We start from the raw sequence: 72,089 nt of genomic DNA on the forward strand, positions 1-72,089 counted from the left end.
CTCCCGTACTGCAAAACCTTGCGCGTGGCCTCCGAAATGCATGGCGTGAGAAACACGTGATGTCACGCTTCTTTCTAGGCTGCCATCTAGTGGCACTGCCGAGAAGTCCGCTCGTTGCCTCCGAGACAAAAAGCCACTGAGAATTGTTCCTGCGCTTGCCGCACGCTCAGCGGCACATACTCTGTGACCAAAGTTGGCGAGTGATTCATTGAAGAGCGGCACGTACCCAGTATGGTGCAGCTCGCATTGACATACAAGGGATTCCTTGAAAAGCGGCACATGCCGGGTGCATTTGGCGCATCGCCTGCTAATGCGTCGGCTTGCTGTCCTTGAAGAACCATATGACATGGCTTCGATGGCGCTCAGCATCGGAGAAACTTGAGACCCGTCATTTTACAGCGGCGCATTCCTGGTAGCACATACCCAAGTTGGCGCCAGAGAAGTTCATTGATGAGCGGCACACACCTACTGGCCTCAATGATCCAAGTTGACCACAAAGATTTGAGAACGTATGCATAGACCGAGCGGCACCCGGCGGCGTCAAATAGTGTCTTCGAACAGCGGTACTCACCCAGTTCCGCGTCTACTGAGACCCGTGTCGGCGTGATAGTGTTTCATTGAAGAGCGGCATGTGTATACACATTGCAATCTACTGAGTGATCCAAGTTCCTTCGATGGTTAGTTTCGAACCCTGTTACGCTTCAGTCCACAGCAGCCGGATACGCTAGCCATTTAGACCACTGACGGCCCGTGACCCAGGTATACGCGGGAATACGGCTATATACAAATACACAAAAATACACAGATAGATAACCGCCGGAAAGTTCGTCAAGTACTCTAACAATACTAACGCGCTAAAAAAGTTTACAAATAAACAAAGATACAAGCGCAACACAAAAAAATATCACTAGCCCATCCCCTGTCAAGAAAATCGGGGTAAGCGAAGCTGATGTTTCACCTGGGCTTCGGAAGCCATCACGCTAGGATCGGCACGTCGACGACAAGTCATTTCCCGAGCGAGTTCACGCTGCCGTTGCTCAAACGCAGCCTGCTCCTCGGTGGAACGCACCACCACGCGGTCTTCCCAACCGGCCACCGAAGCAGATCTGGGGCGAGGGAAGCTCGGCGGAGCGCGCGCCAACCCCCTTTCCTTCCCTTTCCCTCCTCGCAACATACCAAATAACCCTGATTGGTCAGATTCCATTCTTTCTTCTTGTCCCTGGCTCATACCCGCATATCCAATGCTGGTATGCACCACGCGTGCATGCTTTTATTATCGTTAATTGTGACGTAACTGACCAGCATGTGATGTTATGGATGTCATGGCCTAGCAGTAATGTTAGTCATACATTCGTGCCCTTCTGTGCCAATTTTGGTGAACGAGACGCGAGTTTTACACAGGTGAACAAATGAGTTGTGGCGCTAGGAAAGAAGAAGGAAAATAAAGGGGAGACAGGATAGGGCGCCAAACTTTCAACTAGTTTTATTCCCAGCACATCACCCAAATATATACATTTCCAAAAATGCGCACGAAGACAAGGGCGCAGCACGTGTCACAGGCTACCTCACTGCGCTATCTAAAAACAAACATTCACTTTTGTAGAGGGAAACAGAAGGCACGCTGACACAACCATCACCCTCCCTCCTTATGTGATACGCCTCGAGCAGTTCACGGGCTAACACTTCTCTGCTTCTTCCTATCACGCGCGTGTCATCAAACCGTGGTGCACAGCCATCCGAGGCACAATGGAACGGCAGGTGTGAACCCACACCATTTTTAATTGATAAAACATGCTCCCTTAGGCAGTCATTAACACAGCGGACTGTTTGGCCTATGTATGACTTGCCACAGCTCAACGGAATTTCGTAAACGACGCCCACCATGCAACGCAGTACCGGCTTACTGGCGTGCTTCTTTCCGCATGAAAGCTTGGCCTTTTGAGATGAAATGCGGGCGCAAAGCTTAGACAACCTGTTAGGGGCCGAGAAAACGACTGGAATGTCATGCCTGTTAGCAACTTTTTTCAAATTGTGGGCGACTTTGTGCATGTAAGGCAAGACCAGTGGTCTCTTCTTCTGCACGGCCTCAGGCTGTCTGCTACACCCTTTCACTTTCTGGAGCAAAGATTCAGCCACACTGGTTATGACCACAGAAGGAAACCCGGCTGCAACCAATCTCGAAACCTGTAGCTGAAAACTGTCGTCCATTGTGTGCTCGCAAGACTTCTTTAAGGCAGACCTAAGACACAGTGTCGCGATAGCTCTTTTCACAGTCTTTGAGTGAGCGGAATCATAAGGCAGAAGGTCCTTACAGGCGCGGGGGCTGTACCTCCAACACGTGTGAGTAGTATTTAGTAGCAGGTTAATGTCTAAAAACTGCAACCTATTGTCAAGTGGAAGCTCATGCGTAAACCTTAGGCCTTTTCCATGCTGTCTGAAAACAGATAATACGTGATTCACATCGTCACAAACAGTCAACAGATTAGATGTCTTTAGAAGTACAAGAAAGTCATCCACGTATCTAAATACCCTAGGACATAAGTCTGAGTCATGTTTGCTAGCAAGTACTTGGTCAATACATGAGAGAAAAATGTTACATAGGACAGGAGCTACACACGACCCAATGCAAGTACCCGCGCGCTGCACATATAGCATGTCGGTAAAAGAAACAAAGGTGCTACTTAGGTAAAATTCAAGGAGCGTCAAAAAATTATCAATCGATAAACCACAAGAATTCATGAAGTCAGTGCTTCCATTATGCTCAATACAATGTCTGAAGCAGGGAAGAAGTTCATTGTGAGGGACAGAGTAAAATAAGTTCTCAACATCGATGCTAAAAGCGTAACTAATCCCACTTTCGTTACTCAAGAATTCGGTCACCACACCTGAATGTTTTGTGGCAAACGGGTCATCATAGTTGAGCATATTTAGGTGCTTGAGCAAGAAGTGACTAACCTGTAGCTGCCAAGTGCCCTTCTCAGTCACAATAGACCGGAACGGCCTCTCAGGTTTATGTGTCTTTACTGTGAAGAACACTTCAAGGGTATTGCCTTTGCAATCGTTTATGCGCTTTGCAAGTTTGCCTAAATTCAGTTCCCTGCATAGAGACACGGCACGGCTTTTTACCTTGGCAGGCTTTACTGTTGAAGGGACAAAATTCTTCTCAATGGCACTGGTGGCCTTTTCCAAGAAATGGCACTGAGGTAACACAACAAAGCCTCCTTCCTTATCCGACTGCAGAAGTAGCAGCTCGTTGGTCTTGAAGACGGACACAGTTCTTTCCATCTCATTTGTCTGCCGGGATTTGTATTTGTTCCTCAGGATTGAGTCCGCACCTTCCAGAAGGCAACGCTCACGGTCCTGTTCTTCAGCTCTCATAGAGACGCGGCGGTTTAGAGCCAGAAGTTCATGAGCAGGAACCACAGGGTTAAGGCAAAACTTTGGTCCTTTCTTGAGAACAGAGCCCACATCCTCCGGAATGGCAGCTTTCCCAAGAACATGCACATTTTCGTACGTCTGACGCGGCTTTGGCGGGCATTTGGGAAGCCGAACCACAATGCAATGCCACCAGTACTCAGTCAATTCCGCTGCACGTTGTTGGAAGCGCCTTAACTGACAAGCAGCCGTCCTCCCCGTGAACTGCGAGTAGCAGAAAGCGTGTAGCAGATCCTGGAACAGACGAACCTGTCTCCAGAGTTCAGACTTCATGATCTTGCAGATACGTTTTACATGCATGGCCAAACGAAGGCTGGACTAGGCCAAACAGCAGCAGGACTTCCTGTGGCACGAAGCCTTTCCTCAAGCAAAAACCGATGAACCTTGCACGGCAAATCGAGGAAGCAATTGAAGCTAACAAAGGGTGGTGCTTGGTTGAAAGTAAGAGGAGACAGGAAAGGGCCCACTGTAGAAGAAATATGCTTTAGTAAGTTAGTGCGTTGGGCGAGTTGGTGCACAGCTGAACAAATGAGTTGTGGCGCAAGGAAAGAAGAAGGAAAATCAAGGGGAGACAGGATAGGGCGCCAAACTTTCAACTAGTTTTATTCCCAGCACATCACCCAAATATATACATTTCCAAAAATGCGCACAAAGACAAGGGCGCAGCACGTGTCACAAGCTACCTCACTGCGCTATCTAAAAACAAACATTCACTTTTGTAGAGGGAAACAGAAGGCACGCTGACACAACCATCACCCTTCCTCCTTATGTGATACGCCTCGAGCAGTTACACGGGCTAACACTTCTCTGCTTCTTCCTATCACGCGCGTGTCATCAAACCGTGGTGCACAGCCATGCGAGGCACAATGGAACGGCAGGTGTGAACCCACACCATTTTTAATTGATAAAACATGCTCCCTTAGGCGGTCATTAACACAGCGGCCTGTTTGGCCTATGTATGACTTGCCACAGCTCAACGGAATTTCGTAAACGACGCCCACCATGCAAGGCAGTACCGGCTTACTGGCGTGCTTCTTTCCGCATGAAAGCTTGGCCTTTTGAGATGAAATGCGGGCGCAAAGCTTAGACAACCTGTTAGGGGCCGAGAAAACGACTGGAATGTCATGCCTGTTAGCAACTTTTTTTCAAATTGTGGGCGACTTTGTGCATGTAAGGCAAGACCAGTGGTCTCTTCTTCTGCACGGCCTCGAGGCATATCACATAAGGAGGAAGGGTGATGGTTGTGTCAGCGTGCCTTCTGTTTCCCCCTACAAAAGTGAATGTTTGTATTTAGATAGCGCAGTGAGGTAGCCTGTGACACGTGCTGCGCCCTTGTCTTTGTGCGCATTTTTGGAAATGTATATATTTGGGTGATGTGCTGGGAATAAAACTAGTTGAAAGTTTGGCGCCCTATCCTGTCTCCCCTTGATTTTCCTTCTTCTTTCCTTGCGCCACAACTCATTTGTTCAGCTGTGCACCAACTCGCCCAACGCACTACCTTACTAAAGCATATTTACACAGGTCTTTGATGGGGTTTTAGCGTGACACCACCACCACCGCAGACACTTGTGAGGCAATAGAAGCTTCTATTGGAAAATTAAGCAAAATGGTACGAGACATATGCCCGGAATTCAAGCTACAATACGTTGACAATTAGTAATAAGCATATAATGTATATTGTCAACCGCAAGATAAACCAGAAACAGCAAAATTTCGCTAAAGAATATCTTTATCGCTGCAGGTTGCTACAAACTATCGCTACAGAATGTGCAGAAAGACTATGCGATGGTTAGCATGAACGAACAAATAAACGTGATAAAAAATTCTACGGAGAGTCTGAGAGTAGTTGGAACGCGTAGGCTTATCTGCGGAGTGAAGTTCAATCAGTCAAGCGCCGAGCTGCTGGTTCCTCACTGCGGTGTTTCCTGCCGAAGATGGTCGGGCACAATCGGGACCATCACGCTCAGTGATAGCCCAATTCCCAATTCGGCTTTCCATGCGATGTAGCGTTGTGGCTCATATTGCGCGCGATAGTATTTCTGGGTCTACGCTACATCTCGCAAGCCGTGTTGATGTCAACAGCACTGTCGTCAGTACTCGCCTACGGGGATACATGTATTGCTTAGCTCTGCCATTTTACTTTCACTTGGCGGCTCAGTCTGCTGTGAACATCGCATTGTATTTGCAAAGATTTTCCTAAGTAATAATCGTTTATAACAGGCAGGCCGCTTTACGTAATGCCAGGTCCGTTATCACTATAGTTGCGGACGCCTGCTCTTACGAAGTTCTCTTTCGTCGAACGTGCTTGTTGAATGTAGACCTTATTTTTCGAGCCCAGACAGATAACGGGCGAATTGAATTTCTGCCATATCAAACAAAGTTGTATCGCCTGCTTAAAGGGATATTTAGTTTCATAGTAATAAAAATATGGTTTTTTAGGCAACAGCTATCCCTCTCGACAATGAGGATCGTATGGCAGTTTCCCGTTTTTGTGAGCATGTTTGTCTGGACGAAACTGGAACTGGACGAAGCTGGACAGTTTCGTCCATTTTATTCGTTGTATAAATATAATTTGCATAGCTTCCAATAAAAACTTCAGTTTGGAGTAAGTGTTACCGTCGTCCGTTTTCTACCATTGTTGTCCTGTTTTGGCTTTTTCGCCATAATGACAACACGCCAAGATGACCGTTCTTCAGCACATGAGTTTCGTGATAAGTATTCAAGGCATTAGCGATGCCTCGGAGAGCCAATATATTAGCAGCTTGTAGGCACAATCGGTAGAAGTTAAAGGGTCGCGCCAGCAAGACACTTGAACCACGCGCTTTTGTTTTCCACCAGACCTAGCACACTTTGAAGATTTCGAGTGCTTGCTGTCCGCTTGTGGCTACTTTGCGCCAGAAGTTGGTACGACCACTTTTTTCACCACGCTGATGGGGACAAGCGGCCGACTCATGCGACTCTTGTTACGACACGACGTTAGCGACGCCGCTGACGCGTCGCACTGAATGCCCGACTAGTGACGCGTTCCTCCACGGTCACGCATATAACGAGCGACCACAAAAAAATTAACATTTCAACGAGCACGACAGATCACATGTGCCGTCTAAGAATACAAAAGCCCCCATATCGTTCCTCACTTACTAAGGTCAATGGTGTATTGCTCAAGGTACTTTCAACTACACGTTGACATTGTGGAAAAGCATTGAGGGTCGCCATTTAAAAGACATTAGTGAAAGGGGGAGACAAAGACTCAACCTCGTGTGGGCCGAGTAAGGTCGTTTCGCTCACGGATGCCGCCAACGAAACCGACATTTGTCGTTCCCGACATTTCTATAGTAAACATGGTGGCTATGACGTGTTTCCAGCTCTGCAATCACTGCCGGCGTATGGAGTCCGCAAGAGCGTAGCCTTCGAGACCTGGTTTTATTTTTTATTTTTTTTTTACTTAGTGGCAACGGTTGCTGCAGCCCATGTGGATTCACGCCCAACCCATAGCACTATTATACTTTTGTGTCGTGATAGATTTCGATCGTCGCACGTGTCAAAACACTTCTGTGGTTTTAGGTGCCAAACCATGATCTGATTATGAGGCATGCTGTAGTGGAGACTCGGGATTAATTTTGACCATCTGGGGTTCTTTAACGCGCCCCCAGTGCACGGGACACGCACAGTGCACGGGACACCCCCGTCGAAATGCAGCCGCAGCGGCCGGGATTCGATCCCGCGACCTTGTGCTCAGCAGACAACCCCATACCCGCAAAGTCACCGCGGCGGGTGGTCGCATTGTCTCTGGAACATTGGTGTGCAGGAATAGACTGAAATATCATGGCTGCAGTTGTAAAAAGCAAAATGAGAGCGGAGTTGTGCGACATCGCTTAATCCCACTCAAATTCCAGCGAAGCTGTTTCTTTCGAGCACTTGTCATAAGTGCTGGCGGTAATTAAACGGCATACTTAAAAACCTTGTCCGGATGCGACTGTTCCGTTTGAAAACTTGTCCCCATGTAACGCTTTAAGGCACTTGTTACATAAATCTTACAAAGGAAGTGATTCATCCACACACTTTACTTTGCCAGAACATAGTGTGCCCCCCCCTCCCCCTTCATATTATTTCTTAATAGATCGATCCCACCGACCGATCTGCGCATGCGTCGGTTTTCCGGAAGTATCACTGCCACCATCTTGGTTGTAGTCAACTGGGTCAACCACACCACCACAGTTCGCGCTCGTTGAGCACTGCGCACCAGCGTTCCAGACAACTCTGCGACTCCACCATCGAGAAGCATTCGTGAGCTCGTTAAGAAATTACATCGGCTGTTCATTGCAGCATGCGCGGCGAACGTTGAAAAGTGCCTGCTGCTCTTTCATTTCGATTGTTACCCGCTGATTACGCGTTGAGTGTCGTATTTGTTCGAGCTTTGTCTGTAGTACATGCTGATGTACGCGGCCGTTTTGCGCTGCTACTTTTGCACACGTGCATCTCGGTGACTGCAACGTTATGTTTGCTTAACGACGTACATATTAGGATGTGTATACCTTTGGAGACAGGTTTGAAATTGCGGTGCCGGAACTTTCATGCCCTAATGAGGCTTACCTACATGGGTTTCGCGCACGACTTGCAGACTTCGGTAACAGCGATATCTAGAAGTTATTAGGTAAGCTAGGCAGCGTTTTTAACATAAAAGCGCCAATAGTCAATCACCGCGAAGTCATCGATAGCCAATCAATAGCTAATCGACCAATAATCAATAAATTCCGGAAAATTCTGGGGAAGACCACGGTAATTGCGTAGGCTCTTCTACCTGGGTATTTTGCCGCATCTGTATATCTCGTGTTGGGGTTCCTTGAGTATTTCTTGCTTAGCGGTCGAACTCTTGCTTGTCTTCTGTCTTTGTTGTGTGTGGCATGCATGTTTCGAGGTATTGGAGCGACTGAGATAGAGTCGCGGAGAAGTGGCGGCAATCGGGCTTTCACGTCTGAGTCTGCTATAAAGTTTTCGCTGTATGCGAGTTTGCGAAGTACTGCTCTTCCTGTTTGAGTCAGCCTAAGGCGTTCCAGCTGGCTGGCCCTGTGCGCTTCATTCATTTCTTCCCAGGTGTTATGGAGGCCAAGTTTGAGTAGTGTTGAGGTCGTACTGGGAAGTCCTAGTGCGCTCTTGATTTCCGTTCTGATGACGATGTTGAGTTTTTCAATTTCAGCTTTCTTCAGGAGTACATACGGGGTGCCATATGTTATAGAGCACTGCACGCGCTCAGGCTTACCCGAAAGCCCTGGCCCGGCCCAGCCCGTGGGCCGGGCCGGGCCGGGTAGAGGAGTTTTTTCACGGGCTCGGGCTCGGGCACGGTGTGTGCTTTTTGACCCGGGCCCGCGCCAGGCTCGGGTTTTTTGACGCGGGCCCGGGCCGGGCTCGGGCTTTCTGTGAGTTATTCTCGGGCTTCTCAACTCTGAAAAACATGTATTTTTCGGTCTCGGGCCGAGTTCGGGCCGGTTTCGAGTCGGGCTCGGGCCGGGCTCGGGCCGGGCTCGGGCTTAAGGTAAAGGGGTGGCGGGCCGGGCCGGGTGGGCGGGTAACGTAGAATATTTCCGGGCCCGGGCCGGGCCCGGGTCTCGCCATAAATGTTTTGATCGGGCTCAGGCGGGCCGCCCAATGTAAAAATCGGTGCGTGCAGTGCTCTAATATGTTATTCGGCTTATAAGGAGTGCTTGGATAATTTGGACGGTTTCTTGCTCTTTAAGTCCTCTTCTTTGAGTGGTTATACGCCTAATGAGATGAGTTACTTGTGTTAGGGTCTTCTGAAGCTTCCGAAGTGTAGCTGCGCCTGAACCATCTTTATGTAGTGTGAGGCCAAGGACGCGGAGGGAGTCAACTTGAGGTATATCGATTCTGTTGAGTGTGGCGTTGGGATCTGGGTCGACGTAGGCTGGTGGTCTTCCCCGGGTCCTTGCCTTGAGTATAAGTAGCTCTTATTTTTCGGGGGCGCACTGGAGACCGCATCTTGATAGGTACTGTTCTATTAGATCGATTGCCTCTTGGAGGGTAGTTTGCTGTCGGCTGGTTGTCGACGCTTTTGTCCATAACAGTTATATCGTCGGCGTATATTGCATGGCTTAAACCTTCGATGTCATCAAGTTGTTGCGGGAGCTTAATCATAGCGAGGTTGAATAGCAAAGGTGAAATTATCGAAGGCTCCTTTTACATTATCGAAGGCTCCTTTTACATCTATTGCTAAAATAGAAAACTTTTTGTGGCGTTCTAGGTAGTCCAAGAGGTCTTCCTTGAGCAGTAAGAGTATATCTTGTGCTGAGGGGAGCTGTCGGAAGCCAAACATTGTGTCAGGCATGAGTCCTGAGTCTTCGAAGTATGTGGTGAGGCGATCGTGAACCATGTGTTCGAGAAGCTTTCCAGCGCAGGAAGTCAGGGATATGGGCCGTAGGTTGCTGATTTGTAGGACTTGTTGGGTTTTGGAATCATAATGACTTCTGCGTGCTTCCATTCTGCCGGGAGCTGACCTTCTTCCCAGCAGTTATTCATGTAGTCGCGGAGTCCATTTAGGGCCTTTTCCGGGAGGTTTCGCAGGATCGTGTTGGTCACCTTGTCATTTCCTGGCGACGTGTTACGGGTCAAATTGGCAAGAGCGGCGTGGAGTTCAGGAAGCATAAGGGGGCTGTCGATGGTCGGGTTTGGTTCGCCTTTGTACGGTCGGGGATCTGAGACCTTGGGGGCATTATCTCCGACAAATTTACGCTTGAGTTCTTCCAAAATTAGTTTCTCAGTTCCTGGATGAGAGCGAATGATTTTCTTGAGGTCATGTCTTTGTTGTGTCTTGGTTTTGGTGGTAGCTAGAAGGGCTCGCAGTATATGCCAGGTCTTCTTTGTGCTGAGCGTGCCTTGAAGTTGGTCGCACAGCTTATGCCAGTTCTGACTGCTGAGTTTATCTCCGTATTCTTGTGCTTGCTTTGTTACGTGGGTGATTCGTTTCTGCAGTTTGCGGTTATGTTTCATCTTTTTCCACCACCTCAGTAGGCCTCTTCTGGCATCTCAAAGATGTAGGAGATGAGAGTCTACGGCCGGTGTGTCCATTGTGAGTTGGATGACTTTAGTGTGCTTCTGCGCCGTCTTGACCACTTCGGTGAGCCACTCTTCAATATTTTTTATGTTCTCTTCGATGTCATGCTCTCTAAAGGCCTTCCTGTCCGTCAGCATTGCCTTTCCGGTTCCGCTCGGCTTCTTATGGTGCAGGATTTCTAGCTGAAGGATGTGGTGATCGCTGTCGAGATTTTCTTCCAGTCGGGTCCATTCGGCCTTGGAGATACCCATTGTAAAGGTGAGGTCGGGATTTGTATCCCTGGATACACTGTTGCCTACTCGAGTCTTTATTTTAGGATCATTCCAGAAGGTGAGGTGATTCTGTTGTGCCGAATCGTGCACTCATGCTCCTTTCTTGGTCGTGTGCTGGTAACCCCATGCTGTGTGTGTGTGTGGGGGGGGGGGGGGCATTAAAATCCCCCATAATTACAAGTTTATGGCCTTTAGATAGCCTTCTGGCTTCCGTGATGAACTTTACAAAGTCGGATAACGGATCCCTGGGTGGACTATATAAGCATAGGACATGTAGACTTTGGTGTGTCTTCTTGTCAGGTAGCACTTCCACTAGGGTGTGTTCCACGGTTGTTCCCTGGATTGTGTGATCTTGCGTGGTGAGATTTTTCTTCGTCAGGTTGGCTGTTCTCTGAGATCCGGTGTGTGTATCATATCCCTGTATGCGTACATTGGTCTGATAAGTTTCTTGGATAGCGATGATATCTGGTTGTTCCTGTTTGGTCAGTTCCTGGATGTTTGTTCTTTTGGTTCGTATAGAGCGACAGTTCCATTGCCACAGCTTCGTTGGAAGTTGTGGGAATCTCTTCTTGGGATTACTCGCTATCTTGAACAATATCGTTGTTATCGCCCCAGGCCATGGATACCGGTCTGGCAGCATTATGGAGGTCTTTACGTGCTTTCTTGCGAGCCGTGTCGGTGTTGTTGAGCAACTTTTCTACTGTGGCTTTCGTTACGTGGTTCTGCTTGGCATAGGACATGAAGTTGCTGAGGTCTTGGAGGGTAGCATGGATAGGGGCAAGCTGAGTGGTGATGTGTTGCTAGAGCTGTTGCGTTATTTCCTTTGCAAAATTGGTCATGGCCTCCTGTATCTGCTTCCGGACCTCCATTGTTACAATTTCCTTGATTCGTTCTTCCGTAAGGGGCGGTGGGATGTTGGCCATTCCTTGAGGTTTCGAGGTTTCGAGGCTTCATTGGCGGTGTCTTGTTCTTTGCACCTTTATATGAGCTTGTCAATGAGGGCTTGTTGATTTTGCAGTTGTGCTCGCAGATCTCGTTCGGTTTCCGTAGCTAATCGATCAATAATCAATAAATTCCGGAAAATGCGGGGGATGACTTGGTAGTACGTGCTTAGCCTAGCCCAAATACGTGGCCAATATCTTGCGATAGCCAATCGATAGCCAATCAATAGCTAATCGATAATCAACAAATAATCTATAAATGCCGGAAATCTAAGTACGCGGGTCTTTTCGCATTTTGCCCCCATCGAAATGCGGCCGCTATTCGTCCCCGTGTTCTCGCGCTGTGTACCAGTACCACCTAAAAATCCGTTGGATCCACGTCTCTCGAAGCTTTCGCTCTTTAGAAACACATAGAATCCGAAGCCTTTGTCCCTTGTGTAGTTGTTGTAGCACCCAGGAACGCAGCAGGTCAATCCTCCCATCGCACGATGGCTCTACACGAACCATAAAAATTCACAAAAATCGTTCGGAAACAGGACGCACAGGCACTCCGGGCGGCTGGAGCGGCCGGATGACTACAAGTACCGGCATGCACCGCGGCAGCGGTGGCGTCGTGAAACTGGCCCGTAGGATCGGTCTTTTAGATCTCGACTGCGTTCACTGTTCCCCCAAGGTGTGGGGATAAATTCTGTGTTGTTGTAATGCACCATTAATAAGCTCTTGATAGCTTGCATACGTATTTATTGCTAAGGCCGTAATTGCCCAGATGTCACAAAATATATAAATAACGTTTTTATAGCGTTTATCCGAGACGATAAAAATGCTTTAATGAAGACCCAGACGAGACGCTTTGGTTGTTAAAACGGTAATATTAAAACAGCTAATGTCCGGCTTAATTATTCTTCCGAGACAACCTAGATAGATCTTTAAAAACTTTGAGCACGCTTAAGCTTCGCCTTTAAGAGTGGAACGCGATAGTCTTGCGCTTGATGATTCCAACTTGAGCCTGCAAATTACCTCATGTAATCACCTCACTTAAGTTTCTGCCGTCCTCGACTGTGCTTCCCTTCCGTTGGCATCCATTCTGTAACGCTAATGGTCCACCGGTTATCTGCCTTACGTATTGCATAGCCTGCCCAGTTCCATTTCTTTTAAAGACGATAGTCTTTCTTGGGGAACTTAAACGGTTAAAATTTGGTCTGTCTGTCTGTCTGTCTGTCTGTTTGTCTGTCTGTCACCCGATTCAGCCACCCGGCCAAAGTTGGACCACTTGCTTACCGCCCACACTACTTAAACTGGTACGGCTGTTCATACTTGTGAACGTTATCGATCACAAAGTAAATATTACGCATATCTGAGGCGCAACATCACTAGGTAAGTATTAGGAGGTGTGTTCCTTTAATAGAAAATACATAGATACGTAACTCTAAAGACCCTAGTTTCTTAAGCTGCGCTGAAAATGCCATGCTATCCGCGCCGATGAACGACGTTCCCCGACTGCGCGCTGACGAGCGCCCTCTGCCATGGAGGAAGGAAACCCTCTGCACAAGCTCATGTTTCCCGATGTATTGCCAGATGGCGTCCATGTCTCACGCAGCGCCTCCTCAATTTTATCAATGCCAGCCAGATGCGGCCGATTCAACATAAAGGAAGCGCTGTCTGAGGCAGGGCAAAACATAAATGGCCGCTTGATGAAATAATGCGGTAAAATGAAATCTGTTCAAACAAACCTCCATTGCATTTATCATGCCAGGACGGAAATGGTACGAGAACAGCATCACGGGTGGCCGCGGATCAGACCAGCACTCATGTAGTACGGCCGGCAGAAGACTATCGTCTTTCGACGACATTTGCAGCGAAGCACGCAGATACGCGGCAATTTTTTACAGCGCAGCTGTCTGTGGCTAGAATCCCGGGATTTCTTCTTGGCGTAACGTCAACAGAAAACAATGTTGGCTCGATCCCGGTGGCAGTGCAGGGCAGAGCCATGGCTGATACCCTCGTACGGCAGAGGCTGCAAGCAATGACTCGTCGCAATCAAAACGGGGTTTGTGACTGAGTTTGCTCGTAATTAACAAAATTATGTGTTCTCGCATACTCAAATTACAATCCTACGCTATCATGTCGGTGAGGTGCGGCCTCACGCGAACGTCCCACGAAGTCACCACGACTTTCACACTAAGAATTCTTTGGAACACAGTTTAGAAAGGGTTCTGTTGGTGAGCAGCTTGGGAGCACATCACTTAACAATCTGGAGTCCCGCTGGCAACGGATGGCACAGTGTACCCCCTGGAATACGTTCAAGTTCAAATGCTTGCAATATGCAGGCAATGAACGAGAAGAGAGGGAACCGAGGGGCCCGATTGTATTAATCATATCACAGGACGCAAACGAACATAGATACCAAGGACTACATAGGGTAACTTACTTGCACTTACTTATTGAATTAAAGAAATGATAAATTAATGGAAATGAAAGTGGATGAAAAAACAACTTGCCGCAGGTGGGAACGATCTCAAGTCTTCGCATTACGCGTGCGATGCTCTTACCAGCTGAGCTACAACGGCACCGTTTTGCCATCCACTTCCTCGGGTAGTTATGTGCTGCCTACTTGCCTTTCTCCCTCAATGAATAGAATACTCTCTCTTAAAGAAGACAAGGGAAGAATGTATGCTCACATGTTCCGTACTCTTTCCACCAAGTGTAGCTGCGTTGATGCGAGTGCACTGTAGGAGGAAGGCCAGCTGGCACATTGTAAAAAAGCAAAAAGAAGCCCTTCTTCCTGTCCTCATCATCTTCCGTCATAATTTGTTGTCTCCTTCCCTTTTCCCCTGTGCCGAGTAGCAGGCCAGCAGAGCACAGTAGCTCAATCCGGCGTCTCTGAATTTCTAATACTTATCTCTCTTGCCCACTGCTAACCATTTAGTGTTTTGTGCAATGGCCTTCACTGACATACTAGACAATTTCAACGAAACAAAGAACGTCACAATTTATTCAGCGCTGCCTTTTGTACATTCTAGAAGAAAGGGAAAAGGAGAAGGGCACAGACGGTGCGCAGTGATGACACTGTGCGGCACGTGTACATCGACAGCTGCTGCTTTATCAAACACGATACATCTTCCTTTCTTTATAATAAAGCAAGCAACGAAATGCATCACTTAAAGTACAACTACATCTCGGTAAGCTGGTTACTGCACTTGCACAAAGTTGCCCTCGTAACCTAGTCTCTGCGGTGGTCTTCGGTTTCGGGTAGACCGTCTGGGCCGTTTCGGGGAGACCTTCTGGGCCGTTTCGGGTAGACCATCTCCGATGCTGCACAAGACATGGTTGATTGTAGGTGGTTGGGGTCTTCATCGATGCAGCTCTCTTCGTCTGAAGAGTCTTCAGTGTTGTCAAGTGCCTCCGATGTTTTCATAAGGTGTTGATGGTTTCGCCGCAGAACGTTCCCCTTCTCTGAAACGACCGAGTGTGATCTTGCTAGCGTCTTGTTCAGAACTTTAGCTTTTGTTTCCCACGTGTTCCCCCAAACTCACACCACTTGCCCTGTGGTCAAATGCAGAAGACACCGACGCTTTGGTTGTGCCTGCCAGTGTTTCAGTACTGCTGTTCGTGGCCCCTCATTGAAATCCGGTAGGGGCGTCCTGAGTTGCCGGCCTTCAAGTAACTCAGCTGGTCTCCAGGGACCATAGACTTTCTCACTATAACACCTAGAGGGTAAACTAGCGCCACCGTCTATGCGAGTTTCTTGAAGGGCGCCGTGCCCTCATGGGAATGGTGGGATATGTGTCTGCGAGGCTTGTGTTGGCTGGTGTTGAACGAGGCTTCGTCTAAAACGTGGATATGGCTACACAAATAATGCGTTCTTAAAGTAAAATCTACATAAAAGGCTTTCATTCACCCATATTACATCTCTCAATAAAGTTTACTCACCTACAATGCCGAATGAAGCGAAGAAAAGCAAGAACAGACGACAAGTTGTTCCAAAGCGAGCGATAATCTTGTCGTCTGCCCTCCAATTTTAGCGGCCAGCTGATACTTTTTACGTTTCATATAATTGTGCGTCCAATAGTAAGTCCTCAAAATTAAACAAAACATGTTTTTATGTACTAATAAAGCTAAAGCAGTTTTTTACGTGCCGTTCCAGCAGGAAATTATTCTTTGTGACAGACGGAACGGTGCTAGCCAGGCGCGTCTTCAAGGCGTTCTGGCTCTCCAAGAACGATGCCAATTCGAAGTCACAATATACCGGCATTCACATGGATACCACAGCGCAGCAGCGCCAGTTTTCGCTCTAGGTAATATAATGAGAAACTCTATGCTGGGGACCTTCCGTCTTCCAGCGGGCTGGACCTGTAGCTGAGGAGACCCCATACGAAAGTCATTTTTTCCTTCGATCGTTTTTGAGGAATTCTTCTAAATATTTGCACGCCTTTCTCGGCCAGGCCACAAGATTGCGGAAACCTTGGACGTGACGTTGTGTGCTTGAAGTTGTAGTCTTTTGCAAAAATAGAGGACTCTCGGCTTGCGAATTGTGGGCCGTTATCGGTACATACTTCTAGCGGTATGCCATACCTAGCAAAGATTGCACGCATCCTTTCGATCGTTGTAACGGCAGATGTGTCATGCAGCAGTTAAACCTCCAGAAAGTTGGAATGCGCGTCGTACGCGCACAAGTACGATTTTCCGACATACCGGAAAATATCTACGCCGACGCGAACCCATGGCTGATCGGGTGTCGGTCGTATTACGAAGGGCTCGTGCTGCTGTTTCCAAGATTACTTATCTCAGACTGCGCATCTTGCGATTACACTGTCAATACCTGAATATAAACCTGGCCAGAACACTAGACGACGCGCTCGTGCAGTACATTTAATTATTCCCATGTGGTCGTCATGGATCCTGCTCAACCTTTCGCGTCGCATACTGGACGGTATCACCACTTTGTTGGTCTGAAGCAGCACCCCATTTATGATAGATAGCTCAGCTGCGAAGGGCCTTAGCTCTCCTTTTCTGGTTCGTTTCTTGCCAGATACTCCGTAACGTTCTTCAAGTAGCAGCCGTTCCTTGTTTCTTTTGGTAAGCTTTCTTGCATCGCTTTGATTACTAATAATGAAAGAGCATTTACTGCATGTACTTCGACGTCCTCGTATACTCCATCCTTCTCCGGCTGGCCGACAGAAGCCCGTGATAGCATATCTGCGAGGACCAGCTGTTTTCCTGTAACGAACTGCAGTTGAAAATTGTATTTCAATAAACTTAAAAAGAAACGCTGCAATCTAGGTGGCATTTCACCAAAGCTTTCTTTGAGATTGCTAATAGTGGACGGTGTGGGCAGCACACGCCGCCACCTTTTCCCGCGGGCGCTCGCCGTCGCTTGCGCACGTCGCGCACTCGGCGTGAGCGGGCGGACGTCTCGTGTGCGCGCAGCGCGCGCAGCGGGAACCGGGCGGACATGGGAGAGTTGCAATTTGCCCTCTCCCGGTTCTCGCTCGCCTCTCGCGACGCGCGTGCCCGCGCGAGAAGAGGGAAAGTATCCGACAGGCGAGGAGGACATTCCCCTCGCGAAAAGCTAAAAGGGTATAAAAGAGCGCGACCGAGAGACCCCCGGGTCTCTCTGACCGCGCTACGCCTACCTGCCCATAGGGATTTACCCGCTGCAACCCGTGAGTGACCTCGTTTGCGTGACTTCCACACGCGACGAGGTAAGCCCATTTTATTACTTATTATACAGAGCGGACTTCCCTGTGCAAGTGCGTTTTATTGCCCACAGCAATAAACGTTGTTGAGTTGATTCACTTGTTGCCTTATTCGCCCGAACCCTACGGAGCTGCAATTAAACGCGCTACGGGTTGGGGAATACCCCCACATCTGGCTGCCCAACGTGGGGCTCTTGGGGCATCGGACGATAAAGTTTTGCTCGGTTCGAGACAACCTTTGTTTCAACCGAAGCGTAGTCCTAGCGTGGATTTTGATCGCTAGTGTGAGTGGCATGCTTTCTTGAGTGAGGACGATGGTCGCTGTAGCGTGTTTGAACTTTTCAACATGCTAAGCCTTGTCGCGAGTGTTTTGTTGAAGTACACTCGTCGGTACGAGAGCCACGTGGTCTGCATCCTGGGAGAGCGAGGCCTAGCGCCTGCGGAGCATTGGCAAGCCTGAAGCGAGTGAGTACGGAAGCCTCGTGGGTTGTCCGAATTTCTTATGTAAATAGCTTCTTCTATATCTTTGACTTCGGAAGTCGCGGCTCAGGGAGCCGGGTGGCCGCAGGCCACGGGTGCCGCTACGGGCTGACTGGTATTGCGGCCTGGCACCGGGCGCTCCGACACCGTCGGAGACGGTGGGCGCCGTCAACTCGGGTGCTGTGTGCACCGAGCGGGGTAGGACCACCTCACAGAGCTAACGTCTCCTCGAGGCTGCCTGTTGTGCCCGTTTTGGGGGATGTTTTTTTTGGATGCCGGTTGTTGTCAAAGTAGCGACGCATTAGGCCTAAGGCTTTGCAAAGCTGGCTGTCGCACGTTGAGGGACGCAACCTGGTGGACCTTGATGTGAGGTGTCGCACATTGCTTCCCTCATTACTTCGCCTCGCACGAATTGAAATTCTCGTTCGACTCAAGAAAGTAAGCTTTGTTCACGTGAACTTAGCATCTCAAATGCCGCCCGAAATTTTGCTAGCCGAATTGAACATCGTATCACGTGGGCGATGCGTGAGTGAGTGAGTGAAATAACTTTATTGAGGTCCAGAGAAGACGCAGGGGACAGCCCCGCGCCACCCGGCTAGTCCCACGTGGGCGATGCGTATGCCAAATTCCTTTCCCTTGCACTACTTTAGTGTTTGTCGAGTGCGTTGAGTGCACGCAGCGTGAGTGGAGTCACCCCTGGTTTGCTTTCACCTGCACATCGTCTGCGCTGCTGCCCCGGACTACAATCGAGCTACCCCAGGCGATGCAGATGCCTGTGGCCAGTTCGGCGCAGCGATTTCGGCGGCCGCTTATGTCCGGCTCGCTACCCTCGGCGGCTGGGAAAAGAGCCGGCAGTCACCAACGGCTACAGGGCGCGTCGGCGCGAGCGACGCTTGTTCGCGCCGACTTCTGCGTCGCCGTTTCCGGAGTCCTGCGCTGGAGTATTTCCATCGAATCTGCAGACGTGGTGCTGTGACCAACGGACGCCAGCGGTGAACACCAGAGACAATGTCGGCTTGCATGTTGTGGATAACGTGTGGACATTTCCTCGGCGCGGCCACTGTCGCATGTACTACTTCTGTTCACGACGCGCGCGTCGATAGACCGTGGGACATGTTTCGCCGGAGTATGTGTAGTGATTTAAGGTTGGGGGGATGTGGGGATGTGCGACTCTCACGCGTCCCCTGATGTTGTTTTCCCCGCACAGCTCTCGTGTCCTGTAGTCCAGCTTCTCCGCGTGGCTAAGCGCTGCTGGCGGTCGTAGTGGTTGCGGCGCATTGCGAGTGATGGCGCGGGTGTCGCGATGCTAACGCCACCGAACGGCGGGGTGCCTTGGGAGAAAAAGGTCGAAAGTGCTTCCTCTTGGGTTTGGGATCGGCGACGAATACGCACGAACGCTTCGCGCGTGCGCCGGCCCGCTTTGCGGGACCTTCTCGCGGAGCTAAGAGCAGGACACCGGTATGGACGAACACGGACACGTGAACCGTACCGTACCCGTGAACGACCAGGCGATGGTGTCACAGCATGGGGCGAACATATTCGCTCGCTATCGGGTCGCGGTGAGTCGGACTTCCTTGATTTGTCGCGCGCCCATGTGAATGTTCTATTGGTAGTAATTCGGCTACCGTGCATTAGTGTATGAGAGGTACAATAAATGCCCTTTTGATTGTTTGTACTACTGTGTTGTCGTTCCTTTGTCCCAAGAGAATGTGTGAGACTCCACAACGGTGAACAGTTTCAAGGATAACATGACATACGTACGCAAAGTGATGAAACTTCTCACATCCAACTACAACATCCATTGCTTCCTTATCAATCTGAGGATACCTTTTTTTGAACGTCTGTCAATACGCGCGAGGCATATGCGACCGGTTTCCAAGAGTCACCGTGCCTCTGTAACAGAGTCGAGCCTATGTCATTCTGTGAAGCATCTGACGTCTCTTTGAGAATCGAAGATTCCCAACACCGGTTGTTCACCAAGACAATTGCAGATCTGCTCCCATTCAATTGCGCTCCTTTCAAAAACAGAAGCTAGCGTAACAATCCCGTCTTTTCAGCGAGCGCGGGCACGAATTTTGCGAAGTTCGCCTAACATTCGTTGCACCCCGATCTTGTTAGTGGACGGTGGCAAACTAAGAACCGAGGTGATTGATGCGGGACTCGGATCGTATCCCCGCCTGGGAGGTGATATCGCCAAGGAACGAAATTTCAGTGACGCCTACTTCGCACTTTTTGTGATTTAAAGTTAGTCCAGCTTTACGGGCCGCTTCTAAGACGCTCCTTAGCCTTCCGTCGTGTTCCTGTCTGGTTCAAATCCATATCAGCATGTCGTCCACGTACACTTGCGTACCTGGAACACCGTCGAAAATCTCGTTCAACGTCTTCTGAAAGACCGCAGGGGCGATTCGGAACTGTAGTCGAAGGAAACGATAACGACCGAAAGGTGTGGCAAATGTACATATTCTCGACGTATCCTCGTAGAGCGGAATCTGGTGAAAACAGGAGTTTGCGTGTAAACGTGAAAAACTTTTTGCGCCTGCAAGGTCTGCTTCGATATCTTCACGCCGCGGCATCTCGTAATGCTCGCGCTTCAGGCACTCAATAATTCTTCGGGGGTCCATGCAGACCCTTAGTTTGCGATTTTTTGTGATTGTAACCAAAGGACTTACCCAGTCCGTGGGCTCCTCTACTTTGGTGATGATGCCTGTGTTCAGCATTCTTTCGAACTCCTCTTTAAGGGGCTGTTGCCGCACGAGAGGCACGCGTCTCGGCGTTTGCAAGCTTGGAATTGCACCCTCACGTAATACCGTCCGGTATTCAGGCTTGACACAAGCAGTCCCCTTGAGCACGTCTCGGTAAGCTTGTACCAGTTTTTCGCAGCTGTTGGGACTGTTGCCACATTCAGAGATTGTGTGGACAGTCCCAGCCGGTCTAGCCCCAGGATGGCTTAACGCCCCCTTTTCACGATGAAAAAGTTGATGTCCCCGACTTCAGTAGCGCACCCGGGATTTCTGCCGGGGGGGGGGGGGAGGGAGGGGAGTTCAATTTTTTTTTTTTGGGGGGGGGGGGGGGTTGAGCAACACTTTGCATTATATGCAATGTCCTTGCTTTAGCCAGAGGAATCCAACAACAAATAAAATGCCTACTGATTATAATGATAATACATAACAAATACATAAATACTTAGCAAATACATAAAATTTGTGGAACCTTCCTCATCTAGGAGATATCACCATCTTAATATTGTACCTTATCGGTCACGAACAGATGCGTTTAAATATAGCTTTTTTCCTTTAACCATTGATTATTGGAACTCTCTGCCTGGTGCCATTCGCTCCCTTCCTCTGGACGATTTCTTGCTCAAGCTTGACTGTTATTGATTTATCTTTTCTGTTGTTTGTTCTTGCTTCGTGCTGCTTATATTTGCAATTTGTGTACGCTCTACAACTGTATAATTCCCCACTCCTGCCATAGCCCTAACAGGGCTGCAGTACGTAAAAATAAATAAATAAATAATGACACCTATTATGATGACGATGTTTATTTCTTCAGCGTTTTACTTAAAGTAATTTAAAACTGAATGAATAAACACAAGACAGTGATAGAGTGTTTTTGTTAATCAGGAAAATTGGACTTCGATCCACCTCCTGAATTTTAATGACGATGTGAACATATATCAGCATATCAGCACTGTACACACAACACTGAAGGTACAGAAAAGAACACTGAAGGTACACGTTGGACTGGTGGGGCTGGACGCCTGGTGTGTGTGTGGGGGGGGGGTCAACTTGGCCTCTGGGGGGGGGGGGGTTAGAACTCTCGAAACCGCCCCGTCGGTTCGCCACTGCCCGACGTGGTCACCTATTGTGGTCTTTAGCGTCGCGATTCTCAGGTGTTAAATCACTGCTCCATCGTAGGAGCGAAGCACCGAGTTTCTGGCCTCGAGCTGCGCTTTTGGTCGTAGTCTTTGGTATCGTACCATAAGGCAGTAGGTTTTCTTGGGCACCGGTATCCACCTTGCCATAAACTGGCATGTTACCGACTTCGGCAGGCGCCATCCAGTCACGCTGGTGCTTGCCGTTTGACATGTTGAGTATCTGAAAATCATCGCCTTCATGGTGACCGACGTCCTGACGTTCGCGTGTAGGCGAGCTCGCTTTTAACGGGTCAACCTGTCTTTCTCGTGTCCAGACCTCTTTTTCTGCAGCGGCTAGTCCGCTGCCTTGCACACTTGTCGGCTTTGGCCAAGGTATATTCTTTGTCTCGAAGCAGCTTCTCACCGACCTTTTCATTGCTTGTGCCGTACACAATCTGGTCTCGAGTCATAGAGTCTGACATTGTGCCGGAGTTGCATCACTGAGCGAATCTTCTCAAATCTCGAATGAACTGTTCGGCCGATTCACCCTCGGCTTGGACGCGTTGACGGAACACGAAGCGTTCATGAACTTCACTTAGCTGGGCCTTGCAATAATCATCAAATTTTCCAACCACCATCTCGAAGTCGTGCCCCAGTGAAGGTGAAGTTGTAAACCTCTAAAGCTTCGTCACCGGCCAAGCTGAGCAGCAATGCAAGTTTCGCGGACCCTTTCCGAGGTTTCCCGCTTGTCTCCGAAGCTGTAAGGAACAGTTCGAATTTCTGTTTATAAGGTTGCCATCTTTTACTAAGATCCCTCTCCAGGCGAAGCGTTCTGGTGGTTTCAGGAAGTCCATGCTTCGGTTAATGAATGGTTGGTGGTTTCCTGTGGCTCAGACTCACGTCTGAGACCATGCTTCGTGCAGTTGCCTTCAGTGACACATACTAGAAGAGTTCTACGCAACAAAGAACGTCACAGTTAATTCAGTGCTGCCTCTTGTACATTCTAGAAGAAAGGGAAAGAGGAGAGGGGCAAGACTACGCAGCGCACACAGGGTGCGCAGTGATGACCAAGGTCCATCTAAATAGATCGCGAAGCTTGGAACGAAAAGTGTGCCAACACCTATCGCCAGAGATATCAGTTAGTGGCGCACGATTGAAGCGAACCTAGGTGAGGGGGGAGGAACCACTGAAACTAGAAATCCTATGGGAGAAAAGAAAAAACATGTTCGACAATTTTAATGAGAATACTATAAGGGACCGTTTATTCCAGCCGAGCTCGAGCTACGACGAAGAAGAAAAAGCTGGGCGGTTGATGATGATAAATGCAGGTGAGGAATTTGTACAAGTGATGATGATGTGCAAAGACGAAGAAGAGTCAGTCATGGGTCGCGCTCACACTAATTCCCTCCCGCGGTGGAAGCGGCCGCCTGGTCGCGCGGCATTATGATGAAATGCGGCGAGTGTATGGTTTTAAGCGCAATGCATGCACAATTTCTGTACCACGGCAGAGGTGGTCGGAAGAAATTCTAAGGGACGAGACGCGGTAATTAAACGGAGATGTCTGCTGAATGACCGTGTAGAGTCCGATAAAACGACTGGCGAATTTTTCGCACAAGCCGGGAACGCGCACAGGAGTCCATAAAAGAACTTCGTCACCAGGGGAAAAAGTGACAACACGGTGAGTCGAATCGTAGCGATGCTTCCGAACATCCTGGGCGATGTCGGTGTTAATGCGGGCTCGATGACGGTACGCTTCGAGGCGAGACAAAAATTGTTCTAAGAAGGGCGTTGCTGAGGACACGGGAGCCGTAAGGAACGAGACGTCCAGAACGAAACTAGGTGAGCGGCCATAGACGAGGAAAAATGTATAAAAGCCGGTGGTGTGTTGCACAGCCGTATTGTAAGCAAACGTCACAAACGGCACGATTACATCCCAGTTGGTGTGGTGGGGGCTGATGTACATTGCAATCATATTTCGATAGAGTACGATGAAAACGCCCTGTCAAGCCGTTGGAATGCGGGTGGTAACTCGAAGTGGTCTTGTGAACGGTGTTTGAGGCGCGCAGAAGTTCGGTAAGAAGAGACGAGAGGAAGGCTTTGCCGTGGTCGCTGAGGAGAACGCGCGGAGCTCCGTGACGTAAGAGGATGTTGCGTAGAAAGAAATCGGCGACTTCAGGGGCACTATCAGCTTGTATACAGGCTGTCTCGGCGTAGCGTGTCAAATGGTCTACGGCCGTAACAATCCAGCGATGGCCATTGGAGGTCTTGGGAAGAGGACCGTACAAGTCTATTCTGACGACCTCGAAGGGCGAAGCGAGACAAGGAAGAGGTTGAAAAAGACCAGAAGGGGGAGTCGTAGGTCGTTTGCGGCGTTGACAAAGAACGCATGATGCGACGTACCGGGCTACGGCAGAAGAGAGGCCAGGCCAAGAGCACCGACTGCGTATTCTGTCGTATGTCTTGTGGTATCCGAGATGACCTGCCGTCGGATCATCATGAAAGGCTCCAAGCACCTCACGTTGCAGAGAACGTGGTATGTGGGTACCCACTTGTTGCCATCGACGTGATAAATATAGCGATGCAAAGCCCCATCGTGAAGCTTGAATTGTTTAAGCTGTCGACGGAGTCGGGCGTTCGGAGTTGAAGCAGAAACTTGTATGCGTCGAGAATAGTTCGGCAGTATGGGTCGGCACGTTAGTGGTAAGCAAGGACAGATTGGTGATTAGGTTTCAGCCAGTCAAGCGATGAGACGGACAAGGGTGAACAAGTGGGCTCGGGCTGTAAATCAGTACGATTAGGCGATGCGGAGTCATTATTGCTCCGCAAAGGGAAACGAGATAGAGCATCTGCGTCTTGGTGACTCTTTCCAGACCTGTATGTAACATCGAAATCGTACTCCTGTAAACAGATCACCCGGCGACCCCATAAGTTCTTTAGCGACCATAGCCAGCACAGTGCGTTATGGTCGGTGACGACTGTAAAGTGGCGACCGCCGAGGTATGAGCGAAACTTTTGGACTGCCCAAACAACAGCTAGGCACTCTTGTTCAGTGATGGTGTAATTTTTCTCGGCAGCAGTCAGCGTCCTACTGGCGTATGCAACGACTCATTCACGTAAGCTGGTGTCACGTTGCAGGAGAACAGCACCGAGGCCATGACTGCTGGCGTCAGTGTGGATTATGTGAATTATAGTAGCTGCATTTTGGTCAAAGTGGCACAGTACCGGGTCGGACGTCAGGGCCTGCTGGAGGGTCAAAAAGGTACTTTCACATTCGGCGGACCAAACGAAGGGCCTGTTATTGAGAGGAGTTGATAGAGCGGCGATGCAAGCGCAGCGAAGTTGCGTATGAAGCGCCGTAAATACGAAGCCAGTCCGAGAAAACTGCGCAGGTCTTTTTGGCGCAGGGGACAAGGAAACTCAAGGATGGCGGATAGTTTCTCAGCGTCTGGTCGAATGCCTTCTTTGCTGACTAAGTGTCCCATAACTTTTATAGACTTGCCTGAGAAAGTACATTTTTTTCGTGTTGAGCTGTAGGCCAGTGTTTGCGAGGCAGGTAAGCACATGTTCAAGACGCTGGAGGTGTTCTGGGAACGTGGTTGAAAACACTACGATGTCGTCGAGATAGCAAAGACAGGTCTTCCATTTAAAACCACCCAGGGCATTATCTCTCATGCGTTCGAAGGTGGCAGGCGCATTGCAGAGCCCAAAGGGCATCACATTAAACTTGCATAGCCCATCTGGCATGGCAAAAGCCGTTTTCTCCTTGTCGGACTCTGACACCGGTATTTGCCAGTAGTCGGATCTAAGATCAAGACTAGAGAAATATTCGGCACCCTGTAAAGAATCTAGTGCGTCGTTGATCCGTGGAAAAGGGTAAACATCCTTGCGCGTGATGTTGTTCAGGGCACGGTAATTGACACAAAAACGCACTGAACACTAGAACACTTCTGCACTAGAACTGGAGAGGACCAGTGGCTCGAGGAAGTTCGTATGATATTTCGTCGAAGCATGCTGATACATTTTCTTCGATGCTTTCGCGCTCCTTATGAGACACGCGATATGGCCGCCGGTGAACAATGCGGGAGCCGTCAGTGTGTATGCGATGAGTCGCGGCTGCCGTCATACCGAGGGCTGGCGAATTGACGTAAAACAAGGAACGGTGTTTTTCTAATAGTGCGAGCAGAGCGCGACTCTGGGCAGCAGTCAGATCAGGGCTTATGGTTGCCGACAGCGGTGTGAAGCAGGCAGTGAGTGGTGAGGACGTTGACTCTGGTCGCACAGGTGAAAGGGCAACAACTGCATTAGGCTGTGTATCAACAGCGCAAGTGACACTTGATCCACGGGGTAGTAGTCGAGGTTCGGTAATTTGGTTTAACGCGGTGAGGAATGCAGAGCCATGAGAGAAGCGAACAAGGCCTGGCGTAATAAGACTTCCTCTAGATAGCGTATGACCGTAGGGAAGAATGAGAACGTGGTCATCCCGAATGTCACTGGAATTGACACTTATAATTTCTTCTCTAGATGGCCAAGGAACATAATCGGAGGAGGTGATGAGGCGCATGCGTTCTACATAATCAGGAAGAGAGTAACCGGTGGCATTCAGGTGTACGAGTCGCTCACGACAAGAGATAGCAGCGGACGCCGAAGTCAAGAAATCTCATCTTAAAAAACTTCGTGGGAACACACGGGAAACACAGCAAAACAATTTGATGACGCATTCCGTCAATGAATAATCTAACTGTACATTGATCGATGGGACGCTGTCACAGACCCCGTGAACGAGGCGCAGACGCAAGGCCAAATTCCAAAGCCGATTTATCAGCTTCCGAAAATAATCCCACGAAAGCAAGGAAAATTAAGAAGGGGCCCTCTGGTGCGCCAGCGAACGCCGGTTGCTGTCCAAAGACCGAGTTAGAGCCCAGAGTTGTCAAAACACAACAAAATATATGCTTCACACAAGGCAGTTACACATACACTTGCACACTTAAGCTAGACACAACATAATACAATTCAGATGGATATTAACAAACACAAGAAAAATAATTCACAAGCACTAATAATCCAACACGTAAAATACAAAATGAGTAGGAACACTAAGTTTCCAATCATATTCACCCCTGTTGTTCTTCGAGTCAGACGATCTCGGCGTAGCTCGGGGCAAATCTCGAAGAAGGAACTTCTTCCGGAAATGCAGACGCTCGATGAACTCGTCGACTAGCTTGCCGGGGAATCCTCTTCCGCAGAGGCTCGGTCTTCACGTTACATCACTTCACCGGTGTGGACTGAACTCCCTTGATGATTCTCGCACGGCGGTAATATAGCTTCCACAGGCGCTCTCGAACTTTCTGTCGGTCTCGTGATCTCGTAGCATGGCCAAAGCCTGGGAAACTTCTAGTGTTTTCTGGTACCTTCGACCACCGCCGTCGTAGCGTCGTCGAGGGGTTGATGACTCATGCTGTTGGCGCACGCTCACGCTGTAGTTCTCTCTCTCGACTCTCCAGGTGAAAAGGTGCCCCGGCGCGCGCGTGTGCTCTCTCTCTCTCTCCGGTTAACGTCGCTTCGTCGATGCTCTTCTAGACGTCTAGGCGCCGTTGTTCGCGTTGTTTTCGAGGTGTATGCACTCTCCCTCTCTGTTGAAGTTGCAGCGGGGCCGGCATGTTCTTTCGCTGGCCTGCGTGACACGCGGCGCGCGCTTGGATTACGCGCTCTTTTGTGACATTGCCCCCCTTTTAAGAATATTATGCAATAATGTTCAAGACAACACAAAAGTAGCGCGCACAAAAGTTCACTACACACGAGTCCGTAGGTCCATAATCAGTCCACCAGAATCCACCACGTCACTCGCGATACATCGAATACACACACAATTCACACAGGTACACTTGAACTACTCATATCTCGCGTAACTAGCACACTTGTCTTACACAATAACACATCTCTCGCGTAACATGTACACTTGTACTATACAATAATACATCTCTCGCGTAACAATTACACTTGTACTATACAAAAAATCATAACTCGCGTAACAAGGCAATCATATGAAATATAACATGTGGAAAAAAGTATACAAAACTATGACATGTCAGTTTACAGAACGCAAACAAACACTATGACCATGACGCACAAATAAACACTCGGTGCACTCAACCAAAATACTTTGCACCACACATGATCGTCAATGGTTCTTAAATTTAATTTCCGGTCCTTGGTTTTTCGATGGTGGTTTTTCTCGTGGTTATGAGTCCCGGTCTGTTTAATTTCGGAATTGGGCGTGGAAAGGGGCTGGAAAAGTCTTGACTGGGCCTTCGCTCGAGTTTGGAAGACAGCTGCCACGTTGCTCTCGTCAGCAGTTGATGTTTCTCGGCGTGGCTCTTCAGTCGTCGAGGGTTCGATCTTCGGTGATTCCTCCAAAGGTTTTGGATCATCTGGGGCGCGAACTCCCTCGATGTTCCCCAGAATTAGGTCATGCAGTGGGCTGTCCATACAAAGGGCAGTGAAGAAGTAGAAGAAGAGAGAAGAACTTTATTTATTTCCGGCAGATTGCTGGGCTGGGTTCCCACCTAGGAGCCAGCGGAGAGACCGTGTCTCCCGGCAGCTTCCTCGGCCTGCTGCAGATAGCGCACAGTTGCTGGTCCAGGCCTGAACTGAGCAGCGCAGTCCCCCAACGCGCCCGAAGGCCCTCATTGGAGGCCGCGACCCCAGTATTGCTGATTAATGCTGGACATGCCCATAGGATGTGATCTAGTGTGGCTCTGGTGTTACATTACTGGCATAGATTGGTTGTATATAATTCGGGGTATATATGGTTCATGATGACAGGGTTCGTGTATGTTCGTGTTTGTAGCTGCCGCCATTGAACAGACTGGGCCCGATTGAGCTTGGGGTGAGGCGGTGGATACTCACGCCTTTGCATTCGGTAATGTTGAGTAATGTCACAGAATTTAGTGAGCCGATCGTCCCATTCTCACACCACCGCGGAGGTGTCCGTTCGGGTGGCTGCTTCTTCGAACGCGGCTCGGAACGTGAGACCTCGAACCACGTTGTGCGCCACCTCGTTTGGACTGAACTCCGGTTGATCAAGAGGTGTGTGGGCTGGTATCCAGAGGATTTGTACGCATTTGTCTGCCTCATATGTTTTGCCTGTATTAAGGATCCGCAATGCCTCAGGGGAGATTCTGCCGTTGGCGTAGTTTCGCACGGCCGTTTGAGAGTCGCTGATGATATACGAGGCATTGGTGTGAGCTATCGCTAGCGCGATAGCCACTTCCTCCGCCGTTTCTACGTGTCTTGTGGCGATTGATGCGCTTGCTTTGCATTGGTGTGTGTGGTCTACGACCGCAGCTACGAAGCGGTGACGGTCCCGATAGCGTGCTGCATCGACAAAGACCGCTTCCTCGTTGTGACCAAAAATCTTAGTCATAGCTTTGGCTCTACTGACGCGTCTGCCCTCGTTGTGTTCGGGGTGCATGTTCTTGGGTATCGGTGGAACTGTGAGTTTAATTCGGATATCGCGTGGTATGTCATGTTTGTCGCCGTGTTGGGTGTGGTAAGAGATGCCGAGATTCTCGAGTATCTGGCGGCCTGGCTTAGTCCTTGGCCAATCGCTCGTATTGTGATATTTGTTGTGCCTCGATAAGCTCCTCGAGGGTATTGTGTAATCCCAGTTTAAGAAGGAGGTCTGTGCTGGCGTGTTGCGGCAATCCTAGTGCTTGTTTATGTATTCGCCTAATGAGGCTGTTGAGTTTTGCCTTTTCTGCGACGAACCATCGGTGATAGACTGCCGCATACGTGATCTGGCTGAGTACGAATGATTGGATGAGGCGGAGGATGCTAGTCTCTTTCATGCCTTTGTGTTTATTGGTGATGCGTTTAATAAGGCGCATCGTGTTCGATACTTTTGCGTCAATGTTACGAACTGTCTCGCCGTTTGTGCCCTTACTCTCGATGATCAGTCCTAACACCTTAATTTTATCCACGGTTGGTATGATGCGACCGTCGCTTGTCGTGAGTCTTATATCGACGAGAGTCTGTGCTTGGTGATGTTTAGGTGGTCGGCCCTTGAGTGTAGGGCGATATAGCAGTAGCTCGGATTTCTCCGCCGAACAGGATAGTCCTGTCCCTTGCAGATACCATTCTACTGTGTCAATAGCCTCCTGTAATATGTGTTCTATGGATCCATCACTGCCCTCGCATACCCAGAGGGTGATATCGTCGGCATAAAGAGTGTGATGGAGTCCGGGGATTGTCTGAAGTTCTGACGGAAGGCCTAGGAGGGCGAGGTTGAACAGCATCGGAGAGATCACGGAACCCTGCGGGGTGCCCACGCTTCCCATGGTTATCTCGGACGATGTGAGCGCTCCTACGGTGATGGCTGTCCTGTCCGTTAGAAAGGCTCTGATATAATTGTACGTGCGAAGGCCCAAGTTTATGGTGTTGATCTGATTTAGGATGGTGCTGTGTGTGACGTTAACAAAGGCCTTCTTAAGATCTAGGCCGAGAATGGCCTTAGTGGAGCGGCCTGTGCAGTGTACGATGTGGTGTTTCAGCTGCAGCATGGTATCCTGGGTCGAGAGATGCCTGCGGAAGCCGATCATGGTGTATGGAAATAGGTCATTGTCCTCTAGGTAATTTGTTAGTCTATCCAGGAACACGTGCTCCATCAATTTGCCCATGCACGACGTTAAGGAGATGGGCCTAAGATTGTTAGTATTAAGTGGTTTGCCTGGTTTGGGAATGAGGATCACCTTGGCCTTTTTCCACTGCGGGGGCAAGCTGCCGGTGGTCCAGCATTGGTTAATGTACTCTGTGAGTTGCGTGATCGACTCGTCGTCAAGATTACGTAGTGTCTTGTGGGTTATGGTGTCGGGACCTGGGGCAAATTTGGAGTTAAGTTTGTGCAGGGCGGCGCGGATATCCGCCTCGGTGAATTCCTCGTCTAGGGTGGTGTATGCCTGCCCTGCGTAGTCTGGGTGCTGCTGAGGAGGAACCTGAGAGATGTATTTGAGCTCTACCTCCCTAAGTAATTCCTCCTCTGTGCCCTTGTACGCGTGTATGAGTTTGTTGATGGTTTGTCGGTGGGCAGATTTGTTGTCTTCTGGATCGAGTAGGAATCTGAGAAAACGCCACGTTTTACCTAAAGTTAGTTGCCCGTCCATTGCATTGCAGGTTTCGTCCCAATGTTGTCGGCATAGCTGTGTTGCATACATCTCTATCTCCTTATTGAGGATCGCTATGCGTTTCCTGAGGTTTCTGTTGTGTTTCTGTGTCTCCCATCTCTTTTTGAGCGATTGTTTTGCCTCCCACATGTGGAGGAGCCGGCTATCGATCTCTTCGAGTTGTGCCTCAGGAGGTACAATGTGTGTGGCGTGGTTAACATCCTGTTTAAGGGTGTCAGTCCAGTGTTCTATGCCGTCGATGGGTTGGACCTGGTTCTCGCGTGATTTGCGGAACTCAGTACAATCACACTAGCTTGAGCGGTTTATAGTGGGTTTACGTGGGCCGCCCTGAACGTGTATCGCGATGATGTAGTGGTCGCTTCCTAGGTCCTTTAATGTGTTCTGCCAGGTGGCTGCGGATGTGTTTCTAGTGAACGTTAAATCGGGTGTTGAGTCTTTACTGGAGCTAGTGCCCGCGGGGGTGGGTGTACTAGGATTGGTGATGAGAGTTAAGCCCTCCTGCTGCGAGTCGAACCACAGGTCTCTGCCTTTGGGAAACACGTAAGAGTATCCCCAGGCAGTATGTGGTGCATTGAAGTCCCCTCCGATTATGATGGGATTTCTGTCGGCGATGTTGAGGGCGCGTTTAAAGAGCGTGAGAAATCTGTGCTTCTTGTGTTTGGGGCTGCTGTATATGTTGAGTATGAAAAGACTTTCGTGTGTCTTGCGTTGCGGAATGAGTTCAATAAATATATTGTCTATATTGATAATTTTGGTGTCGTGTTGCTTGACTGTAATGTTTCGCCTAACTAATGTGGTAAGGGCGGTTGTCTCCTCTTCGGCGTAGCCGATCGAGTGATAGCCTGCCAATTTAGCGAGAACATGGGTCTCTTGTAATAGAATAATATCGGGTTTATCTTTTTGCCTAAGGTATTGGTGTAAAATCGCTTTCTTGTTTGCGTAGCACGTAAACTTTATTATCAAATCGATAAGATTTGAGTTCGGCGTATTTTTAGTGGGTCTGGGCACCCGCCGCGGACGCGGTTCCGAGACCTTGTCTCGAAGCGGCTTCCTCGGCTCGGTGGACGGCCCAGAGCTGTACTGTCAGGTTCGAGCTGAGCAGTGCGGTCTTCCAACGCGAGCGGAGGCTTGCGGTGGAAGAGACGGAGATGTCGGCACTGCCCGAATTGTTTATGTCCTGAAATTCCCATAACAAGTGATTAAGTGTGGCAACCTCGCCACATGATGTGCATCTGTTTGTAGTGTACATGTCTGGATACATGAAGTGCATGAGTCTTGGGTTTATGTAAGAATCAGTTTGTAATTGCCTGTAGTGTACTGCTTGCGCCCTGTCTAACCTAGCGTGAGGGAATGGGTATACGCGTCTCTGTAACTGGTAGTGTGTCGTGATGTCGTGGAACCTGGTCAAACGATCCTCCCACGCCCAGACGTTTGCAATACCCCGCGGGGGCTCTTCCTCCGATGATACTCGGTGAGTGAGGCCTCGAGCAACGCAGTGAGCCGCTTCGTTGGCGGTGCTCAGTCCAGTGTGGGCCGGGTTCCATAGCAAGTGCCTTCGGTTATCGACGTCGGCCTCTCCCTGGTGTATGGGATGTCGCTTGAGTATGTGATACGCCTCTTGCGATATGCGCCCATTTGAAAAATTGCGAATTGCCGTTTGCGAATCGCAGATCAAGTATGTAGCCTTGGTTTGTGTGAGGGCCAGTGCTATGGCCGCTTCCTCTGCCGCTTCGGCATATGTCCTGTTCACGGTGACGCTCGTGAGGTGGTTACCTCGGGGACTAGTAACTGCCGCCACGAAACTTTTCCTGTCTCGATAACGGGCTGCGTCGGTGAAGACTGCCTCCTTGTCGTTGGAGTAACTTTGGCCTTCGTCCTGCAGTGGTGTCACAGGCCCCGTGAACGAGGCGCAGACGCCAGATCAAATTACAAAGCTGACTTATCAGCTTCCGAAAATAATCCCACGAAAGCAAGGACAATTAAGAATGGGCCCTCTGGTGCGCCAGCGAACGCCGGTTGCTGTCCAAAGACCGAGTCAGAGCCCAGAGTTGTCAAAACACAACAAAATATATGCTTCACACAAGGCAGTTACACGCACACTTGCACACTTAGGCTAGACACAACATAATACAATTCAGATGGGTATTAACAAACACAAGAAAAATAATTCACGACAAGCACTAAGAATCGAACACGTAAAGTACAAAATGAATAGGAACGCTAAATGTCCAATCATATTCACCCGTGTTGTTCTTCATGTCAGACGATCTGGGTGTAGCTCGGGGCTAATCTCGAAAAAGGAACTTCTTCCGCAAATGCAGACGCTCGATGAACTCGTCGACTAGCTTGCCGGGGAATCCCCTTCCGCAGAGGCTCGGTCTTCACGTTACATCACTTCACCGGTGCGGACTGAACTCCCTTGATGATTCTCGCACGGCGGTAATATAGCTTCCACAGGCGCTCTCGAACTTTCCTGTCGGTGTTGTGATCTCGTAGCATGGCCAAAGCCTGGGAAACTTCTAGTGTTTTCTGGTACCTTCGACCACCGCCGTCGTAGCACCGTCGAGGGGGTTGATGACTCATGCTGTTTGCGTACGCTCACGCTGTAGTTATCTCTCTCGACTCGCCGGGTGAGAAGGTGTCCCGCCGCGCGCGTGTTCTCTCTCTCTCCGGTTAACGTCGCTTCGTCGATGCTCTTCTAGACGTCTAGGCGCCGTTGTTCGCGTTGTTGTTTGAGGCGTATGCGCTCTCCCCCTCTGTTGAAGTTGCAGCGGGGCCGGCATGTTCTTTCGCTGGCTTGCGTGACACGTGGCGCGCGCTTGGATTACGCGCTCTTTTGTGACAGACGCAGAACGGCGTTGGTCGCTGCACGAAGACACGGGCCACAATAAGGCATCATAATTTTCCGGAGGCGGGAACAAAAGTCTGCACGAATAATCGAAATGGCGGCCCCTGTGTCAACGAGAGCTTCGACGGGCACACCTTCCGCAAACACTGACAAGTTCGACGGTCGCTCTGGAGGAATTGTAGGTTGTCCGGCGGATGCAGTTTCCCCTCCTAAAACTGCATCGGAGAGTTTTACAAGTGGGCGTTGGAGACATGAGAAGCAGGTCGGAGAGGCGATACGGAACGACGACGTGGTGAAGGCGACCTGCGGCGAGATTCTCGAGAATTGAGAGGCGTGTTCGTAGTGTACGGAAGAGAGGGTGATCGGTAAAATGAAAAGCGGTAAGAGGTTCTTTGGTAGCCCGTTGCTGGACGGACGCCTGTTCGCTCGTCGGGTGTTTAACCACGTTGCTCATCCTGTTGACTCCGTCTACAGAACCGGGAGATATGGCCGCGATAGCCACAGTAGTAGCAAATGGGTCGAGCAGGAAGCGGAGCGGGTGACGGCGGGTGACGGGTGACGACGCATCGGCAGTATCGAACAGCGACTCGGTGATGGTGAACGACGGGTGCTGAAGTTCTGACGACCGGTCCAGAAGTTCGGCGATGGGTTCGAATCAGCATGCTGGTGGGCTGCAGGTACCTGTGGCTCAACTACGACGTCCTGACGCGGCAGGCGACGGCGACAAAAGCGCGCCACATGACCCGCGATACCGCACGAGAAGCATATCAGTCGATTGTCCCGCGTGCGCCATGGATCTTGCGGCCGGAAGTACTGAGGGGGCATTTGAGGGACAGGGAGAAGCGCCGAGTAGAGGAGTGTCGTTGGTCTACGACGCGACACGACTTCAGCATACGTCAAAGGTGCAGCAATCTGAGCTGGTGCAGCAATCTGTTGGACTGGTGGAAGGAACCTGCTCGCGGATGGCCTGCTGCACGGCCGAAGACAAAGGTTGGACAGGCTCCTGGGTGAGAGGGAGCAGCGAGAGCTGGCGGGCCACCTCTTCACGAATGAAGGCTTTAATCTGAGGCAGCAGAGACCCGTCATCAGCCTGTCTGTGAGCAGTCACCAAACTGGAAAGGGAGGCCACTTGAGGAACAGTTTGGCGGGCGAGCGCGCTCGTTGCCGGCGTAATTAGTCGAAGCTTTGGCAATATGTGACTACGGCTGCAACGGTGGTAGGATTCTTGGCCATGAGCATCTGAAAAGCGTCGTCATCAATGCCCTTGAGGATTTCTTTAATCTTATCTTCCTCAGTCATCGTTCGGCTCACGCGGTTGCAGAGATCTATGACGTCCTCGATGTAACTAGTGAAAGTGTCGTCCGGCTGTTGCGCTCGGTGGCGAAGGCGCTGTTCGGCGCGAAGCTTTCGCACCGCAGGACGGCCAAATACCTCCGCGAATGCAGTCTTAAAGTCATTCCATCTCGCAATGGTTGCTTCATGGTTACGGAACCAGAGGTGGGCGACAACCGCAAGATAAAAAATAACCTTGGTGAGCTTTGTCCGATCGTCCCATTTGTTGTGGTTGCGCACCCGTTCGTACGACGAAAGCCAGTCATCGACGTCGGTATCAGCGGTGCCACTGAACACAGCTGGGTCTCGTTCACGAACGGCACCGCAGGTGACTGGCCCAGTTGACGAAGCGGGTCGCTCACCAGCGTCGTCTGGCATGGTCGGGGGGGTAGCGGAGGGCAGAGTGCGGCTCCGGAGTTCCAGGGCGAGTCGTTAGGATACCCAGCACCTCCACCAAATGATATGGGGTTTATTGGCGTTTAATCCCGTTGGGTCCAGCGCAAAGAGCACCCGATCAGTTCCAGCCAAACGCCAGCGCGAGGCAAAAACCAGCGACACCGATCCTTTTGTTTTTCTCTTCCTTACTTCAGCAGCCATGCGACCACAGCGACACTAGTGCGAACTTCGTCATTACAATATATATATATATATATATATATATATATATATATATATACATACAGGCTCCTTGCCTATGACGTAACACAAAATCAATCATGTTTGACACGCGTTAGCCGAGCACTTCATATCACTTCTCCCTCTCTTACAACTGCAGTCTTTGCACGGGTCTTAGTTGTCGGGTAGACCTCCGTAAGACCGGCGGACTTGGGGAACAGGGAGCCTGTTCGGTTGGCAGGGATGTTGGAGGTGTTGTCCAGGGGCGTAGCCAGGGGGGGGAATATATATATATATATATATATATATACATACAGGCTCCTTGCCTATGACGTAACACAAAATAACCAATCATGTTTGACACGCGTTAGCCGAGCACTTCCCATCACTTCTCCCTCTCTTACAACTGCAGTCTTTGCACGGGTCTTCGTTTTGTCGGGTAGACCTCCGTAAGACCGGCGGACTTAGGGAACAGGGTGCCTGTTCGGCTGGAAGGGATGTTGGAGGTGTTTTTCCGGGGCGTGGCCAGGGGGGGGCGGATGGGGCTTCAGCCCCCCCCCCCCCGAAAAATTTTCTCGGCGCCCCCCAAAACAACTACCGGCGCCGGGAATCATTCAGGATTTTGTCTACAATGTCTTTTTCGCGCTCGAAAAGACATTTCGGCACGAACATTGCGAAATCGGGCTGGATTTCGTGGTAACGCTTCTGCGCTTGCAGTCACATAACGCAAGGAGCCCCATCTGAGCAGAAACCTTCAAGGGCTTTCGATAGCGAGCGAGTGCGTCGCGGAATGTCGCAGCGGCCGTGGAATCTACGGAACGCATGGCTTTCAATTCCGAACTTTGTGGGTATAAAATTCTGATTAACTTTTGACGCGAAAGGTGCACTGGCATTTCCAAAGGCGTGCTTTAGATTTTCAATTCTGGAACTTTACAGTGTTTAATGTTCTTATAAACTTGGGCCAAGAAGCGCGCACTGGAGCCCTCGTACTCACGCCGTTCCAGAGATGGAAGCACGCGCTCGCAATCTTCCACAGAGACGAAAATACTAAATATCGCCGTGACTATCAGCTGGCAGCTGATAAATTTCTCCAAACATTTTCAGGAAGCGCGCCCAATGTGATCGATCAGCTGGACCAAGGCAGGCAAAGTAAAATAAGAGAAAACAGAAGAAAGTTAGCGGCCTATTATCGAGACAGTTCTTTTTTGCGGGCGACAAAGTCTACCTCTCCGTGGCCATAGGGACAGTGGTCCTATGGATTAAAGCAAAGCCCCGGCTGGAAATACTGGTATTTTCAAAGCGCTTTTTCGCATGCGAGTTGATTGTGGCGATACATATCTGAAGAACCATTTGGAAAGTTGCCCCAGTAATGCCTCGTATTTAAGCCCAGATGTACCAAACCAAATAAGAGAGACAACGGAAAAGACTAACTTTAAAGTAGACAAATTATGGAAATGGAGGCTAACGCCGGAAAAATGACTTAAGAAAATTGAGGCGCGAGGGGATGGCGATGATGATGAGTATTTGCCATCAGAGGTGGAGAGTGTAAAGTCGCTCCCTGGAACGTCAGGAGCCATCACAAAGAGGACATTAACAGGTAATAGGAGGGCGGACTCATCCAATAATCATGGACAGTAATCATGGATTCACTGTGTGGCAATGGAACTGTCGCGGATTCCAACACAAAAAGGCACCACTGCGACAGTTAATCAAATCATCTGGGGCTAGGCCAAAGGTAATTATGTTGCTGGAAACCTTAGCGGATGAAGTCAAGCTTACTGGGTACAAAACGACATGTAGGGGCAAAGAAACAGGGGGAGGGGGATTGGCAACCCTCATTGTAAAAAGCTACCGTATACATAGAGCACAACGTTCACCTTAGACATTCCAAAATATAATGTATTTTAGTAGAAATAGTACTCAAAAGGAATAGAGGCAAGGCGCAAAGCATTTTCTGTCTGAACATTTACAGCAGTCCCAACGACATGAGACGGAGCTTTAGAGCACTCTTCAACAAGACGCTTTCGGTTGCCAAAACTGCCCCGCTCATTATTGGAAGGGACTTTAATGCCCCCTATCACACATGGGGATACAGCTGGAATACAAAAAAAGGAGAAGGGCTCTGGAGCCTTGCCGTAGATCTGGGACTATGCCTGATCACTGATCCAGCATATCCCACCCGTTGTGGCACGTCCACATGCAGGGACTCCACACCTGATCTCACTTTCGTTAACTCAAGAGGTGCTAGTTGGGAAACTTTGAATATGGATCTCGGCAGCGATCATTATATCTTACATATAACCATAGGCATGCCGAGGCAGGAAGCTAGATTCTTCAAGTGCACAGACTGGGACCTTTTCAGGAAAGTCAGAGGAGAAAGAAGGGAAATGGGAACATTAGGGGGTGAGAAAGAGCCCTTTCAGATATGGGTCAACCAGCTAGAGAGGACGTCAAAGAGGCCACTAAAGAAATCAAGACAGAGGAAAGCGTTAATATTATGGATAGCAGGCTGGCGCACTTGCAATTGAGGCCAAACAATCTATAGTACAAAGATGGAGAACGCAAAGACTCAACAGAAGGCTTAGGAAGAAGATAGCGCAACTAAATAAGCAGATTGAGGAACACTCGAGGACACTCGCAAAGCAGCAATGGGACGAGATCTGCAACTCAGCTGATCGTAGAAATAAACACGGGTGTAACTGGAATCTCCTCAAGCACTTGCTTAACGAAAATGAAACAAGGGTGAACAAAAGAACAGCAATAGCTAAGTTGGTTCATCAAGAAAGTCGGGATAGAACTCAGGAGCAAATCATGGATCGATTGGCTGCCAAATATCTCCCGCTTAAGGGACCGAAGGACGGAGATGAGTGCTATGAATATTCCGGTGGGATATGTGAGGAAATGGACTTGCGACTTTTCGGAGAGCGAAACCAGGACGGCTCTCCACAGTCTTCACGGTAGGTCGGCGGCGGGATCCGACGGAATAACTAACAAGATCCTTAGGAATCTGGATGATGAATCAATCACTTATCTAACTGACCACTTCAATGAACTCTGGAAAAAGGGGGTATATCCGGAGGAATGGAGGGTGGCCAACACTATCCTCATACCAAAACCAGGTAAACAGCTCACTCTAGACAACCTCCGTCCTATTTCGCTAACATCATGTCTCGGTAAGGCTATGGAACACGTTATTCTCAATCGACTCACAAAATACGTTGAACAAAACGACATTTTACCGTACAACTTAATCGGCTTTCGCCCTGGGCTGTCGACTCAGGACGCTATGCTCCTGATCAAGCACTAGCTCGTACAAGCCAGCCCAGCGCACACGAGAGCGCTTTTGGGTTTGGACGTTGAAAAAGCCTTTGACCGCATATATCATAAGGCCATACTTGACGTTCTCTCTGCGATGAGGCTAGGCAAGAGATTTTTTAACATAGTTAAGGACTTTCTCGGAAATAGGTCTGCACACCTCATGTTGGGGGAGCTTAAGTCTGAGGCAAAGAACTCGAAAAATAGGGGCACCCCGCAAGAAGCAGTACTCTCGCCCATGCTATTTAATTTAGCAATGTCTAGGGTTGCCAGAAATTTGGTGAAAATTGAGGATATACATTACGTGATATATGCTGACGACATAACCATATGGAGTGCCAAAGGTAACGTAGGACAGACGGAGACCAGATTACAGGAAAGTGTATATATTGTAGAAAATACACTGAAAGATATGGGGCTGAAATGTTCGCCAGTCAAATCGGAACTTTTGGTTTTGAAACATCGTAGAAGAGGTCGAAAACCAAGAGGTTACATCCCGACAGACGAGCCCAGAGTGAACTTACACACTCACGAAGGAACTACAATCAGGCTAGTCGAAGGAATCAAAGTTCTTGGATTCTACATAGAAGCGAATAATGCGAACTATAGAACAATACAGCACATCTCAAATAAAACCAATGAAGTAATTAGGCTACTAAGGAGAATTACCCATAGACACAGAGGCCTGGGGGAAGACAGTGCTTTGAGGCTAGTTCATGCTTTTGCTCTCTGTCATTTCACCTATGTTGCTGGATTATTCAAATGGACGCACGTAGAACCTAACAAACTTAACAGGATGATTAGGAAGCTCATTAAAGCTACCCTAGGGATACCGATTACACTGCAACCGAGAGATTGATGAGTCTAGGGGTGCACAACACAATAGAGGAAATTGCGGAGGCTCAGCAGCTTGCGCAACAGGAAAGATCGACAAAAACACGAGCCGGCAGGAATATACTACAGGCAATAGGGGCAGAGCTAAATAGGTCAAGGCGCCCACTAAAGGATGAAGTGGAGTTGCGAGCTGAGATTAGGGATCTGATTAGAACCACCCCCTCCCTAGAAACATGCATCTAGAGCACAATATCAAAAGAGAAAGGTCCAGAGGGCCCACGATGTCGCTGAAGGGCTGGGCATAACCGTGTCATCGTGGTAGCGGCCCGCCTTGACTTGAAATAGTCGACCCTCAGGACTTTTGTAAATAAAAAGTTTTTACACACACACACACCAAACCAAATTATAGAAATCTGTGGTGAAATTATCAAAGAAATCCTAGATGCAAAAGTAAACGCTGCAGCTACTTCTCCGTACTTGCTGCCGAAATGACATATATTGCTGGAATCGAACAGCTTACTGTTTGAGCAAGGTACCTAAACAAAGATGCCAACGACATAGAAGGAGTGTTTTTAGGTTTTAGCACCGGAATAGATGCCCTCTCTCATTGCGACTGGAGGTTCTATGTAAATGTGCACAAACTGCTGCAGATTCTAGTCACCTCTTCCAGCGCAGAGATATTTTCAAACATGAGATTACTAAAAGACTACTTGCGCTCTACAATGTCTGAGGAACGCATGGTTAGGCTGGCGCTTCTATACGCCCACACAGTCGTCGGTATCAACGTGTCCGAAGTCATTGAGCGCTTCGCTAAACTTCCCCGCCGAGTGAAGTTTGTCCTTTAGATAGCAAAGCAACGAAAATCAACGCAAGTAAAAGCTCTGTTCCTTCCGGTCCATAAACTCGTAATTATGAAAACGTATGACTGCTCATTAGCTTTTAAAACCGCAGAAATTTTCACCATTTATTGTAACAATTAGCATTATGATCAAAATTATCATGCGAATACGAAAATTACGACGACATCAATAACCAATTTTGACCGACCTTGCTCATTGAAAGCCCGGCCCACGTAGCGTTTCACAACACACTCGGATATTGGATAGTTCAACTTGCCGCATCAACTGTTGGTTTCGTTTGTCCTTTTCTTTCCTTTTTGACTACCTGCTTTTACTGCTTTTTTGAAGCAAAGCAATAGCCTTCTTTGATTTTGGGTGCAGAATAATTGTTGGCGCGGTGCAGGCAGCTAAAATGCACATTTTCATACTGATTTCTGCTCGTTCCTCTATTATTCTATCCGTATGGTGCTGTCGCGACCGCAGCATGGCCAATCACGATTTCTGCGATCATAGTATTGTTCTCGCCTGGATCGTCTGTCTTTCTATGCGTAAAATTTACTATCTGTGACTGAGCGACATGTTTATTTGTCTTGTTTGACGCATTATATACAGTGACGTTTGCCTAGATACGTAGATTTATTGGAGACGTATACGTACATTTAAATATCTTGTGGCGAGGAATTTCGTGTATACAAGCAGTGAACTTTGTTTCCGGCGACACTTTTTTGCCCTTTATCAAGTTGTATCATTGCATTTGTATATTTCATTCTATCTTCGCATTTCTATTGTATATTTTGCAGAACTCCTACTTTTTATATGTACTCACTGTTGCGACTTTAATTTCGGTACAATTACAATACACGACCGGCAAAAGCTGCTCCTGCGCAATCCATTGCAACGAAGGACAGCGTCATTGAGGTTTTTACCTGGCCGTTGCATATGTGCAAAAATCTAAACAAGATTCTTGAATGACATAGATCTATCAAAATATTTGTCCTCAACTTGTTAATTTCATGGCATTTACGTTTTTCATATCAGCTGCATGCACTGCGTTGCGGGTTTTGAACTGATATAGTTCTAAAGTTCGCGTGATATTTTCTGCACTTACTAAATGGACAAAAAAACGCGAAAGCATTGATATCAGTTACTTCTGCCAAAATTTTGGGTACATACGAATATATTTTTTATGAAAAAATACATACTTTACTTGTATCCACAGTGCGTAGCGTTGAATAATTCGTTTGCAGCATCTCATACACAATGGCATTGGCAATGCAGTTATTATTCATGTATTTGATCCCTCGACAATTTCTATAAGGATTAGGCCGCACTGTAACCTGAGCCCCCCCCCCCCCCCCCGAACAAAATTTCTGGGTACGCCACTGGTGTTGTCGAAGGAAAAGGCACGGCGCCAGTTGGTTCTGGAGTAGCCGGAATGGACCGGCCTTCTCGCGTTGACGTCGGCCGATTCTTGTTGTCCGGGCTGGGTTGAAGCGTGTCGGGAGCCTCCGCTTTTGGGGCCACGGGTGACACAGGCGCCCGACGGCAAATTTGGTCCAAGTGACGCCTGGCTAGGCCATCTGGAGCGTCGACCGTTACCAGCCGTGAACCCTCAGTGCTTTTGACGATGCCAGGACGCCAACGCCTGCCTTGGCCAAAGTTGCGCATCCACATCTGGTCCCCGGGCTGGAATCTGGGAGGCTGCGAGTAACTTAGAGGTAGACAAATGACACAAGCACCCAAGCGTGAACGAATTTGGTAGTTCAGCCGCATTTCTGATGGAGACTTGCCGCACAGTAGTGGGGTACGTCGATAGCCTAGCAGCACTCGTGCTAGTTTTGTTTCGAGATTGTTCACCATCGAGTGCTTGAGAAGGCCATCCTTTTTTGTGCGGACCGCGCGCTCTGTGAGACCATTAGATTGTGGGTAGTACGGCGCACTGCGTAGATGAGTTATGTTGTTGGCAGTCATGAACTGGGAAAACTGCTGACTTGCAAACTGCGGCCCGTTATCTGATACAACTGTTTGCGGCAAGACAAAACGAGCGAACAATTCATGAAACCGCGCAATTGTGACTTCTGTAGTCGCCGACCTGACGGGAAGTGTCTCGATCCACTTGGTATGGGAGTCGATGACTATCAACAGCATGCGCCCCTCTATTGGTCCGGTATAGTCAATGTGAAGCCGTGCCCACTTGGTCCCCGTTTCTGGCCAACAGATAGGAGCCTGGCGATGAGGCATTGGCTGCGCTTGTACACAAGAGAGGCACAAACTTGCAAAGCTTTCGATCTCACCATCCAACCCAGGCCACCAGAACAGCGTCCGAGCCAGTCTTTTCATGGCACATGCACCCTGGTGTGACCGAGGTAGCTCAGCGAGCATGGAGACTCGCGCTTTGCCGGGTACGACGACCCCAGTAGAGCAGGCCTTTTACGCTTGACAGCTCCAGTCATCTGCAAAAATAAGGTTGAAGGTGACTGTGACACGGTGACATGCGTTTAGGCCATCCATTAAGTACAAAGTGCTGCACGATGCTGAGGTCTTCATCTGCGTTCGTCAGCGCCTGTATGGCACCCGCTGGCACGAACGAGCTGTCAAGGTTCTCTGAAGACAGCACATATTCTGGTAAGGTGCCCGATTTACAAGCATCTGGTGTCAGCACAGGCAACTGGCTGAGTGCGTCCGCGTTGGCGTTTTCCTTGCCGGCCCTGTACTCGATGCGATACCGATATTGGCTTAGAAACAGAGCCCATCTCTGAATAGGTGCCGTCGCCATTGGGGGCACAGATCGATCTTCTCGCAGAAGTCCCACTTGTGGTTGGTAGTCCGTGACCAATACAAACTTGCGGCCCAACAGGTAGCCTCGAAACTTCGTTACTCCGAACACCAGTGCGAGAGCTTCCTTCTCGAGCTGAGAATAATTCTTTTAGGCATGTGTTAGCGTGCGTGAACGGAAGGCAATGGGCTTATCCAGTTTACCAATTCGGTGCGAAATTACGGCACCTAAACTCGAAGGTGACGCATCACATTCCAAGCGCACAGGTTGGTTGGGATCGAAAAATACGTCAGAACAGGCGAACTCAGGAGTGTTTGTTTAGCCTTGAGATATGAATTTTCCTACGACGTTCCCCACTGCCATTTATGCTTTTTTTCAAGCAGAAGATACAGCGGGACCAACATCGTTGACATGTGTGGCAAGAACCGGTGATAACAAGTCAATAGTCCCAAAAACGAGCGCAGTTCGCTCACATTCGTAGGCCGTGGCGAGTCGCGTATTGCTGCTTTCTTCTCAAGCGGATGCAAGCCGTCTTTGTCGATGCGATGGCCCAGGTAGACGATGGAGTCTTTGCAAAAATGGCATTTTTCTGCCTTCAGCTTGATACCATTCTCTTGAAGCCTGCGCAAAACGTCCCGGAGCACTGAGCCATTACCATCTTGATGTTCTGCTATCAAGACATCGTCCAAATACACTTGCACGACTGGAAGACCGGCCACGCCGCGATTTTGTAGCGATGCCTTATGACTTAGTCTTATCATACGCCGCTCACGGCCAGCTGATCCCGTTGATAACGTGAGCGGACCGTCGCTCCGACCACTGACAAAGCGCGATAAGCGCGAAAAGGCATTACTACCGGAAAGGCATCGCTACAAAATACAGGCCCAGGACCGTTTCCATGTGCCGCTGAAAAATCGCGGGAGCCGAAGCAACTCCAAACGGAAGACGGTTATAACAGAACAAACCCTTGTGAGTGTTTATCACGGCCAACTTTCTCGCCTCCTCATCCAAAGGGAGGTGGTTATGTGCATCCTTAAGGTCCAGTGTTGTGAAAGATGATCCTCCACATAGTGACGCAAAAATGTCTTCAATGTTTGGTAAAGGGTACTGCTCAGTTATGCAGGCAGCATTGATTGTGGTTTTGAAACCGCCGCAGATGCGAAGGAACCCGTCTTCCTTCAGTACTGGTACGATTGGTGCGGCCCACTCAGAATGTGCTATGGGCGATAATATGCCTTGTTCCACTTATCGGTCCAGCTCCGTTTCCACTTTTTCACGAAGAGCATAAGGGATTGACCGCATCTTGTGGAACTTCGGTTGGGCGCCTTCTCTAATGTGGAATTTCCCCAGGTGGCCCCTGAATGTTTCCAAGCCCTGGCTCAAAAAGGGCAGAAAACTCGGTTCTGAGGCTCTCGGGATCTGCTGACGTCGATTGAACCGTAGCAAGAAAACCGGACGGCAGAAGCGAAAACGCTTGAATTGAGTCTCTTCCGCAAAGGCTGGGGCCCGAACAACCTACAACAATCAATGTGGCAGGTACAGCCTTCCCCGCAAAATGGGCTTGAAGGTGCAGTTCACCGACAATGGGTAGCTTGCCCAAGTAACAGCTGAGCGTGTGTTTGCATTTCGATAACCGTGGTCTACTCAGACGGTACTTTAGATACACCTCCTGCGGAATGATAGAAAACGGTGATCCCGTGTCAATAATGTTCAAGGGCACGCCACCCCAGCGGATAACTCTGCGGAACGCCTGGAGCGAACATTTCTTTTCTCGTGATTCCTGCAATGTGAAGACTGTTGAAATATTGCTTTCCTCAGTTTCGCATACAGCGCTCTCATAATGAACTGCGGCGTTAGCGCTGCCATCGCGCCTACGACCAGCCCGGAGCCCCGATTGGGAGCGGCATTTCCTTGCGACATGACCAGTTTTCCAACAGCGAAAACACTGCTCTCTTTTGTGCGGACAGTCGCTTGCTTCGTGATAGTAGTTTCCGCAGCGTGCGCAATCAGTGTGGCTTTGCTGATCTTTGGTGAAGGTCTGATATCGGCGCGATTTTCTCACTACACTGCACACCTCTGCCTCATTATCAGGTCTGATAATGCTGCGAACCAAAATTATCATTTTGGTTCGCAGCGCACCTAGCGGGTGTGTGGAATCTACACAGACTCGGAGATTGGGACCGCAGGAAAACTAATCTCGAAGGCTATCTCCTGGTGATTAGAAAAATTACACGGCCTCCAAGGTCGCTTCCGTGAGAGTGCTCGTCCCAGAGGCTATATTTCGATTGTTTTAACGCGTTGCCTGCATGCATCGAGTAGCTTCGTGTAAGCTGTACCGCCAGAGCAGCAAGCGCACGATGCCACTGTGTGTTTATGCAGACATTTTAAATTAACATGACAAGTGTTGGAAGAGATGAAACCTTTTATTTTGAAGTCATATTCTCAGTATGCACATGCACACTTTTTTTCGCAACGTTCGATGAACGCAAGCACAGAAATATGGTTGCACTGCACTGCAAGACATGTCAATACAGGTGCCATATGTTGAGAATAAATTTCACAAAAGGAATAAACAGGCGATATTATGAAATACCCCACAGAACAGTAAAACTACGGAAGACAGCATTAGCGTAAAGAGGGAAACAACGCTCGTCATTTAAAGCCTAACCTTTCTTATTAAGTGGTAGTTTCGGGCTGCATAGCAAACAAGGAATGAAGGCTGCTCACTGTAGTTGTCAGCCAACCGCGCTCTCTCCCTGTCCTGCCGTTGTTACTGCACCTCGTAACACAGCAGTAATTCCCGTTGTACTTGACTATGGTAGGCATGACCTCAAAAGAAAGTATTGGTTATGTCTTCTCTCCCGCCTTCGCACAAATTTTCACCTACGCACTTCAGATCGCCCTTTCGCGAAAAGCGTCACGTGCAATTGTCGCAGCTAAAAAAACGCAACCGAAGCAGCAACAGCTCCGACTTGGTGGGGGAGCACTTGAGACCGGTGTGTTCAAGGTAGGACTCGGCAGTTTCAATGGCCTCCTGCAGGGCGGATTCGCAGGCTTCAAGAGAATGGTATCAAGCTGACGGCCGAAAAATGCCATTTTTGCAAAGACTCCATCGTCTACCTGGGCCATCGCATCGACAAAGACGGCTTGCATCCGCTTGAGAAGAAAGCAGCAATACGTGACTCGCCACGGCCTATGAATGTGAGCGAACTGCGCTCGTTTTTGGGACTGTTGACTTGTTATCACCGGTTCTTTCCACACATGTCAACGATGTTGGTCCCGCTGTATCTTCTGCTTGAAAAAGAGCATAAATGGCAGTGGGGAACGTCGCAGGAAAATACATATCTCAAGGCTAAACAAACACTCCTGAGTTCGCCTGTTCTGACGTATTTTTCGATCCCAACCAACCTGTGCGCTTGGAATGTGATGCGTCACCTTCGGGTTTAGATGCTCCGCGATCTGGTGCTCCGCGGGGTCGGATGGCTTCATCGAATCCGCCCTGCAGGAGGCCATTGAAACTGCCGAGTCCTACCTTGAACACACCGGTCTCAAGTGCTCCCCCACCAAGTCGGAGCTGTTGCTGTGCTTGCCCAAACGCCGTGGAGCCAAGCCCAAAGGGTGGAAACCTCCGGCCGAACGCAACATCACACTCCGCATAAGAGCCGGTCGTATAGTTCCCAGGGTAGACTCCATCAGGGTCCTGGGTATGATCATCGAGTCCAGCGAAACCAACACCCTAACGGTGCAGAAACTAATGACTAAGACTGAAAATGCAATACGACTCGTACGTAGAGTGGCCAACCGGCACCACGGCCTGAAAGAAGGCAACCTACTGCGTCTTGTACATGCGTTTCTTCTCTGCCACTTTACCTATGTCGCCACCATACACAATTGGCTACGTGCGGAGCGCGACAAACTCGAAAGGTTGTGAAACGAGCCCTCGGCCTCCCTATCACCACTTCCACGTATAAAATCCTCGAGCTCGGCGTGCACAACACGCTAGAAGAGATCGCCGAGGCTCAGGAGCGAACGCAAATGATCCGACTCACGACCACCAAGGCGGGACGCCACATTCTGCGCGAGCTCGGCTTTTTCTCCTCGATGACCAGGGATCCCCCAGATTTGACGCCGGTCCCCCGCGAGATCCGAGACCTTATTACGATCGCTCCCATTCCGCGAAATATGCATCCCGACCTAAACCGAGGCAGGCGCCTTGCGCGAGCGACCGCCCTTCTCAGGCGCATAAACATGAAAACGGATGATGTCTCGTTCGTGGACGCCGCTACCTATCGCAACAACCGAGCCTTCGCCTCGGTCGCGGTCTAATCCTCGCAGCGGATCCTCAACTCCGCCACGATCCTCACTCGAGAGCCCTAAATAGCGGAGCAAGTAGCCATAGCCCTAGCTATGCTCGACAGCAAACGGAATGTCATCTACAGCGACTCCAGACCGGCCATCAAAGCCTTCGAACGCGGTGTCGTCTCGGACCAAGCGTTACGCATCCTCCGCAGCACGAATCAGAGTACCCTCAAGCACCACACCGTCATCGGGTTCCCCGCCCATCTCGGACGGGTGCCGGGTGCCCCGCCAAACCTCAACGAGATCGCCCACGACGCAGCGCGTGCGCTTACTGACCGGCGCGTCCCAGGGCAACCTCACCTCGCCGAGATAGAGACCAACCGGGATGCACCCATTACGTATAATGAAATCACCAAACACTTCTACCTTGGACGCCGCATCTTTCCGCCCCCACACCCCAAACTTAAAAGACCGCAAGCGTTAACCCTACACTTATTACAAACAGACACGTACCCAAACCCCGCCAAACTCCACGTTCTCTATCCTGACGCGTACCCCAGCGACATGTGCCCCTCGTGCGGATACACGGCGACACTCACACACATGCTCTGAGAGTGTAGAAACGCTCATCCCGACTCTACCTCGGACAAGCGGGAGAAGTCCCTCAGAAGCTCTTCTTCTCGCCGACCAGCAATGGGCCGTCCAGCAGGCCCACGAAGCGGCCGCCAGGTATTCCCTGTCGGTCCCTGCGTGGGAGACGCCCACTACGCCCTAAGCGCGTCCTGCAGGACCCAAATAAAGTTTGTCCAGTCCAGTCCAGTCCAGTTCGGTTGCGTTTTTTTTTTTAGCATGCGCTACTGAGGCACGAGTGTTTATTCAGAATACGTCGTGCCACGGCTTACAAACATTCTCCTCAATTCGCAAGTTTTCTCTAATTGCGCTCGTAACAAAGGCTTCAAGCAGTCTTCGCACGCCACGAATAACGATCCTAAGCATAACTGCATACTTTCACACAATTGCACACACGTGCATTGAATTCAGACTACGTATATACCTGCGTGTGCCGACTCGCTTTCTCGCGCCAAGAAACGATTTTCTCGGAAACGTGCTGCGCAGCATTCGAAATTGCTGTTTCTTACATAATGTGAAGCAATCCACTAACATTATGCGCGAAGTGAAGAACACAAAAAGCTCTCTGCGCCGAACACCACAATGCGATAAATGTCAACTTACGGCTGCAGTGACAAATACAGAAGGAATTGGCAAAGTTTTGAAGGGAAAAAAGAACGTAATGAAGGCCTTCTTACCAAGCAGCAGCCAAGCAGACAGACGTTCTGGCAAACGAACCCAGCAAAGACCACGCAGACGTTATCGCACATTTTTTGCAGCGTCGCCTTCCCTGATCACACCATGGCCGATATTTTGTAGCGATGCGTTATTCTTTATTCTATATACTTATCATCCACCGCTCACGGCCGGCTGATCCCATTGACAACGTCTACGTCTAAAGTAGAGTGTACTAGAATATGGTCTAGTGCACTCTAGTCTACAGCCACTAGAGGTTAAAGTCCCTATATAAGAAAAGTACCGCCATCCTTTGATAGACGCCGCTTCTCTCTCCTGTATCTCCGATTGGACGATGATAGCGCGCGCTTTTCACTTCTTTATATTTTTTTCCGCCTCAGAGCGATGTTGAAAGTCCTCCGCGCAGCCGCAGTCGCCGTCGGCGGCGCGCGCCCGGCCTGAAAGTTTCAACGTGGACTTTCTAGGTGCGCCACCGTCGACTTGGCTTTCTCAAGTAAAAAGTAAAGAAAAAAGCAAGCACTTTAGGAGAGGAGGCGGCGGAGGAAAGAGTTGATGGCGGTACTTTTCTTATATAGGGACTTTACTAGAGGTGTGCGCCGAGACGTCGATGCGCCGCCGCCGCTGCCGACACCAACTGATCAGCGCGCCGCCGCCGCCGACATTTTTTCTCGGCGCGATCGGCGCGATCGGCGCGCCATTTAAGTAGGAATAAAGATTTTATTGTGATAGCAATTATATGGACACTGCAACCGGATTTCTGCCGTCGCCGTCGCCGTGAGGTTCCGTATAGATAAAATCTTCGTCAGCGCGCCGTATGCCCGAGCGGAAGCGTGCGGGGACGCGCGCTATCACGGAGAGCGAACGCACTCATCTCCCACGCGCAAGCAAGGAAGCAGGAAGCCAGCGCCGGAGGGAGCGGGGGGGGGGGGGGGGGGCGCACTACTTCTCTACCAACAACCGCGCTCGTCACTCGTCCGCACCGTCTCTTATCTCCACACGGCTCTGACCTTTATGCGCCGTGCATTCGCCGCTCAGTTTCCGTTGAAGCGATAGACCGCACGTACCTTCGCCCGCTGCGGCGTATGCTTGCTGCCAGCGTTTTGACAGTCGTTGTCTGCAGTCATTCAGTGTGATCTATTCGTGTTTGTTTGTGCGCGCTCACACCACGCTTGTTCATTCAGTTAGTACTAGTCGGGCGACATTTTCCAACGCACGCTACACATGCAATGCTGCCCGGATCGGCAGTGCAGCGCTACAGGTGTGTCCCTTCGCACGCGCTGCCCACGGGAAGCGCTTCTCATCAACACCACCGTTTCACACGCGTCATCTCGTGGTCATCGAGTCTCTCTTCATGTCGGTCTACTTACGCCGCAGCACACCTGCTTACTTAATCAGCTCATGTTTACTACAATTCATATTGCTACCAAAGCCGCTCACCTTACTTCGTATGACATTGCTGTGTTGCTATCGCATTCATTGCTTCGCCCTTAGGGCGAAACTGTGACATTTTTAAAAAAGTAAATCCAGCTTCGTTTGAGATTTGTGTTGTCTTGGTTAATTCTTTTCCCTGTTTCAGGCATAGAATCATAGGGGAGCAATGAAGCAACATAAAACAAAAAGCAACCCTGCTCTCCGCGCGTCTGCGCATGCGTGTCGCCACCAGTCAGCGCAACGTGGGCTTCCGAGACGAGAGGGAACAGCGGCCTCAGAACGTCGGAATGACGGCTTGACAGTCGGGGGTGCTCTTGCGTATTCATGATAACTACAGCCTTTGCAAATCTTGCCTCTGAACGAAATTGTTCGATCCAATCATTGTTTTGCTCCCAGTTTGTTCGTTTCCTAAATAAAAATATTTCTACATGTCTACTGCATGGTCATGTTTCTTTGGAACATTCACATGAAAAATCTAATGCAACGACACCGATAGCTGTACAGATCTATAAAACAGTTTCAACGTGCAGGTTAAAAAAAGTACTTTTTTTTTCCTGAAGTAATTGTGCATCCGAGCAATGAATGCATTTCTACTAATCCGCACTTGGTTCTATCAACCTCGCGATGACGAGTTATCAAATTGAGCTAATTGGTTTTGAACCGCATCATAACATATCTCAGCTGAAAAAATATTCACCTGAAGCAAAAACAAAAAAACGTATTTTGATTCATTTCTCTTCTGGGAAAAAGGCCGTTATAAGAAAAGTTACTTAAGCAAATGTCACTAGTATTCAGAACAAGTGATTTCACTTACTGTCCAGTCGGGAATGTGTGTTATAGCATCAGGTGATTGGTTTACTGCTTAAGAGTTGAACCCAGCAATCGATTGTCATAGAAGCGTTCTGTTCAATTTTTTATTTATTTTTACATAAAGCATTTAGGGCAAGTGGAAGCAAGATTCACATATCTAGAGAGTGTCACGTGCGTCGGTGCTGCCTTAGCAATTCTAGACGAATTCACTATTGGCTCAATGGAACAATATATCATATAAACCGAGGCATAGCAAAGAACAAAACAATTGCGACTACGACGCAAAAAATAAGCAAGGATTGGCATATTCGTGGGGGATGAAATGTACAAACACACTTTACGCGCCTTCAGATATGGACTCAATGTTTTTCCAAATGTGTCGGCTAAAATGCAAAAGATTATCAAAACGTTTTGCGTTTCTCTCACTTTCAACGCCTCTGTATTCGGTCCTCTCCGCCCTTATTATGAAAAGCCCAGAATTTCAATCAGTTTAGCAATGAAGGATGTAGCGAAACAGCTCTTTAAATTTGTGGTTTCAGTTCCCACGCCGCCGGCGCCGCCGCCGCCGGCCAGAAACGACCACCACGCCGCCGCCGGTCGAAACCGACACGGCGCACACCTCTAAGTAAGCCACATAGACAAGTAGACTTATAGTGCACTATAGAAAAGTTACTACAGTAGATAACTAGTACGCGCGTTCCCTTGGACACAGGGAGTGTCGTAGCTCGGCCGCTTTTAGGCTGCCACTCTTGTAATCCGTATGTTACTCTATGACAGCGCCGCCGCCGCCGCTGAAGCCCATTGATGCCCTTAGAGTCCGGCTTTGTCACACCCGGTTGCAGTCGCCTAGCAAAACCATGGTCGGCTGTTGGCTGCTCAAACTAAAGCGTTAAAGGTAAACGCATGTAACTACTGCCTTGAAGCATCCCTCGCTGAGTGAACTGTGCACACGCATCAGAGGCATGGTTGCAATTTCCAAAACTGTAACAAGGCAGAGGATATATCAGTGAACAAAAATAAAATGAACGTACAGTGCCACTTGAAAAAGGCGGCGATGAGCTATGTAAGGGCCGACACGGTATGATTCCCAAAGATATTTCTTTCTCTAACATTGGCTCAAGCAACCAGAACTATTTCAGTACTCGGATGCACATATAGGGGTAATATGAAACATGGTCTTACGGCGCAAATTTAAACGGGACACAGCGAGATGCATACAGAATACTCGTAACTAACTACCCCACCAATATGTCGGCGATACGGCCATTGCTGACAAAAAAGCGAAAACTTCTAACTACGTACCACTTCAAATGAACCTTGAGTTTCGACCGAGAAATGCCGTTGACAGCGCGCAAAGTTTTCAAACATTTCCCGCACTTCATTTTCTAATTACATTAGCTGCGCCGTTACCGATGATTTCGTTTGCAGCGACGATCACAGAGCAGCATTTAGCAAACCGTTGTAGCCATCGCCTCAGCACCCGACTTTCTAAGTGATGCTTCTATACGCTCGATGAATTATCGGATAAAGATAACTTTTTCATCTGTCTGACTGACCCGCAGGCAGAGTAGTCAGTGACGGTGCGTCCAAGCAGCGGCTAGTGTCGTAGAGCTACACCTGTCAGAAACAAAAAAGGCTGCCAAACAAAAAACAAAGTTAGTTTATGAATGTAAGCATATCCTTACCTTTCTTGGCTTGTCATCGTCGCGCCCAGAGTGAACTGAAACCTAGAAATCAGCTGCAGGAATGGTACGACATTGCTGGTCGACAAAGCGGACGGAAAGATTCACACGACTGACAGTTGAAACCGCGCCGAAAAACACGTGCGCCGGGCATACCGCCGCGTCGGGCGCGTCGACCGTCGAACCGGAAGGTGCCAGCAGACGGCGCGCCCCACAATTCCCTGCGATTTCTCGTTTTACCGGTCACCTATTACGGAAATATGCAAAGGCCGGTTTCACGGGGGAGCCGGCAGCCGCGGCCACATGCTTCTTCATGTTACCAATGCGACGGCGGTATCGCTACATTGCGTAAGGTTGGTTCGTGTTGATGGGTTGTTTATAGCCTCCGAGATTTTTTGCGCGCGCAAATCTCGGAGGTCATGGGTTGTTGAAGTGCCGCGGTGTGAGGGCTTGGTGCGCGTGTCGTGCGTGTCGTGAATCATGTGACTCACGTCGCGCCGAGCCACGCGCCGCTAACGCCGCCCTCTCATCCGTTGTTCGAGCGCTGGCTCGTTTGCTCGGTACCGCTCCGTCTCAAGCACGAGCGGTGAGCCGGAAGTTGCCAGTGTGAGTTTCGCAGGCCTTCCCCCCACCCTCCTTATTTCGGACGCTGTCAGTGCCGCATCATAGTGGTTGCAGCTTGTTAAGAGACGATCGGCGCTTCTGAGCAGGCGCGACCACACCACAATATGCACCCGAGCGTACACTCTTACCGTTGACTTCCAGCAATATTAAAGCGCTGTTTAAGACGGCCGTAATGTGTGCCGCCGGCCACTGCGTTGCCTAGCAACCACCTCGCAGAGCTTCGCGCGCTATGCTCTGGAGAGACAAAGAGAAAATGAGAGCGAGAAACAGTGCGTGCATCGCGCTCTATGCTCGGGAGAGAGAAAGAGAAAATGAGAGCGAGAAGAGAGTGCGCGCGTCGCGCGCTATGCTCAGGAGAGAGAAAGAGAAAATGAAAGCGAGAGTGCGCGCGTCGCGTGCTATGCTCGGGAGAGCATGTACTGATGAAAATAAACGTCATTGTCATTGTCAAAATCACCGCGAGAGAGGGAGAAACAAATTTTAGCAGCACCAACGAGCCAACGCGCAGAGGTGCTGCCGATGCCATCTGCGCTTCTACGTTTCCCCGCATTAGCGCCGAACGCTCTGTGTTTTACTATGTTTTGCTGTGTGACATTTCATTGTTAAATGAGCTGTCGCATTCAAAGCGTTCGGTTTGTTTCCTGGGTCATATTGTAACACTGCATTACTATATTAGCACATTTCCTACCCTATATTTTTAGGGGCGAAGCTCCTTAGGGTGTGGGTCTGTCCCTCCTCTGTAGTAGTAGTAGTAGTAGTCGTAGAAGGTAGCCACGTCTACTTTTATGAGAAAAAAAAATTCCGAAAGTTGTGTCCGTAGCGCGGAATCGAAAGAGGGACCCCTCGCTTCCGAACGCGCGGCGCTAACCACTACGCCACGAAGCGCACATGGACACACGCACCACGATGACAATAAATACCCAACATTATAGACGCTGTGGCCTCTCCGCCTTACCCCCGTATTCATAAACGCTCCTCGACTTGAACTTGACTTGCCACCACCTTGGGCAGCGCGTTCGAAACGCGTTGAAGGCGGTGGCAAGTCAAGTTCAAGTCGAGGAGCGTTTATGAATACGGGGGTTATACTCTCTCAGCAGTCACGTGATGGCGTCGGCAAACGCGGTGCACGTTCCGGCATGTGTAAACGGCTGCGTAAGACGCTGTGGCCTCTCCCCCTTACTAGAGAGTACTGCACGTTTCTAACGCGTTTGTGCTAGCGTCCCCTTAAGCGGGAGATGGTGCAATTATAATGAAGGGCGCTGTTATAAAATAGGAATGACGTCACATATGGCGCATGTCATTGGTGGAAGTCAATCGTTCGATTTAGTGCGGCGAGACTGGGCGAATTACACGGAAGATTCACGGTTTACCGATGATTCCCTCCGGAGCTTCGCCCACTCATCATCATTCACCCCGTGGATATGCGGTGTTTTTTTTTGTATATGTATTCACATATGTATTTTAACTATCGTATAATAATTTTTATTGCACTCTCCCTCCTTACACAATGCCTCTAGAGGCCTGTAAGGTATCTTTAAATAAATAATACATAACATCTCAAACGACAAACAGGGGCAGCCAATAGCTTGAAATAAGGTCTTATTAGATTGCACTGAATTCTATCGAGCGAAACCACACTTCTGAAGCTTGTCCAAGCAAATTTCGTTTGCTTCCGCCTTTCTTTGTACAGATATTCGACTGTTTCATTTCGTGGCCCGCCTCGTTGCTTCTACACCTCGCGGCTTTGGGTACTTGCGTCCATACAATTCGACCTTGTATTGCCGACAGAACACCACGATCACCGTCACCACGTTTACTGACCTTCCTCTGCATCTATCAACTCTGGCTCAGTATGTGATCTTTGACTGAAAACGAGGCACATACAAAGGTATCATGCAGGAGACGTGGTTATTTAAACACTATTACATCGAAAAGCAGCCGGGCCTGAGATCGCAATGGCCACAAGCTTACCGCCATTCTTTCTACAGATATTCGCCTGTTTCATTCCAAAGGCCACCTCGTGGATTTTCCGACCTGGTGGCTTCTGGGTACAATCGCCCGTACCATACGACCCTGTATGGACCACCGACGTAACACCACAATCCCCATCACTTAGTTTCACTCGCATGCCTCTGCATTCATCAACTATGGCTCAGAATGTGCTCTTCGACTTGCAACAAGACACATACAAAGGTAATGTGCATAAACATGGCTATTTAAGCGCTACTTCATCCAAAAGCTGCCGTGGCTTGACATCGCCACAAGCTTACCGTAGTTTTAAGTGCGAAGCACTATAGGAGCCCGAGCTGTCGGCGTCTAATGTGATGTCATGTCGTCGTGGTCACTTACAAAAAGAACATCTGCCAAAAACTTGTGTCTCGTTCACTTGGTATATACGAAAATTGGCATGAATGGGTACGAATGTATGACTAACATGACTGATAGGTCATGACATCTATAACATCCATAGGTCGGCAGTGTGGGAGAATACTTACTCACACTCACCATAATTTTTTCCAGGCCCCGCACTCACTCACGTTCACACTCACCTCCACTCACACTCACAGACACTCACACTTACAGACACTCACTCACACGCACTCACCTGCACTCACACTCCCTGGCACTCACTCGCACTCACGTGCACTCACACTCACTGGCACTCACTCGCACTCACCTCCACTCACACTCACTGGCACTCACTCGCACTCACCTGCACTGACACTCACTGGCACTCACTCGCACTCACTTCCACTCACACTCACTGGCACTCACTCGCACTCACCTCCACTCACACTCACTGGCACTCACTCGCACTCACTTCCACTCACACTCACTGGCACTCACCTGCACTCACACTCCCCTGCACTCACTCGCACTCACCTCCACTCACACTCACTGGCACTCACTCGCACTCACCTCCACTCACACTCACTGGCACTCACTCGCACTCACCTCCACTCACACTCACTGGCACTCACTCGCACTCACCTCCACTCACACTCACTGGCACTCACTCGCACTCACTTCCACTCACACTCACTGGCACTCACCTCCACTCACACTCACTGGCACTCACTCGCACTCACTTCCACTCACACTCACTGGCACTCACCTGCACTCACACTCCCTGGCACTCACTCGCACTCACGTGCACTCACACTCACTGGCACTCACTCGCACTCACCTCCACTCACACTCACTGGCACTCACTCGCACTCACCTCCACTCACACTCACTCGCACTCACCTCCACTCACACTCACTGGCACTCACTCGCACTCACTCCCACTCACACTCACTGGCACTCACCTGCACTCACACTCCTGGCACTCACTCGCACTCACGTGCACTCACACTCACTGTGCACTCACCTGCACTCACACTCCCTGGCACTCCACTCGCACTCACGTGCACTCACACTCACTGCACTCACTCGCACTCACCTCCACTCACACTCACTGGCACTCACTCGCACTCACCTCCACTCACACTCACTGGCACTCACTCGCACTCACCTCCACTCACACTCACTGGCACTCACTCGCACTCACTTCCACTCACACTCACTGGCACTCACCTGCACTCACACTCCCTGGCACTCACTCGCACTCACGTGCACTCACACTCACTGGCACTCACTCGCACTCACCTCCACTCACACTCACTGGCACTCACTCGCACTCACTTCCACTCACACTCACTGGCACTCACCTCCACTCACACTCACTGGCACTCACTCGCACTCACTTCCACTCACACTCACTGGCACTCACCTGCACTCACACTCCCTGGCACTCACTCGCACTCACGTGCACTCACACTCACTGGCACTCACTCGCACTCACCTCCACTCACACTCACTGGCACTCACTCGCACTCACCTCCACTCACACTCACTGGCACTCACTCGCACTCACCTCCACTCACACTCACTGGCACTCACTCGCACTCACTTCCACTCACACTCACTGGCACTCACCTGCACTCACACTCCCTGGCACTCACTCGCACTCACGTGCACTCACACTCACTGGCACTCACTCGCACTCACCTCCACTCACACTCACTGGCACTCACTCGCACTCACCTCCACTCACACTCACTGGCACTCACTCGCACTCACCTCCACTCACACTCACTGGCACTCACTCGCACTCACCTCCACTCACACTCACTCGCACTCACCTCCACTCACACTCACTGGCACTCACTCGCACTCACTCCCACTCACACTCACTGGCACTCACCTGCACTCACACTCCCTGGCACTCACTCGCACTCACGTGCACTCACACTCACTGGCACTCACCTGCACTCACACTCCCTGGCACTCACTCGCACTCACGTGCACTCACACTCACTGGCACTCACTCGCACTCACCTCCACTCACACTCACTGGCACTCACTCGCACTCACCTCCACTCACACTCACTGGCACTCACTCGCACTCACCTCCACTCACACTCACTGGCACTCACTCGAACTCACTTCCACTCACACTCACTGGCACTCCCCTGCACTCACACTCCCTGGCACTCACTCGCACTCACGTGCACTCACACTCACTGGCACTCACTCGCACTCACCTCCACTCACACTCACTGGCACTCACTCGCACTCACCTCCACTCACACTCACTGGCACTCACTCGCACTCACCTCCACTCACACTCACTGGCACTCACTCGCACTCACTTCCACTCACACTCACTGGCACTCACCTGCACTCACACTCCCTGGCACTCACTCGCACTCACGTGCACTCACACTCACTGGCACTCACTCGCACTCACCTCCACTCACACTCACTGGCACTCACTCGCACTCACTTCCACTCACACTCACTGGCACTCACCTCCACTCACACTCACTGGCACTCACTCGCACTCACTTCCACTCACACTCACTGGCACTCACCTGCACTCACACTCCCTGGCACTCACTCGCACTCACGTGCACTCACACTCACTGGCACTCACTCGCACTCACCTCCACTCACACTCACTGGCACTCACTCGCACTCACCTCCACTCACACTCACTGGCACTCACTCGCACTCACCTCCACTCACACTCACTGGCACTCACTCGCACTCACTCCTCACTCACACTCACTGGCACTCACCTGCACTCACACTCCCTGGCACTCACTCGCACTCACGTGCACTCACACTCACTGGCACTCACTCGCACTCACCTCCACTCACACTCACTGGCACTCACTCGCACTCACCTCCACTCACACTCACTGGCACTCACTCGCACTCACCTCCACTCACACTCACTGGCACTCACTCGCACTCACTTCCACTCACACTCACTGGCACTCACCTCCACTCACACTCACTGGCACTCACTCGCACTCACTTCCACTCACACTCACTGGCACTCACCTGCACTCACACTCCCTGGCACTCACTCGCACTCACGTGCACTCACACTCACTGGCACTCACTCGCACTCACCTCCACTCACACTCACTGGCACTCACTCGCACTCACCTCCACTCACACTCACTGGCACTCACTCGCACTCACCTCCACTCACACTCACTGGTACTCACTCGCACTCACTTCCACTCACACTCACTGGCACTCACCTCCACTCACACTCACTGGCACTCACTCGCGCTCACCCCTTTGAAATGAGTGCGAGTGTGAGTGAGTGCACTCATGAGTCACTGTGCCGATCTATATACCGCTCACAATTCGTGTATATTCATGATGAAGCTTCTAATTTAGCACCTGTTGCATCGGAAGTCCGCCAAGGCAGTGTTTTGGACCCAGTTTTATTTTTAATATACATAAAAGATTTGCCTTCCCGATTACATGGTAACATCCGTCTATTCGCTGACTATTGTACTTCGTACCGCGACATTAATCACAGTGATAATCACCATATACAAAATTCTGTCTTTTCTTGGTGTCAGGAGTGGCAGATGACTCTAAATGCCCAAAAATCTGTAACGCTAACAGTAAGCAGAAAGAAACAGATATCGGAGTTTACTTACATAATTAATGACACACCTCTCACTTGTGCATTTCAGCGTAAATATTTAGGTGTCACTTTAACATACGCTCTCCGATGGGAAAGCCATGTTAACAAAATAACCTCAAGTGGAAATCAATGTACATGCTGAGCACTAAAGCGACTCTTCGTTCTGAGAAGACATCTTCGTCTTGCGCCCCCAGATAGAAATTTGCTGGCCTACAAAATGCTTGTTCGACCAGTGCTGGAGCACACCAATATTGTTTGGTTTCCGTACACAATATAACTCATTGCAAGAATGGAAGGAGTGCAGAGGAAGGCAATAAGGTTATGTTTTAATAAATACAAGTTAACGGATTCATTGACTAAATTATTAAAGAGAGCTGGTTTATTAACACTGCAAAGTAGAGCAACACTAGCACGACTAAAGTTTTCGTTTCAATTTATTCATGGTGACATAAACATTGACGTATCCGTACTAAATTCTTCGAATCGTTCTAGGTCAACACGCCAGAAGCACTCTCGAACACCTAAAGAATACACCTTTAACTGAAAGTGCTTTAAATTTTCATATTTCCTTAAACCAATAAGAGAACGGAATGAACTTAGTCGTTCCGTTACTAATGCTTTAGTTTTAAATAACTTCTTCATAACTTCGAGCGGCCGCCAACTTGTAACAGCGTTCGCTCGGAGCTTGCCCCTCGCTGATCATCGAGGAGGGAACGGCAGGCAGACAAGACGACGTAAAACAAAACTGGTTTAATACATCGCTACAGGCGAGCGAACATGGAGAAACAGAGCGACTAGTGCATGACAACAACTGCAAAAAAGTTACGAAGCAGAGTTCTTATCTACAGTGCAGGGCGTTCTCTCTTTATATCCCGTCCAGGGTTCTATCTTCACAGCACTGAGTCTGGAACAGACAATGTCACTGCGTCTTTATGCTTTTGAGGACGCATTGCCATTATATGTCTGCTCGCGCGTGGCGCGCCGTGCATTCTTTGTGTTTTGAATGAAAAAAAATATATATATATATATATATATATATATATATATATATATATATATATATTGCGCGGTGCAGCGCACGCGCACAAGAAAAACGCGTCGAGCACAGGCAAATAAAAACACCCACAACCTATTCACGCGACATGGGTTGGGGGGGGGGGGGGGGGGGGCGGAGCGAGCCGGCCAAGTCGGTATAATAAAAACATACAGAAAAAAAGGAACTGCTATAGAGAGGAGGAGGTGCCGCGCGGCTTGTGTTTCTGTTGCCATGACGAAGTAAACAACCATGTTCACCGCCATTTTTGTACAGTATCGCCCGCCTCGACAGAACATAAGCGGTGTGACGGTAAATATGGAACATCTGCCAGTTGAGGAAGCTCAAGTTGAAAGACGCCCGTTGCACAGTCAATGAGAGCGGCATGGGCCGACAAGAAATCTAGTCCGAGAATGACGTCGTTGGGGCATTGCTCGACAACCGTAAACAAAACAGATATATAGTGATCGGCGAGGGTGATGCGAGCTGTGCACATTCCGATGACTGCGGAACTTCTTCCATCAGCGACGCGAATAATACCTGTAGCGGCGGGGTAAGTGCTTTCTTGAGGCGGCGACGATGGTTACTCATCCCGGATATTTGTGCCCCAGTATCGACAAGTGCGGGAACAGTTAAGCCGTCAACGTCGTTCAAGTTTCGTCGCGTCAGCAATACGAGGAGAGGATTTGAGGTGGAAGTCGAAGATGCAGCGTCACGTCTAAGAGCTGCATCCCTTAGTTTCCCTGTTGAAGGTTGAGCGGCGATGTCGGACGTCGTCGTAGAGGCGAAGGAGACGACGGCCGACGCGCTGGCGGCGAACGGGACTGGTGACCTCGGGGCGACGCGGAACGGCTGTGCGGCGTAGGGGTGGCATCATGGAGGAAGGGAAAAAACCAGGAGGGAGCGTCACGTGACAATCTTTAAGCCTAGTCATAAAAAATTTAGAGGAATGGGATGATGGGAAATAGGCCCTCACGTGATAGGCAAGCGGTAGATTTTACTCGGCTCGCTTCGGTGGCTTCGGTTTCGTCTGCTGCGGGGGTTTCGGAATATGCGCACATACTCGGCGTAGGAAACGCGCGCCGAGGTTAGTGAAGGAATTCGAGTGTGTGAAGCAGTTGAGTCTCGCCGCCTAATTAGCAGACAGGCGCCAAGGCTGTTGCGAACGAAGGCGTCCGTTAAACGGCATTGCGCCGAACAACCCGGGAGGACCACCTCAAGGACGACTGGTTGCGTTTCGGTGTGGTTTCAGGGAAACGAGGGAACCTTTCGCCCTGAAAACCTGTGAAGGCAACCAAGCCGCCCTTCCGACGACGATTCGTCGCGTTTGACGACGTCTTCTGGGAAACAATGATGCTTTTCGCCCCCGCAAAATGTGCACGCGATTAAGCGAGCGTACAGGGTCCGAAGCGACTGTTCCTACGGGGAAAAAATGCGTCCCGTCTTGTGCCCAAGGATGGACTGGCGAGCCGGAGACTCCGAACATATTTAGGGCCGTGCCGGCCCGTAGCGCAGTCGACACTGTTGTTCGAGATCTGCTGTCTTCGGCCTCTTAGCAGACCGGCGAGAACTCCCGTCAGCAGTAGGCGCACCTGCGTGATGAAGTGTTTTGTGCCAGGATGCCCTAATCGAACAGAAAATCGGCGCGATGGCCTGTCCTTCCATAGGTGAGCACAATGAACGTTTCTTTTATTTATGAAAATGGAACTGCAATATTCGCGATCGTTAGTGACTACGTGCTCGTGTGAATTATAACTGACGAAATAGTGGTGCAATACTATTCAAGCCATTCTTTTTCAACTTTGTCATAATTCCCACTAAGTGTTGAACATTTATTTCTCTTTAAAGTACTTTTATCAGCTAGCGTACACTCCTAAAAAGGTACGATGTGAAACTATTTATTGTCGAAGAATTACATTTTCTGCTATAAAACTATTATTGACTGAATTTTGTATGTATTTCTTGTGGCTGAAAACAATCAAAATTGCAATAAAACTAATTAATTGAAGAAACCATGAACGATTAGTCTTCACATAACATACCAAGTTTTGCAATAGTTGCCAAGAACAATAATTTTGTAGAGAATATTCTGCTCGTAGTAACTCGGCTTGTACGTGAGTGCAAAGTTCAAACATCATGTTGCAAAGTTCAATCACTCCCCATGTTGAGGCTAAATATCATTTTCTTTTTTTTTCAGAAGATATGATGTTGGTTGACATATTTTAAACAACAGGTAAATAACAGTTGAGATGAAATAACACAGTTTTACTTGAAATTACAGGAGTGAACATCATTTTCATTCATTTATTAGTAGTACCTTGAAGGCCTGGAGGCATTACAGAGGGGGCATTACATTACATTATGTATGTGTTACAGCTATATCTTTGATATTTTTGTGTGAAACATGCACTGCCAAGTTACTACAGCTCCATTTCCCCCGAGATTCAATTAGCTGTATGTGTATTTTACAAGCACACTTAGATCAAAGATAGTTTTCTACACAAGGGGATGCGGTGTGTAGGGAAAGCATGCACAGATCATGCGAGGTCTTTTGCATGACTCTGCAAAGGTTGTGTAAATGCATTCCACAGCAAATGTTATTGTTGGACCTTAAAAATATCTGGTGGGTTATTCTTTAACTGCAGACGCTTGCAAAGGACGATGCCACAGCAATGAGTCAACCTTAAAGTGAAGCAGCTACATCCACGGGAACATAACAGCATCAAGTTGAGCCAGTAAGTTGGTGCACAGCTGTATGCAGCCATAATGCATGCTTCCAGTTTGATCATACCTTTTTCATGACTGTGGTAGATGTCCCCCACCATTCCTGAATGGAAATATGCTTTTCTTATATTCAGGCAGGTCTCTCTCAAGCCACAATGGATATGGACATCTCTGAGGGCTTGTCCGATTGATGTGCTAGCAGAGGGTACTGCTACATCTGCTAGCGCGTCCTTGACTGATTCAGACATCGCTGATGAGCCTTCCGAAATCCAACATGTCCTGGAATGTTTGATTGTCGTAATGATCACAGAGCTTGCTTAAGACATTTTCTCACATGTGTGCCTTGGTTGATTCATGTTCTGATCTGCTTTGCAAAAATCTGGTGTTTCCCTTTAAAATATATTTTGGATTTCACCTTTAAAGTAATTATTTAAGTTTCAAAAATGCATATGAGAATGTCGTACAGCTTTTTGTAAGAAGTTTTCGACAGATTTAAAAGATCTATTAGTAATGCTCAGAATGAAGAGAAAGATGGAACTGTTCAACCTATCATTGGCTACATTACAGCCTTTTTTTTGACACAGGTGACAAGCATACTGCGTTCAAATTTCATTGTTAACACTGGCAAAAGCAAGTGCTAATGAATGAAAGCCATATATGCTACATCATAATCTCATTTTAGTCAATCTAGGATACGTACAAGATAAGGAAAATAAAACAAACTGCAGCAAAGCACTGTTATGTAAGATGAAAAACCACTTTTTTTCAGTAAAGTTGGAATAAGGAAAACACACTCCTTCTCTGAATTATAATTCAGCCATGTCCTCTCACTACACACATAATTAACACCCTTGCTAGGCTCCAACATTTACAACAGTAATAAAATTTATACCATGCCAACTGTGCTGGTAAGCTTTATCAACATTTTTTGGGACAGTAGATAAAAAATACGGTATATAGCCACAGCCACTGATCTCACTAACAATGTCCTACTTGCTGGTCATTATTGTGCTTAAATTTTAAATGAAGCCAATGGTGTCGCTATTAGTCCCGGGTTTTAGCTTCAACTGTGCATCTGGTGTTTCGTTTGCACGGTCAGCAATTTCAAGTTATGTTGCAGTAAGCAGTCCCTCCTAATTGCACTTGGTGTATTTTGTCCAGTCTCCCAGCCCAAGGCCCTCCAGGACGCTCAAGGGTGAAGCTTCTGCAGCACTGCCTACACACAACCCAGCGACACCTCGAACAGCAAGGCATACTATGGTGAGGATAATACTCAACCACTACAATTTTTACATACTTGTTTCCTTAGATAGCTGCAAGTGAAGTGGCATATATTTTCGTGGCAACTGTTTATTAGCTGAAGCATAATAAATGTCACTCAGTGAACTGCACTTGGACACTAACATTTATGAACATGGCAACCATCTAATTAAATACTGAAACATTCATATTTGTTCGCAGTGGTATGAGTTTCCTCAGGGTTTGCATTAAACACCAATTATCGGCCAATAATCCTTTTTCAATTTTTCTTTTCCATTCAAATGTCACAATAACTAGAAGACCAACAGGTTTTTCACAATTTTCTATGATCTTTATATGTTCGATCAGTCACAATGAGCCATGATCAGGGGCGGATCCAGGTTTTTTCTGAGGGGGGGGTCAGCTTCTGTCAATGATGGTGATGATGATGATGATAGTAGCCTTACTTATTTACCGAAATTTACTGTTTTTCCCCCCGATAAACCTGCGTTTTATACGGCTAAAGCAACACCTGTAGCCCTCCGTGGTGGCTGCAGTCAGCTCAGGCGTTGAGCCCGAGATCGCGGGATCAAATCCCGGCCACGGCGGCCGCATTTCGATGGAGGCGAAATGCAAAAACGCCCGTGTTCTTGCGTTGTAATGCAGGTTAAAGAATCCAAGGTGGTCAAAATTAATCCGGAGCCTTCCACTACGGCATGCCTCATAATCGGAACTGGTTTTTGCACGTAAAACCCCAGAAAGAGGAAGACCTGTAGCGAAGCCAGGTATCGGCTTCTCCGAGCTTATAGGAAAATGGCATTAACCAATACAGCCATGTGCTTGGCGGCTGCGCCTGACAATGCAGGGTGCTCAAAACTAATCTTTATGGTTTTCTTAAAGTTAGGCAATGGGAGGCACGCGAAGACCACCTGTGCAAATAAATTATGTGGCTAGGGGGGCACAAAGTGAGTTGATAATTATCGCTGTGAGCAGCCCAATTAACTAAAATTCAACAATTATTTTTGTTGACTGCAGTAAGTGGGTATGTTTGTATTGAAAACTTAGAGACAGTCGAGTTTCTACACAGTATCAGTCAGAAGGATTATTCTAGCGTGTCCGTGCTCCGAGATATCAGACTACAAATTTCAATTGTCGTACTGCGCAGAATAATCGAGAATGAAGACGCGACAATTCTCATGAATTCCCGTGAATGATCATAAAGCTCAGTGACCACTTCTGTGGAGGGATGGCGGTGCCATCTTCTCTCTTGAGTCGTGGTGGTGTGTTGACAAGAGGAACGTTCTTGAGTATGGGCGTAACGCTCCGCTCCAACGCAGCAACCACTACGCTGGTTGTTTACGATATGCGAATCACCGCGTATATGAAGACTCACGACGCCACCTACAAGAATAACGATGTGGCGTAGTAGGCGAGAGTGCGAGCCAGCGTCTTCATGTTTTGTTTCCCACGCGACGTCATCCTTTTACACAAGGCGCGCATCTGCTCCCGTTTCTCTAAACATACGACGTCATCCTAGGCCCGCGCGCTGGCGTTGGCCGCCGACGTCACGCTCCCCCACTTCGCAGCCGCGGCTCGAGGCTTCGCCCCGCTCCGCGAGAACGCCCACTCAGATAAACGGATCCGGCGCGCTTGAGCCTCCTAATCTTAATGTACGACAATAAAACTGCGAAGTTACAATGAAAAACTTGTAGCGTACGAACGGCACTGTGCTCGTACTGGATATTGTCAACTGTGATCACAATGCGTGCTATAGTTTAAAAAAAGTTGCCTATGCGTAGTTCTTAGTTTAGCTGTTAGTTGTTATTATTTATATATGAACACTTCAGCAAGAGATCTCTTTCATTAAGCAGGTTGGTCGCGGAACCGATGACAGCCAATGAGGCAACCGTTGACACCCCAAGGGGAAACTAAGTTAATCAGGCGCGAAGGCGCTCGAGCGGACCTCGGCGTGTTTGGCAAAAGGGACGTCCCCTCGTTCATTCGACGCCACCGACAGGACGAGTAAGGCACGGCAGGCACCAGGAGGTCCAAGGTGTTCATGAGAAAAAAATAACTACGGCAACTTCGCGACACCACACTCGGAATACAACTAAGCTTGTGAGCGAGCTAGCTTTACTTCTACATGGCTGACACCACTGGTACTCGCGAAAAATACATTTGAAGAATGCTGGTGGCCATATTTTTTTTGCGACAGGGCCATCCCCCTGTCAGCGAGGGGGCGATGCAGAAATCTGAGGGGGGGGTCAGGACATCCGGACATCCCCCCTGGATCCGCGCCTGGCCATGATATATGAGCTCAGTATATTTTGCCCACTCAAACTAAAAGGCTTCTTTAAAACATCTCTCATTGAACTATGCTACATTGGCCTTTTCTGTGTTAGTTGTTTTGTACTTCTACCTTTCACCCGCCGCGGTGGCTTAGTCAGCTAAGGCGTTGCGCTGCTGAGCACGAGATCGCGGGATCGAATCCCGGCCGCGGCGGCCGCATTTCGATGGAGGCGAAATGCAAAAACGCCCGTGTGCTTGCGTTGTAGTGCACGTTAAAGAACCCCTGGTGGTCAAAATTAATCCGGAGCCCTCCACTATGGCGTGCCTCATAATCAGAACTGGTTTTGGCACGTAAAACCCCAGAGAGAAGAAGACTTCTACCTTTCCTGCCTGGGCCCAGATGGGCCTGCAGTATTTAGCAAATAAATAAACAAACAAAATTAAGTGGCACTAGCAAGCTCGTGTGGATGGCAGTTTTATGCCCCCACAGTTTTTAAGTTCACAAAAGTGTAAACGGAAACCGTCGTGAGCAATGTAATGACCTAAAATTAAGCATTATATTCTTCATAGCTTGCACAAGAGTGTATGCCACAACAATTAATTTGTTCTGCGTACATGCTTTGTGTCATGTTGGTCGCTCATGCACCTGTTACAGCGCGTGATATTTTGCAGCCACAGCCAGCAGAAGACGCACCTGAAGAGGCCTTTCTGAGGCATGAAGTATGGCGTTACACAATTACAAACTGCGACCAAGAAGAAGATGAAGACTCTACGGCAATCCCATCAACAGCTTTTTCAAAAGGTTGCTCATCTCGAAAATGTCATAGAAGATTTATCTGACAATCGCATTCTAGGAAATGAGGTTGTCGCCATATTGCAGACTCTTGGTGGGGCAAAAAAAATTGCTCATGCGTCAACTGCCACATAAGTCTGGTGCCAGCAATGTCACCCGCTTACTCGCCAGAGCTCAGGCCATTTGCACTGACTTTGCATTTTTATTCCCCTAGAGCATACAGATATGTACGAGCTGTTTTCAACACATGCCTCCCGCATCCAAAGACACTGTGTAAATGATATCAATCCATTGAAAGGGCTGCTGACTTTTCAAAAGAGGCAATGACTGCATTTGGCTATCAAGGTAAAGCACGGCTCTCCACATTATGCAATCTGGTTGTGGATGAGATGGCCATTCAAAGAAGTAGTGTGGGATGGGAAAAGCTTCCATGGATATGTTGACATGGGCATTGATGTCAATGATGACAGCTTTCCAGTTGCCTAAGATGCATTTGTTTTAATGCTTGTTGCAATCAATGGCAGATGGAAGCTTCCGATTGGCTACTTTCTAGTGCATGGCCTTGGTGGTGAGCAGAGGTGCAATTTGGTGCTGCAAGCTGCTAGCATCACTCACGAAAAAGGTGCACACATTGTGAGTTTGACCTGCGATGGCGCTGCAGCGAATTTGTCATTGCTGCATAGCCTTGGCTGCAAGATGGACCTGACTGAGCTGGATGCCTCTTTTCCACATCCAGTGACAAAAAAAGCTTTTCTTTGCCATGTTGGATCCCTGTCACATGTTGAAGCTACTGTGGCACACCCTGTTTGATAAAAAGGCTATTGTGATACGAACAAACAGTTCATATTGTTGAAACACATTGATGAGCTGCATGAAATCCAGTACACAGAGGGCCTACTTTGGCAAACAAACTTAGACAAGCACATATTACCTGGAAAAGCCAGCCCATGAAAGTCTCATTGTTGGCTCAAACGTTTAGTCAATCGGTAGCAGATGCTCTTGGTGACTGCAGAGCTCAAAAAAATTCAAAATTTTCAAATTCCTTGCCAACAGAAGAGTTTATCAGACATGTCAACAATGCATTTGACATTTTAAATTCAAGACATCCAAGGCAAGAAGAATAGAAAGGACTGCTGTGTCCTGAAAATGTGGTTCCTGTCACTTCGTATGTCAAAGAACTTATGGCCTACTTTTGCTCGCTTAGGGAGTTTGCAGCAGGGACCAACCAAAAGACAGGCGTCATTTGTTTTGTGGTGTGCTTAGACAACCGTCCATACAACCACTTGGCTACAGAAAATGGCCTATTGGCATATCTTCCGACTTCCAAGCTCAGTCAGGACCACCTTGAGTTACTTTTTTGCTGCAATAAAATCATTCGGGGGCTGCAATGACAACCCAGCAGCAAAGCAGTTTGCAGCAGCACTGAAGCATCTCATAGTTCGTAATGAAGTCAAGGACATTGATGGCGGAAATTGCTTTCTATTGGAACACATCGAAATTCTCTTTGAACGCTCCTCTGAAAAAACCATACTCCATCGATATAATTAACCTCACTGCCCCTCAGAGAAGCCCTGCAGCCAGTGAACCACTCACAGAAGCAATTTTACAGGATCATGGTTACTCTGCTGACCCAGGCAATGTGTCTGAGCTTGGGTGCCTGCGGCTCGCAGTACTGGAAGAATTGCTACACAAGTTTTCTCGTGGGTGAATAATGTTCATGATGGCCCACACAATTAATTCCTTTATCCATCAACTTCAGCTGTCCCACCAGGTTTTGTGTTAAGGCATTTATTTGTTTTTTGAGTGACTTTGTAAAGTGCATATATTGTTCAAGAGCGTTGTATGCAGATGTCAAACTTTTATAGAGGGAAAATGTGATACCTTATTGTAAATTCTGCAAGTACATGTTTGTTGTCTTGCTGAATGCTGTAGCTTGAATTGCCTGCATGCAAATTATGCTTAAACAATTTTTTGTTCAGCCCAAGCTAAGCAGTGTGGACAATGACGGTAGGTTAGCTGGCCTACCTTTCACTAGAGCAAACTGTGTGATGACATGGACATGTTGTGAATGCTCTCAATGGATTATGTGTGAGCTAGGTATACGCTTGAGGATGACAATGTTTTTTAATGTTTATCCTGTATGTCTTTTACCTGACTTTTGTGGAAATTTGGCACTGCCACCTGGAATACCGTTGGTGTTACTATTTAAATAATTTAATGTGCTCACTCAGTTCACTTGCTTTACAATAGCCTTTTATGATGCCAGATTCACTGTAACCACAAACATTTGGTGTATACCACTCAATGAGTGTTTTAAATACCGTGAAATATTCATTCATTTGAGGTTCACAACGTAATAGAGCCATCGCGTCCTAATTGCGGTGTGTTGGCTCAGCTTCGACGGTGCTAACTTTTGTGTAGGTATGTGATACAACATAAGCTTTGTTGTACATTTTACTTGCAGCAAAATGCATTGTATTTTGATCTTGACATACTTACCTTGTGGGTCTGACCTCACATCAGTTGTTTCAATTTTGACTTTGTGAACTACCACTCTTTTTTTAATTTCTGCATATGTATTGCTTACTTTTCTGACAAACACAATCACCGAAGCCTTTCGATATTTGTGAGGACAGCGCAGATATAAATATTCTACAATTATAGCCCTGTATTGCATACAATGCCTTGTATATAGATGTTGCATACAAGGCATTGTAAGCAAAACTGCAGCTACATTCAAGGACAGGTGATCCCATTTATTAAAGGTGTCAATACTACGTGTGATATAGTTTACTTTGTATAACATTATTATACAAATGCCCTGTGGCATACAAGTATGCTAATACTGATACCGAAGAGCAGTGGCACAATAAGTTTTCCTACTTGCTGTTTATAATTTTCTTTTCTGTATTATCTTTGCAATGTACTTCATTTAAATTATAAATGTGGCTTCCTTCTGTATTTGTGTGAAATCTTCTGGCTTCTATAGGTGCAATAAACACTGAATAAAGAATGAAACAATTACTGGTGTCATAAAAATGTGCTTTCCATAGTACAAGTACACCAGCAACACAATGAACCCACAAGTGCAAATGAATGCTGCCATTTTTTTCTTGCCGCTATGTATTCAGTTTTCATGCCATTTCACACTAGCAGAGCAAGAAGGGTCCCCCTGGCAGTGTTTGATTCTAGGACATAATTATGCTGTGGGGCTATACTCACATTCAGAAACAGCTGAATAAACTCTATATATTGCACAAATCCCGTCCATTTGCTTTATTATATAACGAAAATTGATCCCCGAGGCGCGTCTCAACAGCGTCGTCGCACCACAGAATAGTACACGTAAATCTGAATAAACGGCGATTACTTCAGCGTTTAGAATGCAGGCTAATGTTATTTATTTCTCTCGAAATGAAACACGCCCACCAGAGCCTTTTATTAAGCGAAAATGCGACAAAAAAGTGTCCTTCAAAACATCTCGTTTCTTCCTAGGTGCAAGACAGCGTGACAAAAATTATTTCTCTCAAAATAAAACACGCACACCAGCCTTTTATTAAGCGAAAATGCGACAAAAAAAAGTGTCCCTCAAGACATCTCGTTTCTTTCTAGGTGCAAGACAGCGGGACGAAAAATTAGCAAGATAATACGCACCACAGCTTAAGGTGCACAACGGCTGATTTGACGAAGCTTGAGTACGTAGGAAAAAGGAAAAAGGCAGTGGCTATTCTCCCGGCAGCCGGGAGAACTTCTGCAACGACTAGGAAAAATAGACCACACTCGGGCGTCTGGACGGGTTTCGAGTCGTGAGCGCTGGCAACTCCACTAACCGCGGTGGTAAGCGCAAGTGACGCCTTGAAAATTTTCTGTCTTCATGAGTCAGACGCCCCAGTCTTGCTCCACGTTTCAAGGCATCGCATTTGAAGCGAAGAACGACGCGCGCAGTAGCAGAAAACCACCACCCGCATACGGGCCTCCAAGCCTGTGACGGCAGGCGCCACTATAAGTTACCACGTACCAAACAATCATGAATGTTCCGGCAACCTTGTGGGCCTTTTCCGCCCCATAAGGCACCGCGCACGGGGCCCCTGAGAGAGGGAGGGGTGGCTTCAGAGGAGGTTGGCTTGCCGAGGCTAGCGGAATCACGTGACGCTCCCTCCTAGTATTTTTTACCTCCATGGGTGGAATCGACGTTGTACGGCTCAAAAGGCTGGAAGCGGCGGTGGCTGCCAGTGTTGTATGGCTGGTATGACTGAGCGGGCTGAAAACGGCGGTAGTTGTCGGTGCGGTTAACAGTCCCGGGTTAGAGCCTGTACACGCTCGAGCCGCTCATCGCCGCAAGCCACACCGCCCTCGCGCGGTCCGCTTAAAATGGCCG

Source organism: Dermacentor silvarum, chromosome 2 (genome assembly GCF_013339745.2).
Source record: "Dermacentor silvarum isolate Dsil-2018 chromosome 2, BIME_Dsil_1.4, whole genome shotgun sequence".
Lineage (NCBI taxonomy): Eukaryota > Metazoa > Arthropoda > Arachnida > Ixodida > Ixodidae > Dermacentor > Dermacentor silvarum.